Genomic DNA, 60,948 nt, shown 5'->3' on the forward strand with positions numbered 1-60,948 from the left:
TCATCACAGAGGACAAGGGGGCACTCTTTACGTCTGGAGGAAAAGAGATTTAATCTCCAAATACGAAAATGTTTTTTCACAGTAAGAGCTGTGAACATGTGGAATATACTCCCTAAGGAGTTGGTTCTGGCCAGTTCAGTAGATTGCTTTAAAAAAGGCCTTGATTTTTTCCTAGATACACATAATATAACTGGATACTAACATTTATAGATAAAGTTGATCCAGGAAATATCCAATTGCCTCTCGTGGGATCAGGAAAGAATTTTTTTCCCCTACAGGAGCAAATTGGATTGTGCTTTGCTGTTTTTTTTGCCTTCCTCTGGATCAATTGTGGGTATAGGATTATAACGTATTTTTTTTTTGGTTGAACTGGATGGACTTTTGTCTTTTTTAAGCCAGACTAACTATGTAATTTAAAAGAACAAAAGCCAGATCCCCTGGTCTGGGGTGGTACATCAAGGAGATGCTGGCTAGCTCTCCAACAGAGGCTGTGTTGCAGAAGAGAAGCCTGTGAATAGTTCTAGGAAGTTTGTCCTCAGTTATCGGTTCCCTTGGGCATCCTATACTCCCCTACCCTATCCCAGTTCTATATCCCCTCAACAAACAAAACAAAAGCTCAAGGGTTGATTTCTGACTCCGAATGCAAGCTTGTGTGGAGAATTCAGATTGCCTGACTGTGCAGGACTATAGGGGGACCCAATTCAGCAGCAACCCCTAAGGGGGTAGTGCTGCAAAAAAAAATTGACTGAAAAATTACCAAGAAAAAATACACTGACTTTTCTTTAGCCTAGGTTCACATTTGAGCCTTCCTGTGCCCACAGAGAAAAACACACTGCTTAGGAGATGCATGAAGGTACCATTGCTCTCCTTCACACTAGAATGTGGTGTGGGAAACCCATAGATTTGTGCATGTTTCATTCACCACATTCAAATTGCACTGCCCTTGCAATCTGCAGTGGATGTCAATGGGTGCAGTGGGTGTCAATGTTATCTTAACAACACCCCAAACACGCAGTGTGTTAGCTTGCACTGGATCACATGGTGCATAACAACCATGTGACCCGGTTGCAGTGCAGTTCCAGAATTGGTGCATGTACAGCTTTGGGCGATTTGAGTCCATTCAAATTGCACTGCACTCATAATCACAATAAACATGGGTTCATACTATAGTTCGCATGTGAATTGCACAGGAACCACACCACATTCTTGTGCAATTCACATGTGATTCTATTCATTTTGAATGGGCTAAGATTGCACCACATCGCACCAAAGAAGTGCAGGCACCTATTTTTTGAGCCTCACTGGAACGGGATCACTTTGTTGTTTTTACCATGCGATCCAGTTCAGGCAAACACTGCATTCGCAACCTGCTTTTGGGGTGTTGTTTACTTTGAATTGACAACCACAGCAGATTGCAAAACACAGTGCAATTGCAATGCAGTGCAGGAAACACACAGGGATTGCTGCATTTCCAGTACCGCATATGTGTGAACCAGGGGTAAAACAAGTCCAGCGCAATGCCACTGAGGACAGCCCAGCCTGGCTTCGGCACTGGCAGGCATGTGGTGCAGACTGCTGAATCAGAGAGCTGAGGGGTAACCCAGTGAGCACAACATGCCTACCAGTGCCAAGCTGGACTGTAACACAAACAATCCAAAGTTCAACCCAACCAGCCTCAGTCACTAACTTTGCCAGTTACCACACAGAATCACAGACAGTCTCTCACTGACTCACTTACAATTAAATAGTATGGGCAGAATGCCAGCAGCAGTGGTAAGTCTGAGGACACTCTCTGAGACTAGGCCAAAAAAGAAAGAGGGACTTGCCAGCACAGGACAGTAGCAGTTTATCCATGTGGCAGGCTGGTGGTTACACAGCACTGTGCAAGCCTTCTGTACTCCAGGGCCCAGACAAAGCTCCTCCCACAAGCACAAGGTGAGACATGGCACTGAAAGCCAATGGGAATGCAGAATGTAGAGAGCAGTTGGCAGGACTACACGCACCGCCTTCCGCTGTGCTCTGTTCTGCCTGGGATAAATCTGTCAGCCTCAGCCTTCATCCTGAGCCCAACAGCCCGGCCAGGGGTGTAAAACAACATGAGTACTGGTATGTCTAATGCAGCTGCATAATTACACTCTGTCTGCCACTGACTGCTGTACTGTTTGTTGCTGTTCCCATGTGCGGTTGCAGAGCAGGGACACAATGTACTTGATCTTTGGCAGGATGCCCTGGGGGGGGGGGAGCTGAATGCCCCTGACCCCCCCTTATCTTCGCCACTGATATTTAATGAGTCTGGGAACCCAATGTCACCCTTGGATTTAGGGAGTGTCAAGATGGACCTGTTAAACCTATCCTTTTTCCCTACCCATATGTATCTCAAGAACTGGGTTCCTAAAGGCTAATTAATCCTTTCAGACCATGTTTCATATTACTTCCCTATTTATGATTAAAATGAAGCATGGTTCCATCCCCAGTCTCCCCCTCCCCTCCCCCATTACCTAAATTGCAGGCTTCTTCTCAACACAGCACCCAATTTACATTTAAATTTGGCATGGCTGTGCATGGCTCCACCACATCAGAGGCACTCATAGATCTCAATGGGTACAAGTGGGGTGACATCATCAATCTTGTAATCCATTGATATCTACCTCTAGTTCTGTAATGGTAGGCCTGTACTTGCGTACAGCCCTGGGTCTGGGGGAACAGTCTGCAGCATGGAAAAGGCCTTTAAAAAAGAACTTTCATTGGTAATACAAACTTAACTTCTGGTCTACTGCATTATGCTTAAATACTTCTCTTTTAGTGTGAAAAGAAATGCTGAAGGTTCCATAGAAAATTTAAAAAATGATGTGCACTATAACTCCTCCTTTTCATGAAACCCAATTTGCAGGCATTTCTATTGTCTTCAAGCTGGGCTCCCTTGTTACCTCCCCTGTTTTTGTGACATGTTGACATCATTCTCTTTCATCGGTCACCCAGAAGATTCCAAGAAGCTGCCCACAGGATGCTGCGCCTTTAATGATAAAAATCTGTGTTGTGGTCACGCACTGACAAACTCCCTCCCCCTGAATTAGTCCTCACTGCACATTTCTATGAGTCATTCTCAGTGATCAGTCAAACAGTTGAATACACAGAATATAACTGGATACTAACATTTATAGGTAAAGTTGATCCAGGGAATATCTGACTGCCTCTTTGGGGATCAGGAAGCTATTTTTCCCCCTGCAGGAACAAATTGGATCGTGCTTTTCTGGGGATTTTGCCTTCCTCTGGATCAACTGTGGGTATAGGATTATAACTTTTTTTTTTTTTTAATGGTTGAGCTTGATGGACTTTTGTCTTTTTTTTAGCCAGATTAACTATGTAACTATGTAAACAGAAGATTCCAAGAAAATGCTCACAGAACGCTGTACCGATATTGATAAATGTGATAGAATAATGAAGTATTGTCTGATATGAGCCTACATCCCTAAATGCTATGAATGATTCTAACAATCACCCCCCCCCAACTCTATGAAGCCCTAACCGAGAATTTGAGTCATCTGATAGACAAACATCTTAGATCCCATCTGTTAAGTCTTTCATCCATCATATGCAATGGATACTATACATTTATTGAAAATTATTGACAATTTACACATACCGGAGGGTGCTCTTCTATTCATAATAGATGTGAAAGCATTGTAGGGCTCCACCCCACACGATAGAGGCTTAGCAGCTATTCAACACATCTTAGCACAAAGAAAACATCAAGAATGGGCATACAATGAATTTATTGTCTCAGTTCTAGAATTTATTTTTCATCATAATGTGTTTTCAATGGGTCCTGCTACCTCCAAGTACAGGGGGTGGCGATGGGGACATGTTGTGCCCCATCATATGCCAAACTGTACCTGGGGGTGTGGGAGTGGATACTTATGGCTGACAAAACCCTACCAATATAAACAGACCACATTTCAATGTAGAGTGATTATATCGATGATATTCTGCATGTGTAAGATGAAAGGATGAATAAAAATTATTTCAATCTCACATTTACCATGATTTATGTTAGGAAGGAGGTCACATTCTTGGACGTGACCATCCAAGTGCAGGATAACAGCAGTTTGGCCAGCCATTTGTACTGCAAATTTACGACTTGCAACACCCTTTTGCATGCCTTCAGCTATCATCCCCAAGCCTTGATCACGTCAATTCCATACAGCCTTCAGGATAAGGAGGAACTGCTCTAATGAGCATTAATTTAAAGAGGAAGTAGATGCCCTGAGGGTCAGACTGTTAGAGAGAGGGTACATGAAATCTTGATACAAGAAGGAAGGATTCAAACAATTGTACCAGAATTATTATAAAAATTTCTAGGCACCATAACAAAGTTTATGGTGAGCAGCCATGCGGTAGGGAAGGAAGAACCAAAACACCACACTGATGCGTTTCATCCGGACCACTTCTGGGACTTCTTCAAAGCGTAAATTTATGCATACACTTTGAAGAAGACCCAGAAGTGGGCGGCTCAGCGGGCCCTCATGGAGTCTGTAATCCCTGATTGGACTTAGAGCATCATTGCACGGTGAGCAGCAAATGCTATGGGTGGTTGAAGGATCTCTTTCCACCTGAGTAACTGGCTATTGGAACACAGCGGTGGCTGATTGGCTGGATACCAGACCATGGACTATGCACAGTGAGAGATACATTAGGTGGGACTTAGACATGGGTGGGTCCCTCAGCTCCTCCCGGTTTGGGGAAGATTGGCAGGTGTTACACTTTGGGGAGGGGGGGTTGGGTAGGGCCTGTACTGGACGGTGGTTCATAGGTAGTGGGGGAGTGTGGTTTAGGTTGGGGGTGGTTCTCTTCTTGGGGGGATTCAGGCGGTTCAGGGGGTTGAGGTCACAGACTCGTGATGCTTTTACTATTTATGTCTTTTGCTAAAAAATGTCTATGAGTAGTAGCCAATTGGGTGTGTATGCCTACTTTCTTCTCTTAGTTTGTATGGTACGTGTTTTGGCAATGCCCCACCTGTTCGTTTTGGTGGCAACTCATTTTTGCCGATATATATGTGGGTTTTCCAGACCATACCTTTGTTTTTTTGAACGTACAGACATATAAGGAGTATGAAAATGTGTGACCCTGAACTCCCTCTAGGGTGATATACCACTTTGGTATATGGTGGCAAATTTTCTAAAATCTAATTTTTAATCTTGCATACACCCAAGCCCTGGGGGAAGGGGATTGGAACAAATCTCTTCTACATCTAGAACTTAGATGGATTTTCTTATTACATGCTACATCCTCTCCTGGGCTTAATGAAGCTGTTAACGTTGAACCTTTTTTAGAAGGATTCTCCTCTGATGGAATAGGGAAAAGATTACATAATACTGTGTCCTCCTCTGATATTTCATTCCCAGTGGAGCGCGGCCTATATTTGGCCACCTGGTGGGGGAGCTGTGATCTATTGTGGACACCTGAGTGTCCACATTGCCCCCTCTGTGTGCAGCTGCGATGTTGCATGTCAGCAGTCCATCGATGCATGAAATCATCCCATACATGGGGGTGGGGTGACACCACGCACCAATGTATTGGGGCAGAGCCTAGCGCTGACAGTGGGCGTAGCATGGCGAGGCTGTTTTTGGGTGCAATTGATGGCACGCCAATTACCACTGTAAGTGGACATACTGGCTACTGCCCTAGGATTGGATGGAACTCTATTTCACTACCTATATAAATAAAGAGTTCTGACTATAGGAGAACATTATCTTTGTGAACAATTCCAGTCTTTGCAGACCGTTGATTCATTTGTTGAACTATTAAGGTGAGCAAACAGCAACTTAGTATGAATATTTTAAAGGAAAGGTTTTCTCTTTTCCATGGTACTGCCAATGCAATAGCATTTGTATGATTAGGCTTGGAGATAGTAGATTTTGTTCTCTCCAATGTTTGTGATGGTCGGAGAGCAAGCCATTGGATTTGGATAAATGACCATACACTGATAAGGCTTTTTTATCATTTCTGTTACAGAGTTTGGTAGGCTTTATTCCTATAAATATTGGAAATCCCTGATAGATAACTATTTGCCTGCCTACACATGTGAAGCAACTTCTGTGAAGACATACATGATTTAAAACCATCCTGGTAGGTGTTATATAGCCCCCTTATTACTAACAACACTAGTCAGTGTCCTCTTTTATAGCATGTACTAATAGGTTGTTAATACTATCCAATCGTTTTATGCCATTATCTAAGTGGCCCCACTGAGGTGCAAGCTGGAGTGGTAGCAACTCATACTGTTTTTAAGTTATGGCTGGAGGTCATATTGATTCGATCTACTGATTTTGTGAGTAACAGACACTCATATTTACATAGAAAATTTACATGAACATGATCTAATTGTACTGTAAATATATTTAGGGAAGAGCCCCTAAAGAAAAGAAGGTACTGATAGATGACCCAGGTAGCTTAACTACAAAAATAGCTTTATTGAAACCACATTACAATGAAAGATCATGAAAATACACATAATTAAACTATGTCTCTACCTGTCACCATTAAAAACATGACAACGTTGTCACTTTAAAAATTAGGGAACCCGGGTTCGATATTATTGGTACACGATGTCAAGCACCCAAAATTGCTATATACCGAAACCCTAAATTCTCCACTCCTAAGAGCATACAGGCCATGCAATATGAACATCTAACAATATAAGCTGATAGAGTCAGGGTATAGCATAAGGGATAGCAAATTGTTAGTAATGAAAGCTAGGGCTGAGAAAAATGATAAACATGTAGCCGTACAGCAATTAGAACGTAGTTAAAAACTGTAAACCTCAACCTAGTTAGTGGCCATGGTTCAGTGGCAGCAAGTTTATGTACAGAAGGAATACTTATTATTGGCATTAAGGTAAGATGCCTTCTAGTTGAAAGAAGGCAAATTCGCTCTGAACCTTCAGGAGGAAATCCTTCCAAGGAGCGCTATATTGGCCAAGCCTGGTTCAAACAGTCTCAGTAAAAAGAACCAAGGTGAAATGTGACCAGGGGAGGTGCCTCATGTGGTTACCTGGGGTCAAGATAGTTGCGGGTAAAGTAGCTGAAGGACTGGGGTTGCATCAGAGTCCAATTAGCCAAGTCCCATATGAGCCAAAGATGTAGCAAGCTATGGAATATATATATAGAAAGTTCCCACTCACGTGCAAAATACCACCAATATTGTGGCGTTCTCACCGCAAGATAGTCCACAGACCGATAGCGAGTTAGATAGACACTCTCCCTTGTCAAAGAAGCTTTCTCCAACACAAGGTGCTCCACATCCTCATGGCCGGTTAGGCATCCCAGCTCTCTATCAATGCATCACCGCTCCTTCCGGGGCCGGAGCAAGGCTGCACATGCGCATTAGGAAGTTTGTTTATACACCGCTAAGGCCAGCTGGAATTTAAAGTTATGCACAGTCAGACATTGAGACGTAGTCCCAGAGCGCCCTCATGTAGAAGCTAGAGTCTATGCATTTCGCCTGTTTGCCTGGTCACTGGTCTTGAGGGAACCCGTGTTCAAGGCAAACGGGTGAAACGCATCGACTGTAGCTTCTACATTACGGGGCCCTGCTACTACATCTCGATGTTTGGCTATGCATAACTTTAAATTCTAGCTGGCCTTAGCGGACTATAAACCATCCTCCTACAGTGCATGTATGGCCTTGTCTGGCCCCGGAAGGAGCGGTGATGCATTAACAGAGAGCTGGGATGCCTAATCAGACATGGGGATGTGGACTGGAGCACCTTGTGGTGGAGGTAGCTTCTTTGACAAAAGAAAGTGTCTATGGACTATCTTGCAGTGAGAACGCCACGATATCGGTGGTACTTTGCACGTGAGTGGGAACTTTCTATATACATATTCCATAGCTTACTACATCTGTAGCTCATATGGACTTGGCTAATTAGACTCTGATGCAACCCCAGTCCCTCAACTACTTTACCCGCAACTATCTTGACTCCAGGTAACCACATGAGGCACCTCCCCTGGTCACATTTCACCTTGGTTCTTTTTAATTGAGACTCTGTGAACCAGGCTTGGGCAATATAGCTCTCCTTGGAAGGCTTTCCTCCTAAAGGTTCAGATTGAATTTGCCTTCTTTCAACCAGAGGGCATCCTACCATAATACTAATAATAAGTATAGAGCTTCTGTGCATAAACTTGCTGCCACTGAATCATGGCCGCACTTTATTGCACAAGAGCTAGTTCTCTTGCATTATCATGATCAATTTTCTGCACATTATATATGAAGGCAGCTGGATTTTTACAATTATGCTTTTTGTTTCTATATGAATTTTTGTTAAATTCATCAACATTGCTAACTAGGTTGAGGTTTACAGTTGTTAACTACGTTCTAACTGCTGCATGGCTACATGTTTATAATTTTTCTCAGCCCTAGCTTTCATTACTAACAATTTGCTATCCCTTATGCTATACCCTGACTCTATCTCCTTATATTGTTAGATGTTCGTATTGAATGGGCTGTATGCTCTTAGGAGTGGATAATTTAGGGCTTCAGGATATGGTAACTTTGGGTGCTTGACATCATGTATCAATAACATCGACCTTTAAAGTGACAGTTGTTGTTGTGTTTTTAATGGTGATGGGTGGAGACATAGTTTAATTTTTGTATGTGTAGTTTCATTATAATGTGGTTTCAATAATGTTATTTTTGTAGTTAAACTACCTGGGTCACCTATCAGTACCTTCTTTTCTATAGGGGCTCTTCCCTAAATATATTTACAGTGCATTTTGTTGGGTACTGTGACCCACACCTAACTGGTAAGTTAGTGAACTGAACAATTTTCTCCCCTATATGGTGTTACTGTATTTTTGTTATACACTTCCATTTTTAATGAACTGATTGTAGCATATATGTTCTAAGCAAATGTCCTTTTAATTTTATAGATCTTATCACCCTCCTGCAGAGTTTTCCCTGAGGAAGGAGTTAATTTACTTTGAAACGAGTTGGCTTTTTGTAACAAAAATATTATATGATGGTGATGTAACTATGATACCTATAAATAGCCTTTTCAATATTAGATTTTTATATGTCTGGCTTTTTATATTTTGACACTAAATAAAGATCAGTGTGAATATTTTAATTCATATATCCTTGCCATTAAAATCCCATAGAGTCAGAGGGTTATTAGAATCATTCAGTCAGTCGTGTATCTCTTTCACTGGGAACAGGAGACTCATGCTGACATTTCCCCTCCCCCTGCATTAGCATTGACAGTGCTTTCCTATTGTGGAGTTCAGACAGAGCTTGTTTTTGACCTCCCATCTGCTTTGAGCATGCCACTCCTTCCCCTACAATGGGAATCATGTGGTTTAGTAGTCAGAGAAGGGATGGAGGTGGAGGGGTATATACTGTTCTTTTTAGAGGGAGGAGATAGTGCAGGAAGGGCTTAGGACTAAGTGGGGTGAAGAACGTCTTGACCTACAGAGAGGAGATGATGTTTAGATGCTCCTGCTCAGTTCTCCAAGTGGTGGAGGAACAATCTTTGTGGGTAAAGGGACTAACAATGGTATCTGGCTGTATGCACACTGGCTTGAAAATTACTGCTTCTACAGGAGCTTTGTGTTTTGCCTGCAGAAGCAGCTCAGTATTATTCTTTGTCCATGAACATTAGTATGATTAGAGGCATATTTTAAGCTCAGCATTTAGAGACAAAACCCTTGCGGTTTACATTTTTGATTGGAGCTTTTTGGCAGAAAAAAATGCTAAACTCACCTAAACTGTGTACAAAAATGCAATGTTTTTTTCTGCAAGGGAACTAGCTTTTTTTAAGCTCAGTGTGTATGGAATTGGAGAATGTTTGGATAATAATAGGGTTAGGTTAAGGGTTAGGAAGAGGTTACAGGTCAAGGAAATACTTGCATTATAACATGTTTTTGTCCTCATTTAGCAAATAACAGCACTGAAAAGAAATCATGGTCCAAAATGATACAGAAATGCACATAACTGGGGCTGGCCATAGACAGCAAGGAAAGGCAGGATGGTTAGGCAAGGGCCATTTATCTATAAATGTCTTTTAGCTGAGCTGCACATGTAAACATGAGTTCTCAGGTCATATAGCATTCATGTTTTTGCCTGGGGAGGAGGAAGGGGGAGGGACATGTGTGCATACCACTCTGCCACCTCAACTAAACACCAACTAGCATGACACCTGAGGCCTACATGCATTAAGTAATGTAGTAAAGAGTAAAGAGTATCCTCAGAAGAGGATAGGAAACAGCAGAAGAACATATGTCTGCAACTGGACAAAGCAGAATGGAAGACATACTTTGGTGTCTGCCTTGAATGCTAGATAATTTTGTTCCATTACCGGCATAGAGCTTTTATTAGGGTCAAACATGAGTTCAACCAGACCCCAAGTTGCTTGTGTTTTGAAAAAATTATGATCTACTTTATGTATTCATCCTACTGTATTAATCACTATCAACTAGATTTCAAAATCAACCAAACACACCTAGGCAACCTACCAGCATCAGTTTCTATTTGTAATGAGTGCTTGCATATTTCTGATTTCTTTTTTCCACTGCCCTAGAGATGCAGAGGTTCTGTTCTATGATTGAAAGAAATCTTCATCCATTCAGGAGAAATAGTTTACTGGGTATGGCAGGCAGAGGAATAAGAAATCAGAGGAGAGGCACCAAATCCCAAATTGTGAATCCAATATTCCCCTCAGAGTTTTCAAGTGCCCAAGAAAACCAATAGAAACTCTATTTAAGAATATTGCTAGATGATTGCAGAAGTGTGTGCCTGATTTACCGATCAAGATGTTTTCTTCTATTCAAGAGACCAGTAAAGATGCCCAGGATACAGTGAGCTGTCCAGTGTCTTCAAGCTGAGTTAACAAGGAATCTGTGAGCGATAGGTAAAATGTGTGATGACTGTGGGAGAATAGAAGCTGGACTGAAAATTACAATGTATGACAACTACAACCTGATGGCTGCATTTAGAAAGGGCGGTATTTCTTTAAGGGTTTGGGACCATTGAGGAGTCAGGGCAGACTGGACATCTATAGGAAGATAAGTGAGACCTCTTGAGTTGTGTAGTGAAACAAGATATGAATGCAGGCATGGTGCCACAGAAATTGGAGTAGGCAAGACTTTGATGCCCCACTCAGAGGGATGCTCGGGCACACTTGCCAGAACAGAACATAATTATGGAGCTCCAAACTACATGATACAGGTATCAAGGAACATATGCAGAATACAAAGACTCTATTAGTGATTATCCCTTCACTTTATGGCCTTTTGGGCATGGTAATTTATCCAGTGCTATAAAAGACTTTCATATTGTAACAAAACCATTGGTGGCAACTTGCTGTTATCTATTCAGTCTTTTCTACAATTGAAAAGCTGGTTGAGTGTAATTGTGTTTTTCTTGAAATTACCTAATGCATGGCCACCATAATATGCAATCCTCACTAACACCCCAAGTGCTCATTAACACCTATTCAGTTTCCATTTCTTGTGGTGTCTTATTCATATGCATATCATGCGTCAAAAAAAGTATAGCCTGGCATACTTTTTAAGAAACGTGAGTTGTTGGCTGCCCATTTACCAAGGTATTGTCAGTAAGATATTGATAGCTTGTTTTAAGTTTCCACATTTTTGTCAGGTTTTCCATACACTTCAGGTCAGAATTACAACTGCATTTCTTGTTTTTAACATGTTTCCGATCTGTTGTGTTTTTTTATCTTTGCCATGTAAAAAAAACCCCTAAAGTTTAATCTTCAGATATTAACCACCAAACCTCATTGCCATTGCATTTTTTCCATTAGGTATATTGACAAACCCTAAGCAGTATGCTGCACATAACTTGGAACATAATTTATGCACTTTAAACAAAGTTGATGCACAATTTGTGGGAACGAGACATTGTTGTTCTTCCAAAACCAGTTAGATGACCAACAAACATGAGGCGCACATACCAAAATCAAACATAACCCAAGAAGAAAACACGATTACATCTTTCAACCCATAGCAGCAATTATTTTCTATTTTGGTTGGACTAAACTAGCTGCTAGGTGTACAAATGCAAGTTTTTGTTTTTAGAAAAAGATATTACTAAAAAGTTAAATATTGTACGTTGAAGTGATTACCAGCATTTCTTTATGTGTACACTCCAAGGCAGAAGAATGTGAATTCCTGTTCTAGAGAAGTAATCCATAGGAGTATCCTATCCCTAAGTGCTCTTTGGACAGCTTGCATATTTACTGTAGAAGTTCACCATACACACAAGACTATTTCTCCATCACTAGTATGTCCATAACACAATATAATGCAGTTGTTTGTGATACTTTGTTGGGCTTACTTAGTTAAGGAGCTCACTATCTATGTGTGATGAGGTTCTATCCCATTCACATTCTATTCAAAACTTAAAAAAAACAAAGGTATTGGCAGATTTCTATTTAGTACCTACATTTTTTATCTTGGCTATATGCCATTCATGTTCTACTTCGCCATCGTCAACATAGACAACTGTCCTAAACACAGTGCTACTCTTTACTACATTACTTGAAAGAGACACATCCTGGCTTTTTAGGTTGGGCTGCAACCCTCTAAGCTCCCTCCTAGATGCTTTAAGATAGTAATGCTTATTATCAGATATGTCTTGAATGCATAAACTGAATCTGAACCTGCTTATTGCTGTGCAGAATTCATCTTTTTGTACACAGTAAAATCTATAACCTTTTTAAATCCTATACCCTGTTCCTGTATTTCCTACTTGGGACAACTTTAATAAAATAAGATTGAACTAAAAAAGTCATTGGCATACAATTGCTGCCCATACACTGATAGATCTGCAGTTTCAGCTATTGTATTCTGGCATGCCGGCATCAGCGGCTGAGAGAATATTTGAATTGGAGGCAGTCAATGTTCGGCAGACAATTTTTTGCCCAGCTCCTTTGATTTTTCAATTGAAAGATGTCAGGCAGGAGAGTGCCGATAGGGCTACCCGTGACGTGAAATTCAGCTAGTTTAACAGGAACCAGCCAATATTCACTAAGTGTATGGACAACATTTAGAATGCTTTGTTGTCAATAAGTCAGTGAACACTTATACTGGCATTTTAAGAAGGCGCAATAAGGACTTAATATTGTGTAACGCTGAAAATAAGGAATCAGAACTTGCATTTGTCATAAGCATACTGTGAATGGCTGCCATCATCTACACATATATAGCTATCATAGCAAGGTGCTGCATAGACATGCCCACTCGACCCCCCGCTAGTCTACATAAACATCAGGTGGGCTCTGGGTTCTTCCACTCATCTCCTCACTTTTGCATCACCCCCCGCTACTGGGGAGACTCAGGAGCTCTTCTCAGCTGAGTGGATGGCTGTAGGCAAAGTGTCTGTGTATGGGCAGACTAGGGCTGTCACCTCATTCCTTTAAAACCAACACATATTGTTTACATAGGTTCTGTGACTGATTAAGGTGGTAATTAAACTCACATAGTGCCTTATCTGCATTATCTTAGCCCCAGAACCTGTGTAATTAATATGTGTTCGATTTTAAATGGATGAGGTAGCAACCCTAGTGCAGACTCATCCCCCCGCTGGGATCTGTTGGACAAGAGCAGCTCTATGTAAAATCTCACTCTTACCTTCTCCCCCCTTAAAGTGGCACAGCAACACACAACTTAACAGAGAAAAGATGGACTCTAAACTACAGGAGCCCGAATTGCTGCACAGAGAAGTGGAGAGACTTGACTGTTTCTCCCAGACAAAAGAGAGACCCTGGGGTTCTTATATAGAGGGAAGCCGTGTTGAGAGGACCTGCTTTGGGACGTGCCACAGCTACATGAGTGAGAGAGCTTAACACAGAGAGGACTTGCTGCCTGGGCCTGTAAGCTTGCATCAGAGGGAAAATGAACCTGCTGCCAGAGCTTGCTAGAGACTTAACATTTGTGGGCCAGAGCTGAGAGGTGGAGCCTCCAGGACCTGAATGCTGGAACTGCTAACCGCCAAGCATGTGGAGTTGGACCAGTCATCGGTCGAAAGTGGTGAGAGGAGATACAACGCTTAACCCCCTACTACACCCAGTCCACATAGACTGATGTTAAGAATAGATCTACGTTTAATCCCCCCAATGAGGATAGTAAATTCATAGACTTTTTAATAATTTGATCATGATTTAGAGAGGTTGAAAGTAAAAAAGGAGCATAGTGTTGATGACCAAAACATCTTACAAAAATGAAATTAATAGGTTATTGTAAGATAGAAACACATATACTGTACATTATGAAATAAAAACCCCTTTAAAGAATGTAAAGTTGAATTTGAAAAAATAAATAGGAAAGGAGTTAAAAAGAACATCCTTAATGAGAAGGAGACGCAGTACCTTTACCACTCCTCATGCAGGACCCCAGTGGTATATTTTTTGCCAAAAATACACAAAAGTGTTACCAACCCCCTGGGTAGACCTATAGCAATACATATATATATATATATATATATATATACATTTACAACCTAAACGTTCCTCCACAGAGGCATATTTGAGAGACACAAAGCACTTATTACAGATATTGGATGAGACGTCTAACCTTAATGCATATTTTCTGGTTACAGCGGATGTCAGCTCGTTGTATATCATAATTAAGCACCAAGACGCTGTGCAGTCAGTAAAATGGGCATTGTCGTTGTCTAATCTATCTAGGAAACATAAGAGTTTCTTGTTGGAGAGTCTGAGTTATAGTCTCCAACGTAATTATTTCTGTTTTGACAACTAATACTTCCTTCAGATAGCCAGTGTGGCGATGGGAGCTAGTTTTGCACCCAGTGTGTCCAATATATTTATGGCCCACTGGGAATCAGAAGTAGTTTTCAATAACAAACCAAGCCAATTGGTATGCTATAAGAGATATATAGATGATCTGTTCATGATCCGGGAGGGTGATGAGGGGTGCCTCCGGGAATTCATGAACAGATTAGATAGTAATAATAGGAACATTTCTTTGTCTTGGCACTATGATAAGAGTAAAGTAGCATTTTTGGATTTGGAAATTTCAGTTAATAATGGTCAGGTAGTTACAAAAATATTTTTAAAACCTACAAACCATAATAGTTTTACACCTCTGGATAACTGCCACTATAAATCGTGGTTGTTTAACATTCCGAAAGGGTAGTTTGTTCGTTTACGGAGAAATTGTACTATAGAAAGTGATTATTTACAACAATATGAAATTTTAACAAAGAGGTTCATGCAGAAAGGATATTGTCAAGAAGACATATAGAGAAATGTAGAGGAGGAGACATCAGGAATGATTCAATTATAGAGGATAAGATAAGGATAAGATAATAAAGATAAAATAATAAATAAGGAGGGTGAAATAAGGACAGTGTTGGATTATAGTGTCCAAAGTAAAAAGATTGAGAACATCATAAAGAGACATTGGGGTATATTGAAGAGAAATAGGGTTCGGGGGGGGGGGGGGGGGATTCTAACTCCCCAGCCTAAATTTGGGTTTTTAGAACCTCCCATTACTAATAACAATAATAATAACTTTCTAGCATTAAAAGGTTTTTATGCATGTGGTAGGTATAAAGCATGTAAGACTAGTGTTCATAACAACAAAAGAGGAAAATAATTTTTAGTCACAGCTACAGGCAAAACCTATAAAATTAGAGATTTCATCACGTGTACAATGAAGGGGGTTGTGTACATAATGGAATGCTCTTGTGGTATACAGTATATCGGAAGGACTTCTAGGTCTCTTTATGTTAGGATTAGAGAGCACCTTAATAATATAAAAAAGGGTAAAAAGGAAAACAGTATATCAAAGCATTTTAGGCAAATACACAATAAAGACCATAAAGAGTTAAATTTTGGGGGGATAGAAAAGTAGGTCAAACATTGGAAAGGTCTTTTTGGATTTATGAAACGAAGATCCTTTCTCCATTGTGATTAAATGTGGAATTTGATTTGAACTGTTCTATCAGTAATAGTTAGCATACTATGTTATTAGGTCATATTTTTAACGAATTGTCCTTTTATTATTAATATGCTTTTTACAATGTAATATATTGTCTGGTGATATGATAATATGGCACTTGGAAGAGTGAGTGTCGGTCATCAGAGTAATATATTTTTTTCTATATTTTTTCATCTTTTTACATTTTTTAGTGTGTCCCCAACTTTGAGGGATCAGGTTTTCTCACTTATTTGCTGGCTTGTTTCTTACATTTTGTAAGTGTTTTTATTCTGGGCGCTAATAAATCATTTTATAAATAGAGAGCACTATGGTTCTATTTTTCTGTTTTCCATAATACATATTATATGAGAGCATCAGCTGGACGAGTGTATACTGTGGAGGTTCCGAGAGAGGAGCTGGAGGAAGACCACAGAGGGTGCACACCTGTGTATGTCCATATGTTGAGTGTGACCTATTGATGATGTCATAAAGTGAGGTGAGCAGTTTTTTCACATAATGATGGTGGCATGGTTGGCACTGAAGAAAAGAGAAGATTTATCTTATACACATTGCACAGTGGTGTTATAAGAGACTTTTTCATGGGACTTTAATTATTGTTTTTTATTGATTTTTATATAAGATATTAGTTTGCTGCACTACACTTTATTGTTATTCAGTCCACATAGACTGCTCATTACTCTACACCCTGTTACTATTCTCCACACACTCTTAAAGAGACAGATTTGTTTGCACCATCCACAGAAGAGCCCCACTGCAAGCCAGCCAACTCTAAACTTAAGATGCCAGGTATTTGAGACACCACCATCTAGGAGAACCCCATCAAAAACCCCTAAAGATACCCGTATCCAGGGTATCATTATAGAGAGTGCACTCAAGAATTTTATCACTGTGTTAATTGAGTCTAATCCTGCTCATTAACAGATATCTCAGTTTTAATTTTGCTTTACACTGTAGCAGTTCAGTTAATTCATCCAGTATAGGCCAGTTCTGAAACTGTGAAATTTTGGATTGCTCGATGCTAAGTCTAGCATTGTTTACCTGCTTTGATATAATACACTTACTTAACTTATCATCTGTTAGTCTTTGGCCTAATTTCTGTGAATTATTTTACATTTGTGACTTATTAACACTTAAATTGTTTAGGTTTGAATGGTCCTCCACCTCTAGCCAGGTGTGTCAGTGGAGACAGAGCTGTTTTAGTAGTCATGACAGAAGAGTAGATCCTTCATCACCAGAGGATCATGCGGGGGTATGTGCTACACTAGCATCTCTAGTATACAAAGAAACAGTTTTTTAAAAAGTTTAACACACCCTAATATGATTGTATCTCTTTTAATTTGTATTACTAAAAACAAATTCCCTATAAAATTAGAAGTAAAAAACTGTTGTGAACATATAACTAAGGGCGATTTGTTTTCTGCAGCACCCTGGTGTGTAAATGATCCATTTTCCTTTACGGTTCTGGGTACTATTAATTCTTATGCACTTATGAAAAAAATATGTTCCGACTTCTAAAAGAAGCACATACGGTAACAGGTGACTAGGATGGGCTGATTTTTCTGAACTTTTGCTCAAAGTCACAATTTATCTCAAATTAAAAAAATCCTGCATCGTTACTATAGTAGTAATTTGCCAAATATGTGACTGGTTCCACTGTAGGGATTGCTATGATAGTGCTCCTCATCTTGGGATGCCTTTGTTACAGGATGGTAGCTGAGTTTCTCTACTGATCCTAATATACGGCCAGCTCTTCCTATCCCCAGCAGTGCTAAACTACTGATGCACAAATATCCATCCTAATGACTGCGTTTTACTTGTGATGCTGGTCTCCAGGGACAATAGTTCTATGGTGGGTTCATTTGGTACTCCAGCATATAAAATGAGAGTCACCCCAACATAACAGAGTTTTATTCAATAATAATATCTAACCAGATATGAAAAAAAACATTTTAAATATACAATTGGAAAGATAGTACACAAACAAAAAAAGTAATTATTATAAGTAATAATAACATCAAGAAATGTACCCATGTCAATCAATATATATCAAATATATAGCATCAAGCAGTAAATATATAGCATCATGCATTTGTTGTGAGAAAACACTTAAAGGAAAAGCATAGTGCATTTTCAGTGAGCCTATTTTTTGTTATTTTTATCTTTAAAGTGACACTAAATGATATCCTTATTCTCCAAAGACACTCCATACGCATCCACTACTTAATGACCCTGTAATTTATTTTTCATGTCTTTCTTGAGCTCCTGAACCTCTTCTTTAACCCTCACATCCATTTGTTTGGAATGAACAATGCATGTTAGTTGTGGTCATGTGCACAATACAAATATCGTAGTCCTTAGTGCATTTTGGGAGTGAGCAGAGGGACTGAAAGGGTGGCTACATTCCTACATACAGGGGAATCATGGAGATCAAATTTAGTTGCCCTCTAACAGGAAGTCAGATCACAGCAGCAAAGAAACTGAATTTGGAGACAATTTTTTTCTGGTTTAAGATTATACACTTAAAGTGGTTGTAAACTTCAGACATGAAAAATAAACAAAGTATATCCCTCTATAGCGTGCCCTAACCTCAATGCAAAGCAACAAATGTGGTTCCTCTCTGATCTCTCCTCTCTCTGCTATCTGCATAACTCACTCCTAAGGCCCTGTTCACACTTACTGCAGTTACTGTGCTGGAATCTCTCAGGTCAACACAGAGACACATAGAAAGCAATTTTTTTCTATGTGTTCTGCCCACACCACAAGGCTGGTGTCATGTGCAGTGCAGTGTAGTGCATTAAAATGGTACAAATATAATTTTTATAAAAAACAATGCTACCTACACTATATTGCCAAAAGTATTGGGATGCCTGCCTTTACACACATGAACTTTAATGGCATTTGTGAGGTCAGGCGCTGATGTCGGACGAGAAGGCCTGGCTCGCAGTCTCCGCTCTAATTCATCCCAAAGGTCTTCTGTCGGGTTGAGATCAGGACTCTGTGCAGGCCAGTCAAGTTCCTCTGCCCCAAACTTGCTTATCCATGTCTTTATGGACCTTGCTTTGTGCACTGGTGCGCAGTCATGTTGGAATAGGAAGGGGATATCTCCAAATAGTTCCCGCAAAGTTGGGAGCATGAAATTGTTCAAAATGTTTTGGTATGCTGACGCCTTAAGATGGGTCATGCCCAACCCCTAAAAAGCAACCCCACACCATAATCCCCCCTCCACCAATATTTACCCTTGGCACAATGCTGTCAAGCAAGTACCGTTCTCCTGGTCAAACCCAGACATGTCCATCGGATTGCCAGACAGAAAGGTGTTATTCATCACTCCAGAGAACATGTCTCCACTGCTCTAGAGTCCAGTAGCGGTGTGCTTTACACCAATGCATCCGACACTTTGCATTGCACTTCGTGATGTAAGGCTTGGATGCAGCTGCTAGGCCTTGGAAACGCATTCCATGCAGCTCTCTACATACTGTTGTGTTAATCTGAAGGCCACACGAAGTTTGGAGGTCTTTATCTATTGAATCTGCAGTTGGCGACTTCTGCGCACTGTGCGCTTCAGCATGCTCTGACCCTGCTCTGTCCTTTTACATGGCCTACCACTTCATGGCTGAGTTGCTATTGTTCCCAGTTGCTTCCACTTTGTTATAAAACCACTAACAGTTGTCCGTGCAATATTTAGTAGCAAGGAAATTTCACGGATGGATTTATTGCACAGGTGGCAGCCTATCACGGTACTACGCTTGAATTCACTGAGCTTCTGAGAGCGACCGATTCTTTCACAAATTTTTGCAGAAACAGTCTGCATGCCTAGGAGCTTGATTTTATACACTTGTGGCAATGGAGGTGATTGGAACACCTGAATCCAATGATTTGGAGGGGTGGCTCAATACTTTTGGCAATATAGTGTATACAGTCAGGTCCATAAATATTGGGACATCAACACAATTCTAACATTTTTGGCTCTATATACCACCACAATGGATTTGAAATGAAAAATGTGCTTTAACTGCAGACTGTCAGCTTTAATTTGAGAGTATTTACATCCAAATCAGGTGAACGGTGTAGGAATTACAACAGTTTGCATATGTGCCTCCCACTTGTTAAGGGACCAAAAGTAATGGGACAGAATAATAATCATAAATCAAACTTTCGCTTTTTAATACTTGGTTGCAAATCCTTTGCAGTCAATTACAGCCTGAAGTCTGGAATGCATAGACATCACCAGACGCTGGGTTTCATCCCTGGTGATGCTCTGCCAGGCCTCTACTGCAACTGTCTTCAGTTCCTGTTTTTTCTTGGGGCATTTTCCCTTCAGTTTTGTCTTCAGCAAGTGAAATGCATGCTCAATCGGATTCAGGTCAGGTGATTGACTTGGCCATTGCATAACATTCCACTTCTTTCCCTTAAAAAACTCTTTGGTTGCTTTTGCAGTATGCTTTGGGTCATTGTCCTTATGCACTGTGAAGCGGCGTCCAATGAGTTCTGAAGCATTTGGCTGAATATGAGCAGATAATATTGCCTGAAACACTTCAGAATTCATCCTGCTGCTTTTGTTAGCAGTCACATCATCAAGAAATACAAGAGAACCAGTTCCATTGGCAGCCATACATTCCCACGCCATGAAACTACCACCACCATGCTTCACTGATGAGGTGGTATGCTTAGGATCATGAGCAGTTGCTTTCCTTCTCCATACTCTTCTCTTCCCATCACTCTGGTACAAGTTGGTCTTGGTCTCATCTGTCCGTAGGATGTTGTTCCAGAACTGTGAAGGCTTTTTTAGATGTCGTTTGACAAACTCTAATCTGGCCTTCCTGTTTTTGAGGCTCACCAATGGTTTACATCTTATGGCGAACCCTCTGTATTCACTCTGGGGAAGTCTTCTCTTGATTGTTGACTTTGACACACATACACCTACCTCCTGGAAAGTGTTCTTGATCTGGCCAACTGTTGTGAAGGGTGTTTTCTTCACCAGGGAAAGAATTCTTCGGTCATCCACCACAGTTGTTTTCCATGGTCTTCCGGGTCTTTTGGTGTTGCTGAGCTCACCGGTGCGTTCCTTCTTTTTAAGAATGTTCCAAACAGTTGTTTTGGCCACGCCTAATGTTTTTGCTATCTCTCTGATGGGTTTGTTTTGTTTTTTCAGCCTAATGATGGCTTGCTTCACTGATAGTGACAGCTCTTTGGATCTGATCTTGAGAGTTGATAGCAACATATTCCAAATGCAAATAGCACACTTGAAATGAACTCTGGACCTTTTATCTGCTCATTGTAATTGGGATAATGAGGGAATAACACACACCTGGCCATGGAACAGCTGAGAAGCCAATTGTCCCATTACTTTTGGTCCCTTAACAAGTGGGAGGCACATATGCAAACTGTTGTAATTTCTACACCGTTCACCTGATTTGGATGTAAATACACTCAAATTAAAGCTGACAGTCTGCAGTTAAAGCACTTCTTGTTTGTTTCATTTCAAATCCATTGTGGTGGTGTATAGAGCCAAAAATGATAGAATTGTGTTGATGTCCCAATATTTACGGACCTGACTGTATGTGTTTTAATGCAACGCAATGCAATACATGTAAATGCATATTAACACAATGCAAATCTATTGAGGAAAAAAAATTTTTTTTTTCCCTTACAAGGACCCATAAAAAGTTTACGTGCATAAAAACACATGTCAGCATATGTCAATGCTTGATAAAATGGAAGATGATACACATGCATTTTTCAAGCATTTCCATACAGTTTAATGCACATTTATGTGTGAACAGGCCCTAATAGATTGAGGCGACACCTCAGCCTCACAGAAAATGGATCACCCCTCCTCCTTCCCCCTCTGTCCACCAGCCCAAAGCAGATGGCTCATACTCTCAGATCTACAATAGCAGGAGTGCTAGTATTAACAGGAATGTGAAGTCACCGAGAATGATTGTGGGAATTTCAGAAGAGAGAAAGTAGGGTAGTCAGGCAGAGAAGTCATCAAGTAAAGTTGATACTGGTCTTGGGGCCGGTAGATCACAGCAATTGTTAAAGAAATGAAAGAAAATAGACCTATACAGTGATATTCAAATAATGAGAGGGACAGAGGGAGGATAGTGATGAACCTGAAAGGTGCACTGTGGGGATAAGAGGATTCCCACTCCACCTCCCTTGCATCCACTGGGTCTGGGGAGTAAGTCCAGAGAAGGCCACCATGGGAGAGGGAAGCAGGAGAAGCAGTGTCGGATTCATGAAGGCAGGTTTTGGTGACAGCAAGTAGATGAAAGGAGTAAGTGACAAAGAGGTCATGAGCAGAGGTGAGTTTGTTGCAGACAAAGCGGGCATTCCACAGGCCCAGGTCAGCGGGTTCTGGAAAGAAGAAGAATGGAAACTAAATTGTGTGGATTGTGGCTGCTGCCAGAGGGTACAGGGTGATGGGAGCATTGGGTACAGTTAAAAAAGGAGGCCCAGGGTTTGTAGAAATATCTCCAGAGGTTAGGAAAAGCACAAGGGTGAAGGAGGTAATATAAGAGTGCAATTTATATAAGGGGACATGCCTCAGGATCCTGGGGACTGTATTAGCATGTGGGATTATTATTAGGAGGAGATATATACAGATTGTGGGGTGGAGAAGAGAGGTGAAGGAAACAGAGTTTAAGGATAGAGAACATAACTGTGAAAGGGAGAGGTAGAGACCACATGTTACAGAGAGGAAGGAGAGCTGAATGGGGAAATGAGGTCACCTGGAGTCTCGTGTATTGCAAAGTAGCTTGCTGTAGATTATCACTTTGTGCAATCGCTCAAGTGCCACTTAATTAACAAACCCCACTTTATTGGATGAACCCCAACATGTTCCACCCTAGCATGTGTCCCCCATAAAGGTAGGCTAGCTTTATACTGTGGCGGGTGTGATGACATTTTGCAAGGAATCAATCAGGAGTTAATAATAGGCAACCAGCTTGCAGAGCAAACTTTTCACACCACAAACTTCAAGTAGACCAAGAAGGCAGGTTTGTAAAGATTAAGATAAATCCATAACGTAGGTAAGACACTTAAAGAAGAAAAAAAACCTAAACATCACAAAAATGTGAACAGAGCTACAGATGGATGTGACGCAGCAGTAACATAGATGCAGAGTTCATCATAAAGACATTAGGAGCATTCAGTCTGTATTCAGTTTAAGGTGGATGTGAAGCAGCAGTAACATAGATGTAGAGTTTATTTGTGAAGGGAGAAAAGAGATGTTCAGATGAGCAAAAGCAGAAGTGCCACTTAATTAATGAACCCCTTTTATTAGAAGAACCCCAATATGTGCCACCCTAGCATATGTCCCCCTAAATAAACATTGATAGGACAATCATTTTCTTTTAAGTGAGATTAGATTATCATGCACTTGCTACAAAATCATTTATATTATTTGAGTGTCTCAGAAATTGTACATTCATTCATTGAATGGCAGTGATTTTATACAACTTTTAGGGATTAAATACCTGAAAAGTCCTTCAAAAGCAGCTGCAGAGACAGGCGCAGCTTAAAGCCTTAATGCACAACGTCACATATAGCACTGCATCATCCGGGACAAATATAGATGTTTTTCCAACAAAATCATTATCAAAATGAATCCACTGAAGTTCCCGTTGAAGATACTGTGTACTCATCCCACGTAGACAGCGAAGGAAGGCATATTTAGATGCAGTACTATAGGCTTCCAAAGTATAGATTTCAGTATTAAAATGCAAGCTGAAGATAGCATTATCCTACAATAAAAAAAGTAAATAGTCATTTCACAGTTTACATGCAAAAATGAAAATTAGTTTAGTTTCCAGCGAACTGTATGTTCAAAATTGTGACTGTTTGAAAACTTGGGCAAAACCTGGGCAAAACTACAAGCATAAAGGAAATCTGTTAGCAGTTTTCTTTTCTTCGCATACACATATCTAAATCTCCCACTTATGAGTGGGACAGGTAATATGACATTTATTTTGGAAAGGGTAAAGAAACATTGGAAAATCTGGCATACTGTATGAATACAATTTCTGTTTCTTGCATTTGAGATTTCCCATCACGTCCTGTTCCTGTGGTCATACCAAAAGTGAGTAAACTCTCCCTACTGAGGACACAGTAAATGCAAAATCACAACTAAATAAACGTTATTTTAGTACTGTCTGTATTCCTTCTTCTTTTTTTTTTTATTTATTTTAAAAAGTGTGATATCATGTCCTCTTAACACTGACATATCAGTGTGAAATGAAAGAAATGCTGTACACAAAAACATAAAGTTACATTTTCTCATACTTTTTTTTTTTACCTACATAGTGGAAAAGCAACACTAAACCCCATTGGAAAAGATAAAAAGTGAGAGGGGATGAGTAACAAGAATAGAGAGGAGGGGAGAAGAAATGGGGAGAAGAGAAGAAAAAAAGGGGGGGCAGCAGGTTAGGAAAATAAGGGTGAGGGGGTGGGTAGGGGAAGAAATCCACCCATCCCCTTGGCCCGGAACCCTGAGAAACCTTGCACCTCCAAGAAATTAAGGCTAGGTTCACACCTATGCAGGTTGCGCTTGATCCATTTCTGCATTGCATGTTGCATTGCGTTTTTGCACCTGCATTTTGTGTGCATTTTTTCTCTGTTTTTGATGCTTTTTTTTCATTTTTAAATTTTTTTCTTGTTGTTAGGCAGGTTTAAAACGCAAATTGCATAAAAAATGCAGCAAAAACACACTACATGCTTTCCTGCAGTGTTTCCATTAAAGTCTATAGAAACAAAAACGCAACTTTTTACATTAAAAAAAGTCCTTGACCCTTTCCAAAAAATGCAACGGGTGAAAACGCAGAGATGTAAACATGTCCCATAGGAAATCATGTTAAATGGTCTGTACTACGTTTCTGCAAAATGCTGCGGAAAACGCTTAGGTGTGAACCTAGGGTAACAGATTATCATGGTATCCCACTCCAAACTATGATTGGGAAGCTAGTATAGTTTGATTTTTATAAAAGATATAGGGAGTCCAAATTTTTCCAGGATTTCTTGTTGTTGGTTCCAGCCAGCAAATCAGTACAACACTTTTTATCAAACCATATATAAATCAGAAGAAAGACCAGAAGGTATATTACAGCAAAAGTTAATATGTAATAAAGCATTAAAACATTACATGTTACTTTTTGTAACATGTACTGTGTGCATTCTTCAAAACAGACTAAAGTGCATATAATGCACTCATACAATTAAAATAGAAGTAAAGCCAAAGTTTGTTTGGCTGTAATTCACCTGTGGATCACAGGAGTGCAGTTCATTCTGTACTCCTGTGACCCATTTTCAGCAGACAGCAGGCTAAGGTCCACTGTCGGCTGACATCACAGCTGTTCCAGGTTGGGAAAAATTGTGACCATAATTGTGACCAGAATCCACCCAGGAGCCTGGACAGGCACCTGGACCGGCACCTGGTTCAGCCTCTCAGAGAGCCACTGAGAGCCTGAGCCAGCCCTTCCTAGCCCTTCCTGCCTCCTCCACAGCGGTAACTGACAGCTACCAGCTCTCTGCTCAGAGCGGCGCATTTTGTACAAAGGTACAGTGGGGAAAATAATTATTTGATCTTGTGCAGATTTTGTAAGTTTGCCCATTTACAAAGAAATGAAGGGTCTATTATTTTTATCATAGGTGTATTTTAACCGCTTAAGGACCGAACTATAGCAGATATACTGCTACAGGGTGGCACCTGTGTGCAGGATCACGTATATATACATCATTCGGCATCTCCTACCCGCGCCGCCATTCATGCCCGCGGATGTCAATCACTTAGTCCCGGCCCGTAATTACCCACCAGCGCCCAGTGATTACTGAGCATCTCTGACGGGGAGGGAGATTGTTTTGTTTACAACAATATTCCTCCTTGTCAGCTCGAGCCCACTGCTCGGGATGGCTGTGCACAATACAGCCATCCCGATCAGTGTGCTTACAGTGAAAAACACCCCCCTCCCCACCCCCTAGTAAAACACTCCCAGCACACAGTAAACCTTAGATCGCCCCTCACATTAACCCTTTCCTGCCCAGTGTCATTAGTACAGTGTCAGTGATTTTTTTAGCATTGATCACTGTATTGATGTCACTGGGGATGTCAGTGACACCAAGTTAGTCCCCCCCCCAGTGTCAGAATGGCCGCCGCAGTCCCGCTAAAAGTTGCTGATTGCCGCCATTACTAGTAGAATAAAAAAAAAAATCCCATTATCTATACCGCCATTTGTAAAAGCTATAACTTTCACGTAAACCAATTAATTTACACATATTGGGATTTTTTTTTAGCAAAGACATGTAGCAGAATATATTTTGACCTAAATTTATGCAGAAATTAGATTTTTTAAAACTTTTTTACTGGACATGTTTAATAGCAAAAAGTTCAAAATATTGTTTTTTTTTCTCAAAATTGTTGGTCTTTTTTTGCTTATAGCGCAAACAATAAAAAACGCACAGGTCATGAAGGGGGGGGGTAAATTCTCAGGAGGGCAATTGGTTAAGAAGGTGCTCCTAATGACAACTTGTTATGTGTATAAAAAACACCTGTCCACAAAATCTCTTTTTTGTGCACCACCATGGGCAGGACCAAAGAGCTGTCAAAGGACGTCAGGGATAAGATTGTAGACCTGCACAAGACTGGAATGGGTTACAAGACGATCAGCAACAAGCTTGGTGAGAAGAAGACAACTATTGGAGCGATAATTCGCAAATGGAAGAAACACAAAATAACCATCAACCGCCCTTTGTTTGGAGTTCCATGCAAGGTTTCCCCTCATGATCTAAGGATAATCATGAGAAATGTGAGGGATGAGCCCAGAACTACACAGGAGGAGCTTGTGAATGATCTCAAGGCAGCTGGGGCCACAGTCACCAAAAAAACACCTATAACACAATATGCCACCATGGATTGAATCCTGCAGCGCCTGCAAGGTCCCCCTCAAGAAGGCACATGTACAGGCCCATCTGAAGTTTGCTAGTGAACATCTGAATGATTCAGGGAAGAATTGGGAGAAAGTGGTGTGGTCAGATGAGACCAAAATTGAGCTCTTTGGCATTAACTAGACTTGCCGTGTTTAGAGGAAGAAAAATGCTGACTATGACTCTAAGAACACCATCCCTACAGTCAAGCATGGAGGTTGAAACATTATGCTTTGGGGCTGTTTCTCTGATAAAAGTACAAGTGCAACTTTGCCGCATTGAGGGGCGAATGGATGGGGCCATGTACTGTAAAATCTTGGATGAGAACCTTCTTCCTTCAGACAGAACATTGACGATGGGTCGAGAATGGGTCTTCCAGCATGACAATGACCCAAATCATACCACCAAGGCAACAAAAGAGTGGCTCAAGAAGAAACACGTTAGGGTCATAGAGTGGCCTAGCCAGTCTGCAGACCTTAATCCTATAGAAAATGTATGGAGGGAGCTGAAACTTTGAGTTGCCAAGCGACAGCCAAGAAACCTTAAGGATTTGGAAAAGATCTGTAAAGAAGAGTGGATCAAAATCTCTCCTGAGATGTGCGAAAACCTGGTAACCAACTAGAAAAGAACTAAAAAACATCTTATCTGTGCTTGCCAACAAGGGTTTCACCTCCAAGTAATAAGTTATGTATAGCTTGGGGATCAAATATTTATTTTACTTACTGAACTGCAACTCAATTTATACCATTTGTATCATGTGTTTTTCTGGATTTTTGGTTGACATTCTGTCTCTATCATTTAAAATACACCTATGATAAAAATTATAGACCTTTAATTTCTTTGTAAGTGGGCAAACTTACAAAATCTGCAGAGGATCAAATAATTATTTTACCCACTGTATATATCGCAATGACACAAGTGACATTATCAGGCAACAGATTAACTTTTAGGAACTCATTACCCATCTCATGGTGACAAGCATCAGACTGGCCCAATACCAGTGCAACAGTGTGTATACTGTAAGCTTCATTACATACACAAGAGTTTGCCAATAATGTGAATTCCTGTGAACTTTTTAGTACATTGTATGAGCTGGACAATGTTCTTCGCTCGTGGCCAGAAATTGATCAAATATTTTTATATAAATACTTTTATATGCTTAAAGGGGAATGCTGTGGACTTTGATGTAAAGTGGAACACTGCGGACTGTGATGTAAAGGGGAACTCTGATGTAAGGGGGTGTCTGGTCACCAGAGCCCCCCCTTACAAAAGAGTCCCCATAGTTCCCCTAACATCAGAGTCCTTGGAGTTCTCCATGACTGCGGTGATGATTCAAGAGGTATCTGGTCATCAGAGCCCCCCTTACACAAGAGTCCCCATAGTTCCCCTTACATCAGAGTCCTTGGAGTTCTCCATGACTGATGTGATGATACAAGAGGTATCCATAGATAGTGAACATGATGCAAGAGATGGTTAGAGACTGCAGGCATGATACTAGAGATGGTTAGAGACTGTGTACATGGCACAGGAAATGGTCAGAACCTGCAGACATGGCACAAGAGATGTTCAGAGACTGCAGACATGGCACCAGAGATGATCAGAGACTGCAGGCATGGCACAAGAGATGGTCAGAGACTTTGTACATGATGAAAGAGATGGTCAGAGACTGCTGACATGGCACAAGAGATGGTCAGAGTCTGCGGACAGACATGATTCAAAAGATAGTCAAAGACTGAAAACATGGCACAAAAAATGGTCAGAGACTGCAGAGAGTCTGCAGGCATGATACTAGAGATGGTCAGAGACTGCGGACATGGCACAAGAGATGGTTAAAGATTGCAGAAATGATAGTAAAGATGGTCAGAAACTGCGAACATGGCACAAGTGATGGTTAGAGACTACATGATACTAGAGATGGTCAGAGACTGGTTTAGCAGACTTGCCTGGTTTACTCACTGTGTTTGTGTCCCTCTTCTCAGCATGGTGTGTGTCCTCAATGGCAATGCAGAGTCAGTACAATGTCTTTCTGCTTCAGTGTCATCTTGTCAGGCTGGTGGGAGGAGATTGCACCGGAGGGAACAGCGAGACTGTTAGCAGCTATTGGCAGAAGATGGAGTAGTGGATCCAAGCAGTATTGTAGCCGGGGAGAGGATCAGCTGTGGAACGGGAGCTCCAGTGAAGTAAATTCTCTCATACCATGCTTGGCCATGCTCCCTCTAGTCCTTCTTAGTTTTTTTTAAAAGGCACCAAACAGAGCCATGACAACACTGGCTGCGTGCTCCAGCCACCCCCCTAGACATACATTTGGTAACCTTGCGCCAGACCCGATACGTGTGTATCATGGGCTGTCCCACCCTGATGGCAGCCCTGCAGATGGATGCCCCTCTAGGAAGGGCCTACAGGGCCTATTGGGAAATCCTGTCCTGTCTCCACTGTGTTTCTCTAACACTTTTTGGATTGTGATTCAATTCCTGGATTATGTTTGTGAAGAAGATGTTTCAGTAGCAGAGATGTGATCAGAAAATTCTATTAATCATATATACGTCAATGGTACAGCTGTGCACATTTGAGATCGCTTTAGGACAGGTGCCCAAATAACTGGTCAGTCTACCCATATAATTCAGTAACATGTTAATTTTGCTGCACAAGACATTCAATGAGGATATCATTTGTAACGTCCTCCAGGTTTGTTAGGTAGCTGAGTAGCAGCCTGGGGGATGAGGTAGTGAAGTTACCTCAGGACAGGCAGGGAGGCTCTATCAGGTCAGGGCTTCTGGAGCCCTCCCACCTTTCTAGAAACCTGAGAGCTTTCTGGAAGAGGGGTGGAGGAAGGAAGGAGGCCCAGATTTGCATGTTTGAGGGACTCTGGCCAATCCCCTGGCAGGAGGCTGGGCATGGTGACCAGGGCAACTCTCAAATGTGACAGAGCATGGGGGGAGGTGCCCAGTGTTGGGTAGAAGATGGATTGAGGAAGGCTGGTGTGAGGAGCCTGGGAGGGAACACCAGGGAGAGGAGCCCACATACAGGCAGGTTACTGGAAAACAGGATCTCCACTGCCTCAATGTCTCCTGGGAGGACAGCCTGTGAAGCAGGGAAGGAGCCAGCCGAGCGTAAGGCCTGAAGGCAGCCACCATCCCACTGAGCTAACAGTAGAGGACAGAGTGAACACTTTTACACCCCCTGGGCCAGATAAGGAGAGAGGGCAGTTAGGTGCAACACCCAACTACCTTCTCATCTCGAACTGTTCCAAATTGACAGCTCTTGGGCCTCCTTACCCAGAGATACTCTTAGGCTGCCGAATGAAGAGGAGGAATCATCCAGGGCTTGAGGAGGTACACCAGAACGTTTTTAGTGCTCTTTCAAGAGAGACTGTTACTAATTCGCATTTTTGTACATAGTTACTAAGGAGTTATCCTCAGGTTGTACAGTTCCCTGGGCATCCCATATACATCTAGACCCTATCCAAGTTTGACCCCTTTATAAAATCATAAAACCAAGCTCGAGGACTGTTTACTGACTCCAGTGTACAAAGTGTGGGAAATGCTTGTTGCCTGGCTGTGCAAAGCTTAGGGGGACCCAATAAAATCCAGCAGCCCTTATGAGGGTAGTGCTATACATATATTAGTCAGTGGTACAGTTGTGAACATCAGAGACTGCTTGGTGCTCAAATAAATCATCAATCCACCCAAAAGGAATTAGAAATGTATTGATGTGAGTAAGTAGAAACCCTCTCAATGACTGTAGGAAAATCCTTCTGGCAACATAATTGGCTCTGCCTCAGATTGCTTGAAAAGCAAAATAATTGAGTAAGTAACTGCTGCATACTTCCTATACCAATGTAGTGAAAAATCCAGCAGCAAACAAGAGACTCCCTGTAATGTTCATAAAAGTCTCCAGCACCTACCCAAAAATAAAACACTAGTTTTGATCATAGTTAAATAGTCTGTGACCTGAGTGCTAGTAGACCATGGGTTCTCCAGTATCTCCAACTGTTTTCTATGGATGTTCTGAAACTTCTGAATTTCTGTTACTTGCCTCTATATTATTTACATTATAAAGGTACTCCCTTTTATCCCTCTCACATGAGTCATTTTCAAAATTCTATGGACAGGTTAATGTCCTACTACAACAAAGAAGCACACAAAGAAGCCTAAAGTGAGTGGGAGAAAGCCACACAAACTCAATGTAGAGAGCATCTCTAGGACCTCTTTATAGGCATGCTAATCATGTGTGGCTAAAGCACTCCTATGTTGGGTCTAAGTGCAACAAAATGGTATACTAATACTGCCATGAGTTATACAATGGTATCTTAGCTGGATTCAACTTCTGTTTGTGGAATAAGATGTAATAAGATAGCTATATCTCTCTGAATAAAGAAATAAAATCTATAAAGGCCATTAGGACTGTCAAGTGTACTATGAAGAACACATAACAGTGTTGATCAATGTAATGAAATGATAACCTGTAGAAATGCTTTAATTATGGTTTTATATGTTGTAATAAAGCATGTCATTTTATTTCTGAGAACTTGACTAACAGTGTGATATCAGTAAATAATTGCTACATAATTTATTCACTCTGATGTAGTGACAGCTATAAAGGATACATAATGCTTGGTTTTTTTTTTTGTTTTTGTTACCTTTGTGGCAAGTCTGGCATACTCACAGTGAATATACCAAAACTCTATTACCTTAAAGTGTTACTAAACCACCAAAAGTAAAATCAGTCTACCGTATATATGCAATAACGCATGCTTGTTACAGTCACTGTGGAACTTAAGGGGTTAATCCTCTGCATTGTGTAAAAGGGATGTTTGATCCTATCGTCTCTGATCCTCCCCTTCTTCCACTGTCCCCGGCTCATCTCCTGATAGAACTGAGCCTTAAGGGCAAGCTGCACATGCTCAGTTTGGTGGGTGTTGCTAGAGAGGTTTTTTTTCTTGGGAGAGTGCATGTGATCAACACAGAGCCAATCAGCACTGTCCAGACAGAGGGTCAGGGTTTATACAGTCTCATAGGACAGTGAGAGGAGAATTTAAAATCCTCCTACAAGCTTTAACCAGTGCATACAAGTGATAGAAGTCACAAGATTGCTATATACTGCTGATGGGAAAAGGTATTTAGCAGTTTATATTTACTAAAATAATTGCATTTCCATGTTCTGTGTACTGTGGGAGACCAGATAGAGTGAATGCAGGGTCCTGGGTTTAGTAACACTTTAAAGCGGAGCTCCACCCAAAAGGGTAAGTTCCACTTTAAGGACTGCTCCCCCACTCCCCCACTCCCCATTAAGGATTGGCACCTTTGGGGGTCGGGATGGGAGCAGGTACCCGTATTTGACAGGCACCCGCTCCCACTTCCGGTCCAATCGCCAAGGCGATCAGAAACGGAAGGTGTCCTCCCTCCCTCTCTTCCTGCAGTCTTTTGGGACACGTGACAGGTCCCAGAAGACTACAGGACCATTTAGGAAGCGAAGCGCTACTCGCGCATGCGCAGAGGGTACCCGGCCATGAAGCTGCAAGCTATCACAGCTGGGTGTCCACACTGAAGATGCCGGCCTCCTGGAATCCAGGACTGAAGGTGAAACCGGCACACCACGGGACCGAGGGACAGGTTAGTGGCTGTTTTTTTCTTAGTTTAGTGAATGTGGTGAAAATACAGTTTCCAAAAATACCCAATCAAGTGCAAAATTTAAAAAAATAATAATATTTTTGCTTGAACATGATTGGATGATGGACGTCAGAGCGGCTTCCACTTATTCACTTAACTAAGGGTACATTCCCTTGAAAATTGAACAGCCTGTTTGCCTTTAGTAAATCCTACCCTGAGCATTTTGCTTCATTTTTTATAACAGAGAACAAAGACTTTTTGACCTCTAAAGGGTTCTGTTCCATGCACTAATTAGGCTCAGTTCACGCTGCTGCGACCCCAAAGTCGTGTCACTTGCTTGTGACTTTTATGATTTAACATTGCAGTCTATGGAACTCAAGTCACACCAACATCACGGAAAAGTAGTGCAGGAACCTTTTTATGGCTGCCGCTTGAGTTGCATTGATTAAGATGGCACCCACTGAAATGTGTTTTGACTTGTCGTGTGACTTTATGTATCGCAAATCCCATGATAAGTTGCAGCAATGTACACCAGGGTTTAGTCTTTTGCCCTTTGGACATAATTTTGGACATTTTTTGCCCTGATATAAAAAATGAAGCTAGTGACAGAACACAAACAAGATATGATTTGTCACTTGTTACTAAGCAATTATCAGACTTAAACATTTCTCTCTGCTTGCATCATACAACGGAATGTTTGTCATAATTCTCTGGTTCTTCATAAGCAGCACCTACGTCAACTATATTAGGAACATTTCCTGATATAGAAGAATACATGACTAAAAGCTTTTTCACAACAGATATTTTCAGCACAGGCAAAATGAGTGGACATAAGCAATTGCACTGATTTCAGTAATACCTTCTAAATTCCTTCTAATGTGAAACTCAGCAAGTTGGAAAATTTGGAATGTTATCATTCAAGCCAACAGAAGTTGGGTTCTTCAATGATGCAACACAAGAATTGCACGTCAGTCTGCAGTCATAAAACAGGACTATAATGGTTTGGGGGTCACATTTAAAGCGGAACTTCACTCACTTAATCAACAGTGACTTTTTAAAATCCTTATGCTGCTAGCATTAGTAAAATTTTAGGAAAGTACCATATTTACTTGTTTTAAACATTTTTTTCACATTTCCTAAGTTACTTTCATTGGTTTTCATGCCTAAGCACATGCCATTATACATCCCGGGTGCCTTAAGAAGGGGAGGAGGGGTTTTCTAAGCTAAGCACACCCTCTTGCCTGTCTGAACTAAGGGCAGATGGATTCAAGGAAGTAAATGCTATATGAATCATCTGCCCTTACTCAAGATGGCCATAGCCTTAAATGCTAGGGGGTGTTTTTCAAAGTGATTTCTCAACAAAACAAAGCATGGAAACATGGATGGATGGGGGAGTTTGCTTTGAATATTAAGAATGAATTAAATAGTGTTTTTGGCTTGTGTTGATCAGATGCAGTGTAGTTCTGCTTTAACCTCCCTGGCGGTATTCCCGAGTGTAGCTCGGGGTAAAGTTTCAGTACCAAAAGCGGTAACCCCGAGCTACACTCGGGCTTACCATGCGGCGCTGCTCCACGATCCCTCGATCACTTACCTTGTCTTGCGCTCCCGCGATGTCCCTCTTGCAGTGTCCCCGGCAATGTAATCCGGCGGATGCCAGCATCTGTCGTCTGGGTTCCGTCCCCTGCGAGCGTCGGGACGTACGGGGGATGGAAATTTGAAAATGACAAAAAGTGACATTCACTAAAATCACATAGTAAAACATTACTGTATCAAACCATTTCACATACATTTTGTCCCTAGTGCTTTGTCCTGTGCCCTGCCTGCATTTTTACTGTTCTTTCTGCCTGGAAACTGAGAAAAGTCCATGGCATCCAAAAAGCATCCCTTTAGGTCAAAAGCGGTTTTAGACCTGCCAGAGAACAGCGATAGTAAATTAGAACCACTTGCAGAATTGAGTGATAATGATTTGTGGGGAAATTCGTCATCAGACACTGAAAACGATTTTGCGACTTTGCTCAGTGATGTGCGAACTTGCGCTATTTTTCAAATTTCAGTGTTTTTGGTTTGATTATATTATTGAATTAAATTTGTTATTATATTATTATTTTCTATGATTATTTATTAAATTATATTTTATGATTTCGTGTTTCCAGTTTTATCCTACCCGGGATGTTTACTAGACTCTTGTTCGGACAGATTTCAGTGAGTTATTAAGAGAGGGAATTGGATCTGTGATGTCACCGGACCCATGACTTCTTGAATACAGGTATGTATAAATATTATTTCAATCAAAAAGGGTGTTGGGTGATTGGGAGGATTAGGGTCATCAATGGAATGAGGGTTTAACTTGATTTAGCTCCTCTGAGCATTCATTTGTGACTCAGATTTTACTTTTTAGTACAGTACAGGAGAAATAAAGGGAGAATGTGACAGTTTTATTGTCCTATATATAAAGAATTGTTCTGCCACATTTATGTATGAGACTTCTTTGTGATTTGCACACTTATCCACTTACCTGTGATTGATCAATGCCATCAATTAATGTCAAATCCTTCAACAGCCACATGGCCTTTGATTCATATTTTAAAACCATTTTCTTCTCTGTAACAGTTAGCCAAGTCAGGCAGACATCATTTGTTGTAGACACTATGATACCAAATAATAAATATCACCTTCAAGTACAAAGAAAATGCATTTAGCAGTGTGAACTTTACTGTTTTTCAAATGTAAATGTACACTCTTTCTACATAATCAGTCTAGTTATAAACAATTATGCTACAGATGGCAATGTCTTTCTTTATGGTGTTATCATGTGTAGTATTTTTGGGAATAGGAATTTTGTCAGGAAATTTACCCTTAAAACTTATGAGAAGGGAATAATGGGGGAGAGGGTTAGACCCTTTGTTGGGTTTTCACTGCTATCTAGGGCTCTGTTAGAGAGAATTCCTTCACTTCCTGTACTACTGACAATGCTTTACCAGGGAAGAAGTCAGGGGAACTCTCCAACACTGATACAGACAGAAATAAAACTTTTTTTTTCAGTACAACAGGGTGAGGCTTTTATTTCTGTTAAGCTTTTATTTCTGCTTGTGTCCCTGTTTTAGATTTTCCCCCACTTGTCAAGTGAAACCATTTTCAGTCAGAGGAAATCTGAATAGCAGTAAAAATGTAACAGGAACTCTAGTCTTTGTCTACTCCATCCAAAACTAAAAATGTTTTAAACTTGACATGTACTTTACTATATATATATATATATATATATAGCCATAATTTTCCTTTTTTTTTTTATTTTGAGTAAGGAATGTTTAAAATGCATGTCAGTTAATTTATTACTGTTTGTGTCCCATTGGGGAAATTTCTCTTAATTATTTTGTCCTAGAGACAAAACAGAAAGCGAGAGGTAATTGCTCCAAACTCAGGGGAATGCTCCTCTTAAACCAGAAGGTGTTACCATTTGAAGGCATAACTCTCATATTTAACATAAACTCAAGGTGATTTCTGCCATTCCTTTTTCTATCCTAACAGTGCCTGCCACAGAGGCTGTTGTAAGCTCTTTATCTCTCCTTTTTCCATGTCACAATCCCTAGATAGCAGCAGTAAAGTGCCAGCGCACAAATTAACCTTATACACTACATCTACCCGAATACAATGACATTACCCCTCCTTTCCTGACTGGCTGGACTCATTTTTGTCTTCTTATTGCCTGAGGTCATACAATATTTTTATAAAATTCTCATTCATGCTATGAAAGCTTCTCTAAGCAATGGGTGCTGAGGCTGCACGAATACAATAGCCAGCAGCACTATTTCTGCCTTTTTTATGTGGTTTAGGGTGGATGGAGGATAAATCAAGCATTCTCTCCATGTATGGCTAACTTTACAGTAAAAGAACTTTGTACAGTAAAGCAATAACACAGAATTACATAAGATTGTTCTGCCTGAATGCAAGACACGTAATTTCCTATTTATTTGTAAATTAACGGTTGTATCCCTGTGTGTTTTCATAATTATCTTGAATTTCCATGTAAATATATATAGTATTTAAATGTATGAACAAATCACCAATAACGTTTTAACCCTTAATCAACCCCAAAAATATAATTAAATGAGATTTCAAGATAGGGATAGGCTTTTAAGATGGACAAAGCACTTGGTGGTATTATTCTTTAAGTCAGCACTCCTTAAAAAAGGTTAAAATAACTTACATTAACAGAAAATGTTTGATACAAAAACTGAATTGTTTTGGGTGAACTTAGCACCCAAATGCCCAAAATCAAATATTTGCTGTAAACTTCTCATTTATTCCACTGGGTGAACCAATCTGCTCTATGGACTGAAAAAAGGGTTCTTTGAAGCCCTAAATAGTCCATGTGTTTTTCGTTCATAGGAAGCTTGTACATCAAAGAAGAGCTTGATTTCCTCATCCACTAAGGAAATGCTATACTTTGTAATCCTGGCAGCCTAATATAGGAGCAGGACTGGTATCTGCTCCTTTGTGCAAGGAGGAACAGGATGAGCACTGCCAGAGCCCTACAAAATGACCTCCAGCAGGCCACTGGTGTAAATGTCTCTGACCAAACAATCAGACACACACTTTATGAGGGTGGCCTGAGGGCCCAACATCCTCTAGTGGGCCCTGTGCTCACTGCCCTGCACCAAAAAGCTCAACTGGCATTTGCCATTGAAAACCAGAATTGGCAGGTCCCTCACTGGTGCTCTGTGCTTTTCACAAAAGAGAGCAGATTCACCCTGAGCACATGTGAAAGTTGTGAAAGGGTCTGGAGAAGCCATGGAGAATGTTATGCTGCCTGTAACATCATTTAGCATGACTGATTTGGTGGTGGGTCAGTGATGGTCTGGGAAGGCATATCCATGGAGGGACGCACAGACCTCTACAGGCTAGACAATGACACCCTGACTGCCATTAGGTATCGGGATGCAATTCTTGGACCCCTTGTCAGACCTTACACTTGTGCAGTGGATCCTGGGTTCCTCCTGGTGTACGACAATGCCCAGCCTCATGTGGTGAGAGTATGCAGGCAGTTCATAGATGATGAAGGAATTGATACCATTGAATGGCCCCCACACCCACACTCTCCAGACCTAAATCCAATAGAACACTTCTGGAATATCATGTTTTGGTCCATCCGATGCCACCAGGTTGTACCTCAGACTTTCCAGGAGCTCAGGGATGCCCTTGTCCAGATCTGGGAGGAAATACCCCAGGACACCATCTGTTGTTTCTTTAGGAGCATGCGCCAACATTGTCAGGCATACATACAAGCACGTGGGGGCCAAACAAACTACTGAGTACCATTTTGAGTTGCTGCAATTACATTTTAGCAAAATGGACTAGCCTGCTGCATAATTTTTTCTTTGAATTCAGTCCTCTGTAGGTTGATAATTTTCATTTCCATTAAACGATGAGGCATCCTCATGTTTCTAACACATTACCCAGTCCATATCAGTATATATCCAACATGATATTTTTCCCCATTGAGATCTGATGTGTTTTCAAAGTGTTCCTTTAATTTTTATAAGCAATATATGTACAATAGAAGCATGTTCCCCACTGGGTCCATTGTGCTCCATGACCAGAGGCTCAATGGTTAGGGGTAGGATGTGCATTACTCTCCTCAAGTGGCCCAGGTAATATGAGAGGACTCGTTTGTTTTCAAAGCATCAGGCAAATTGAAGATATTCATATGGCAAAACAAATCTTTGATATGTCCATTATTCCAATTCTGTGTTCTCAGTTTGCCGAAAATAGCAGTAGTGTAGGACTGAAAGTGGAATATAATACAAAAAAAATTCAAATCTAGATAACATGTGAAATGAATTAACAATTTACTATTGCCAGCTGGACAGCATTCTACTGTGCAAAATTAAATTGCCTACAAAATATACATTGTTTCTTGTGCTATGCTTAGAGAATGTACCAGCAGTTGAGCAGGAAAGTCCTGGTATTGTGAGTTGAATGGCTTTGTCAGAAAGGAGCACAATGTTGGGAGATGGGATGTGATTATGAAATGTTGATCAGTGGTGATGTCATAGGTGTGCTTATGTTGTCTCTGAACCTGCAGGATACATGGCAGCATGTGTTAAACATTTGAAATATTCCCTGAACCCTTAGGGGAGGCAGAGGTGGTGTGCCCAGAACACAAGTTCTTATGTTTTTTAGGAGTGCAGTAGCCTAGTGTGATATAACAGCACATGGATCAATAAAAAAAAACACTTATTTTGATGACTGTGCATAATTTAAAGTTAAATGTTGTGCTTTACTGGAATATATCTTTAATTCGTTTAAAAAGTTTCTAGAATATAGACATAATAAAAGCATAGCACTGAAGAGTTGAGCTTGGCTAAAAAGGAGAAAAGTATGACTGGTTAAACTTTCATAATGACATTATTACAGTTATTTTCATTACCTCCTCATGACCAGTTTATATATATTTAGATATAGGAATACATTTCTTTTTAGTTCCTTTTTTTATACATATATTGTTTCCTGTGTACGTGTGTTTGTGTGTGGATGTCGGGTGACGCGGAAGAGCAATTGCAACAGTGTATTTCTATTAAATATAAACACACAGGCGTATATTGTGTATTTGCAATAAGGAGATTTGTAAAATGCATTGCAGTGCTTGCCTTTTTTTAAACTTTGTTAGGCTTGACGGTTCATTCACCACTTTAACTCCAGAAGGTTTTACCCCCCTCATGCCCAGGCCATTTTTTGCTATTCAGCACTGTGCTACTTAAACTGGCAATCGCACAGTCATGCACCACTGTACCCATATGAAATTTATTTAATTCTTTTTTCATACAAATGGAGCTTTCCTTTGGTGGTATTTGATCACCACTTTTTTTGTTATATGAAAAAGACATAACATTTTGTAAAAAACAAACAAGCAATATTTTATTTATTACAGGTACTTATAAAGTGCTGTCAATTTATGCAGTTCTTTAACCCTAACCCCAAGGGGCGCATAATCTAAGGTCCCTAACTCACATTCACATCTGATGTAATGGGGGGGATGCTGCCTAATGCAGTCCAATGGGGCTGGTGTGAATGTGTCTTTAAGAGATTTGCTTGCTCTTCCATTGGACTACATAGCTGTTTTGAAAAACTGTTATCATCCAATCATGAGAAAGGGTGTGAGCACAACGGAAGGATAGTTTCCATGTGCTGCAGCAGAGGAAGAAGCAGCATCTTCTTGCCTTAGGGCAGGGGTGTCAAACTCCATTTCATCATGGGCTGTATCAGCATTATGGTTGCCCTCAAAAAGCCAGTTGTATCTGTAAGACTAGATGTCCAGAGCACCCCCCCCCCCCCATTACATCAGATGTCAAGAATCCCATACCGTGCCTAACATCACCGTGCACCCACTTTGGTGGCAGAGCTGGAAAGCAGAAAGTGCAGGGTCTGGAGGAGGACCAGAGGAGGAGTGGAGTCAGTTACCAGAGTCTGCTGAATGATGAGACTAGGGGAGGCAGAGATGAGGGGGTGCTGCAGCTGCATTGAGAGGAGCAGGATTTGGCAGAGGAGTTCTATTCTCCTCTCTGCTGCTGACTGCTGAGACAAGGTGGGGGTGGAGACAAGGGGGTACCTGCAGGAGAGGTACAAGGGCCACATAAAATGGCCTGGAGGGCCGGATTCGGCCCACGGCCTTGTGTTTGACACTTAGGGGGCCTTAGGGGGAAAGGAATCAAAGGTCACTGTGTAAGAGAGATAATGACAGTGTTTCATTGTCCTGGGAAATATAGCACTGCTGTCGGTCTTCTTCCAAGCAGATCTGAGTAAGAGAGTGTCTAGTCAATCTAGCTGCATTGTAATCAAACATTTTTGGCAGTAAAAGCCCCATCCTTAGTAATCAGTAACGCCACCAAGCCTATTCATTTGCTGGCTGGTAATCCTTGGCTATGTAAATGGCGGGGGGGAGATAGAGGTTGACATAATTGCACTAGTATGGCCATATTTGGGCACTGTCATTGACCAAATATGGCCATTACCATATTTGTATAAATACATCACTGGGCATACCCTAACTTTTTTTAACCAGTTTGCCTCTTACACCTGTTCACCCCTAATGGACCAGAGCAATTTTTACATTTCTGATATAGACCTGTTTATTCGATGATAACTTTGGCCTTACTTAAGATAACAACATAACACATACAAGGTGGTATCAAAAAGTTTTGAGACCAGCTCTGTTTAGAAGAAAGTACTTTATTTATCTATGTTTACACACTATCACTTTCAAAATAGTCCCCTTGCACAGCAAGACAGTGCTCTCAGTGTTCCTACCACTTCTGGAGTGTGTTATGGAAGTCTTTTTTTTGAAGAATGTCAAGCACCTTCTGCTATTCACGCAATGTTCTCAAAACAGCAACCTTTGAGCTGGATCTTCATCTTTGGGAAGAGGACGAAGTCCAAATCTGGTGAGTAGGGTTGGAGAGCTCGGTGAAAGGGTGCAGGGAGGATTGTCTGGACTGTTCCGTATGACACACCGACAATGGCAGCAATGTTGTGGATTGTTCTCTAATGATCATCATGCACAAGTTGTTGAATGGTTTTGACATTTTCAGGAGTTGAGCAAGTTGAAGGTGTTCCTGATCTTGTCATCTTTCAGTGATGTTTTTCCACTCTTGAAGCACACGTGCCACTCAAAACACCTCAAATGACTCATTGTAGCATCACTGTAAGATTGCAAGATCATGTCAAATATCTCTGTAGCAGATTTGCCCAGTTTCACGCAGAATTTCACCTTTGCTCTTTCTTATAACTCGCTGTCCATGATGAAATAAGAGACGTGGTAACACACATGGTCAGAATAGCACCAGTTGCACAGCTCCCGATGGACACAGGACAATGTTTTTTGGCACACTGACTTGTGACTTCCTGTGACTGTGTGTGTTGCCTTGTGCTGCCATCAGTTGGCATGTTACAAAACTAGTCTTGAAACTTTTTGATACCACCTCGTATATTGTTTTATTAAGTACATCAAGGCTTTCCTTTCATGAATATTGGTTTGCAACAATGATTTTTTTTTTGCAATCTTTAGACAATTAAGCAAAATGAAATGAAACAAAATGCACTTTTTCTTTTATTTGAGCAGAGTTAGTTTAAAAATAAATAATGTTACTGCAGGCAAAAAGTCTACATTTTATTCTGTAATTTGTCCTGTTTAAAATGATACTTAAATTATTATTCTGGTAGAAATCATTGCAAAGTTATATATAAATTAATAAAGTGTTTTGGGTTTTTTTTTTGTTTTTTTAATGTGCTTTTTTTCAATGTGATTTGTGTAAATATATGTTAAAGGTGTAAAAATGTTAATAAACAAAGCAAACAAAAACACAAAAGGTTTACATTTTATTAGTTAATAATATAGAAACAAAAAAAAAAATCAGCAAAGAAATTATAATTGAATGTAAAAGGAGAATATGTTATTTAGGGCTGATAAGAGTACACTAAGGGTTAATAAGGGGTTAAACAGAGGAACATTTAACCTTCTTGGCGGTATGATTCTTTCCAATTTTTTGTGCTGAAAACGGTACCATTTTTTTGCATGGAAATATGTAGTTTTTTATTGTAGGCTGTAATTTTTAGGAATAACTCACTGAAATCTGTCCGAACAAGAGTCTATTAAACATCCCGGGTAGGATAAAATTTGAAACACAAAATCATAAATTATAATTTAATAAATAATCATAAAAAATAATAATATAATAATAAATTTAATTCAAAAATATAATCAAACCAAAAACACTGAAATTTGAAATACAGAGGCAAATTCGCATATCGCTGAGCAAAGTCGCAAAACCGTTTTCAGTGTCTGATGACGAATTTCCCCACGAATCATTATCACTCAATTCTGCAAGTGGTTCTGATTTACTATCGCTGTTCTAAAACCGCTTTTGACGTAAAGGGACGCTTTTTAGACGCCATGGACTTTTCTAAGTTTCCGGGCAGAAAGAACATTCAAAATGCAGGCAGGGCACAGGGCAAAGCAGTAGGGACAAAATGTATGTGAAATGCATTGAAACAGCAATGACAGCAAAAATGAAATTTTTTAAAAATTTCAAATTTCCCGCCGTTTCCGGCGCCCGTACGTCCCGACGTCCCAGGGACCGGAACACAGAAGCCGGATGCCGGCATCGGCCGGAGGAGATGGCCGGGGCGCTGCAGGGGACACATCGCGGGAGCGAAGGACAAGGTAAGTGCTGCAGGGACCCCCAGAGCAACGCCGCATGGTAAGCCCGAGTGTAGCTCGGGGTTACCGCTCTTGGTATAGAAATTTTACCCCGAGCTACACTCGGGATTACCGTTAAGGAGGTTAATAAAAAAAAACCAAAAACACTTTTTTTATTTGTCAGGTTGCTTTAACTGACTTCATCTATAGATCAATTCATCCCTTTAATCTGTAGATGAATAAACAGAAAGCTACAAAATGAAACAATGTTTCTTTGAATCTTTCTGTATTTGATGCTGAGAAATGTTGTTGATAAACATTGTCATGCCATGGTTGTGTGACCCATTACCCCCTGAGATGGCTATCTATCCAACCGTGGGTGCTACCCTCACAGTATCGCGCAAAGCATTTCTCTCTACTCATATATCTCCAGTGCCCTAACTTTCTTCCGGGGAGCGAGGAACCTTATTTCGCCCACCTCTCTGCCTCAGGTTACTCACACCTCGTGGATTTCCTTAACCCCTTGGGGGTCTGGTGGAAACAGATTTAACTCGTTTTGTGGATCCTCCTTTGAGTTTCTGGAGGGGACTGCCGCTCAGCTCTTATCTCCACTCGCTCTTGCGTATCCCGGGAATTTCTCGTAAGTTGACCCCTTTTGAAATACTCTGCCACAAGGGTGAACCGGTACGTCACAGTCTTTCCACCATCTATTCCTTCCTTATCCAACTGGACCCTGACTGCACCCTCTATTCTCTCGAAATGGGAGTCCGATTTGGGAAGGTCCTTTACCCCGGCTCAAAGAGAAAAAATCTTGCTTCTTGCTCACAAGTCTTCTTTGGCTTCTAAAATTCAGGAGACCAACTATAAGCTCTTGATGGGTTGGTATCGGGTTCCATCCACTCTTCATTTTGCAACAGCTCTTCGATGCCTGCTGACACTGTGGAGGTGGGAGAGGCACTCTCTTTCATGTTTTCTGGCAGTGTCTGAGGAAATGACCCTTTTGGCAAGGGGTGACAGATATCATCAAACATCTTACCTCAGTGGACCTACGGGATGACCCAGTGGGCCGCCTGCTGCACCTCTCGGAGAGACCAGTCAAGAAATATAAATCATCCCTTACTATGCAGTTGTTAAATGCAGCTAAGGCGTGTATTCCTGTCTGCTGGAAAAATGACCACCTTCCTTCTCTCTCCTTATGATTCTCCAAGGTGAATGAACTTAGGGATATGGAGAATCTTACCGCTACCCTGCACAATAGGGAGGAGGTTTTTCGGGAGACCTGGCACCCCTGGCAATATTTTGTGTTTATAGACTCATACCTGACTGAAACTGCTCGCTCTCACTGAGTATTCTTTCTTACACTTGGCCTGGTTTGACCACCCTGGGAGAGAAGGTGACTTTGTGATAAATTTTACTGCACTTTCCTCTTTTCTTTCTCCTCTCGCTCTCTGGCTCGTTTGCTGCCCCTTTCCTGTTTCTTCAAATGTTTATCTTATCTTGATTTTTTCAAATTTTTTTTATGTTTCTCCAATGGAAGATTGAAGACTCCCTTCGCAGAGCCCCTCTATTTACTGCCTCATTTACCCTTGTCCTTACCCCTCTTGCTTGTTTACGGCTGGGCCTAAATCATCTTAATGACTTACTTTTTCTTCAAAGTTTTACTGTACATATTTGTATTACAAGAAATATCTGCATCTCTTGTCAATTGACACATCTGCCTTATTGTTGACTTGTAGCCTACATGATTCTCAGAAGTTATGAGGCCTTAGTTGTGGTATGGACCTGCTCGTCTCTGTAACCTGACTGTTAGATGGAATTCCAGTATATCTAAGTGCCATGTCTTTGATTGTTTGCCGTACGATGACAATGTTTATACTGCCTTTCTTATATAACGGTGAACCTATTGTTTTGGTTCTCCTTGTTCGTTAAAAACTTTTTCGAAACTTTTTCAGAAATGAAGAATTATAAAAAAAAAAACATTGTCAGACTGCTTTTTTTTACAGCTCCAGTTACTGTCATTAAAGCAGAGCTCTGGCCAAAAGGGGAAGTTCCACTTTAATCCTTTGCCCCCCGCTCCCCATTAAGGATTGGCACCTTTGGGGAGCTGTGGGGAAGCGGGTACCCGAATTTGACAGGTACCTGCTCCCACTTCCGCTGCGATCGCCTAGGTGATCGGAAGCGAAAGTTGTCCTCTCCCCCTTCCTCCCCGTAGTCTCCTGGGACATGTGACAAGTCTCAGAAGACTATGGGGCCGTTCATGTGCAGTGGGCACCCGGCTGTGAAACCGCAAGCTGTCACAGCCAGGTTCCCACACTGAAGATGCTGACTTTTATTTATTTATTTTTTTAGGTGGAACTCCGCTTTAACCTCCCTGACGGTATTCCCGAGTGTAGCTCGGGGTAACATTTCAGTACCAAAAGCGGTAACCCCGAGCTACACTCGGGCTTACCCTGCGGCACTGCTCCGGCAAGTTGTCTTCACTTACCTTACCCTGCGCTCCCACGATGTGTCCCCTGCAGCGTCCCCGGCCATCTCCTCCGGCCGATGCCGGCATCCGGCTTCTGTGTCCTGTCCCTGTGACGTCGGGACGTATGGGCGCCGCCGCCGGCGGGAAATTTAAAAATTTTAAAAAATGTCATTTTTTTTTTTTTACATTTTACACAGTAAAACATTGCTGTTTCAACCTATTTCACATACATATTGTCCCTAGTGCTTTGTCCTGTGCCCTGCCTGCATTTTGTCTATTCTTTCTGCCTGGAAACTGAGAAATGTCCATGGCGTCCAAAAAGTGTCCCTTTAGGTCAAAAGCGGGTTTAGATCAGCTAGAGAACAGCGATAGTAAATCAGAACCACTTTCAGAATTGAGTGATAATGATTCGTGGGGGAAATTCGTCATCAGAAACTGAAAACGATTTTGCGACTGAGCTCAGCAATGTGCGAACTTGGCGCTCTATTTCACATTTCAGTGTTTTTGGTTTGATTATATTATTGAATTAAATTTTTTATTATTTTTATATTATTTTTATGATTATTTATTAAATTATAATTTATGATTTTGTGTTTCAAATTTTATCATACCCGGGATGTTTACTAGACTCTTGTTCGGACAGATTTCAGTGAGTTTTTCCTAAAAATTATAGCCTACAATAAAAAAAATACATATTTCCATGCAAAAAAATGGTACCGCTTTCAGCACCAAAAATCTGAAATAATCATACCGCCAGGTAGGTTAACCGCTTTCCCTCCTGAGGATTTACCCCACTTCCTGACCAGGCGATTTTTTGCATTACGGCGCTGCGTTGCTTTAACTGACAATTGAGCAGTCATACAATGCTGCACCCAAATTAAATTTACGTCCTTTTTTTCCCCACAAAATATATCTGCTATAGGGCTGCGGGAAAGCGGTTAATCAGAGCCAAAGTGCCTTATACAGGGACAGGAGTCCCAGCAGCTGGGCTGAAAGACTGGAAGTTCTACACACGTCCTGTGTACAAAGATGACATTTTTTGGACGTGTAGAACGCCCAGAGTCTGCAACTGGTTAAATTTCTTTACATTCTTTACATTAAAGTGTAGTGATGGGTATCGCTGGACATTGTGATTGATGATGAATTTGTGTGTGTATTTACCATTTGCATTTTTGTATGAATGAGTAGGTTTATTATGTACCCCTAACTCATTCACATAGGGGTTGGGGCTGGTATTTCTGGGTCTCCTGATTTATAGAGTGGGCTTCCAGGCCCCCCACCTATAGATCCCCTCAACCACTGCGCCCGGTTTGTGGAGGAAAAGGTTCTTGTCCTCATCAATAATGTACCTTCCTCCCATGTTGAGGTCATGTGGCCTGGTATGGTTCAGAAGGGGGGAATAATGCTCATCTCCCTGGTTCCTGGCCTGCCAAGATGCATGCATTTGATAAGGATCTGGTATGGATTTTGGCAGGGGGGATTCCACATCTGTTTTCTTGTTTTTATGCATGGGGTTCCACCTTTTATTCTATACCACACTCAGGGGGTCTGGTATAGAATTGTTTTGGTGACTCTACACCTTTTTTTATTCTTGTTTTTGTGTGGGGCTCCCCTTGACATCCATACCAGACCATCATCAAGGAAAAAGGTCTGGTATATATTTTTAGGGGGAAACCTCTTGTCAATTTTTTAGCTGGAATCCCCCATTAACTAGGATAAGGGTCTGTTATACATGAAGGAAATCCCCAGCCACTTCGTTTATAAACAGAAATAAGTGTCTGGAAGCTGTCACCTATCAACAATTTATACTGTATTCTTTTCTTTGTAAATGTCAGCTTTACTGTAATAGGTTGCATACATCATACAGATATGCCAATTGTCAGGCAGGTTCAGGGCATCCCCCAGGAATGTTTGGGGCTATTTAATGCCCTCAAGCATGTTATTTGAATTAATTTTGCTATTTAAATTTTGCCCTTTAGGCATTATTAAAATTGCTGTTCCTTGCCAAATGCAATTTTTAAAAAATAGTTTTTGCTTTGGTACAAGTTCCCCAGGCAGTGTCCGCCCCATGCCATTTGTTTGACAATCTCTTGCTCATTAGCCTAGAAAATGGCTATTATTTTTTTAACATTCAGCTTCTATTGACTTCAATGGGGTTCAGTTTCAGCACCTGAACTTCAATAATGTTCACTGAACCTGCCTCAAACTGAACCCACGTAGGTTCTGTTCACACCTAATCCTTAGTTCTGTGATGAACTTGTGGTGTTCACGCTGGACTCCTGTCTGAGAATGAAAGTGACCACCAAGAGTGATCCTGGAGACTGTAGGATGAATGCATTGCATGATGGAGAGGTTAAAGCTTCGGGACCCCAACTTCAACTGCCTCTGAGTGCTGCATTTGAGCTTGGGCACACGGAATGTGTGTTGCTTTGGGGACTCACAAAAATGTTAAAGCATATGTAAACCTTAACATTGAATACCTCTTATTTGCTTCCTTTTCGAATTTTAAAGGCTAAGCGCACCTTTACATAAAAAAAAAAAATAATAATAAATGCACTTATTTTTGCAAAAAAAAGTTTGCATTTTATTTTTTTTTAAACTACAGCCAGCAAGTGTCAACATATAAAATAATACACTCAAAATTCATATAAAAAAAACAGCATGTGATGAAAAATTATCAAAATTCCAATGTTATCTATAAACATTTTAAAGTATTCAGGGCACTAAAAAGTGTCCAGTGCTTCAATAAAGTACAGAGTCTTCACTTGAATAAATGAATCTTGTTTCAAAGTATACATACCCCTGTGAATCCTCCTTCATCCTCTCACCAATAATAATAACTCACCAAAGGCAATGACCAGATCAGTCTTATCTTGCTTAAAATAAATCTGTCCTTGAGGATAGAGATGAGCGAATCGAACATGACGAAGTGGAATTCGTTCCGAAGATTTGGAAAAATTCTATTCGCGACGAATCCGAAGATTAGCAAACTTCGGATGCACGAATCGAATTTTCCCAAAAATGGCGGCGACATGTGTGGCCACGGAGAAAATGGACAGAGAAGATGGGGCGGGGATCTCTGGGAAGGCGCGCAGACAAGGCGCGCTGACCCATAATGCATTCATGACATGTGATCGCATTAGCCAATCAGCAGCCAGCAAGCACTATAAATCGCGGCCATCTTAGAATTCTCCATTAGCCTCCGGTCATTCAAGAGAGACAGACCTGTCTGTATTAAGGGACAGAGTTAGGGCCACAGAGACTTTAGGGCCACAGAATCGTTACTCAGGGACACAGAATCGTTACTCAGGGACACAGAATCGTTACTCAGGGACACAGAATAGTTACTCAGGGACACAGAATCGTTACTCAGGGACACAGAATCATTACTCAGGGACACAGAATCGTTACTTAGGGCCACAGCTATCAAAGAATCGAAAATTTAAAGTGACATACACCCTTTTTTTTTTTGGTGGCTGTCGTGCACAGTTGGTGCAGCAGTTTGCCGATTGTGCAAAATAAACTGACTTTCTGCTTCACAACCACTATTATACATTCAAAGAGTTAAATCCATTTACACGCCGGCTGGCGGTAATATTTTTTGGGTGATTAGTGCATTCCAGTGACAGAAACGTACAGTTTCCAGCCAACGGCAAGCTGCAATTGACCGATTGTGTACAATAAACTGACTTTCTGCTTCACAACCACTATTGTACGTTCAAAGAGTTAAATCCATTTACACGCCGGGTGGCGGTAATATTTTTTGGGTGATTAGTGCATTCCAGTGACCTAAACGTACAGTTTCCAGCCAACGGCAAGCTGCAATTGACCGATTGTGCTAAATAAACTGACTTTCTGCTTCACAACCACTATTGTACGTTCAAAGAGTTAAATCCATATACACGCCGGGTGGCGGTAATATTTTTTGGGTGATTAGTGCATTCCAGTGACATAAACGTACAGTTTCCAGCCAACGGCAAGCTGCAATTGACCGATTGTGCTAAATAAACTGACTTTCTGCTTCACAACCACTATTGTACGTTCAAAGAGTTAGATCCATTTACACGCCGGGTGGCGGTAATATTTTTTGGGTGATTAGTGCATTCCAGTGACCTAAACGTACAGTTTCCAGCCAACGGCGAGCTGCAATTGACCGATTGTGCTAAATAAACTGACTTTCTGCTTCACAACCACTATTGTACGTTCAAAGAGTTAAATCCATATACACGCCGGGTGGCGGTAATATTTTTTGGGTGATTAGTGCATTCCAGTGACATAAACGTACAGTTTCCAGCCAACGGCAAGCTGCAATTGACCGATTGTGCTAAATAAACTGACTTTCTGCTTCACAACCACTATTGTACGTTCAAAGAGTTAGATCCATTTACACGCCGGGTGGCGGTAATATTTTTTGGGTGATTAGTGCATTCCAGTGACATAAACGTACAGTTTCCAGCCAACGGCAAGCTGCAATTGACCGATTGTGCTAAATAAACTGACTTTCTGCTTCACAACCACTATTGTGCGTTCAAAGAGTTAAATCCATTTACACGTCGGCTGGCGGTAATATTTTTTGGGTGATTAGTGCATTCCAGTGACATAAACGTACAGTTTCCAGCCAACGGCAAGCTGCAATTGACCGATTGTGCTAAATAAACTGACTTTCTGCTTCACAACCACTATTGTACGTTCAAAGAGTTAGATCCATTCACATGCCGGGTGGCGGTAATATTTTTTGGGTGATTAGTGCATTCCAGTGACCTAAACATACAGTTTCCAGCCAACGGCAAGCTGCAATTGACCGATTGTGCTAAATAAACTGACTTTCTGCTTCACAACCACTATTGTACGTTCAAAGAGTTAGATCCATTTACACGCCGGGTGGCGGTAATATTTTTTGGGTGATCAGTGCATTCCAGTGACATAAACGTACAGTTTACAGCCAACGGCAAGCTGCAATTGACCGATTGTGCTAAATAAACTGACTTTCTGCTTCACAACCACTATTGTACGTTCAAAGAGTTAAATCCATTTACACGCCGGCTGGCGGTAATATTTTTTGAGTGATTAGTGCATTCCAGTGACCTAAACGTACAGTTTCCAGCCAACGGCAAGCTGCAATTGACCGATTGTGTACAATAAACTGACTTTCTGCTTCACAACCACTATTGTACGTTCAAAGAGTTAAATCCATATACACGCCGGGTGGCGGTAATATTTTTTGGGTGATTAGTGCATTCCAGTGACATAAACGTACAGTTTCCAGCCAACGGCAAGCTGCAATTGACCGATTGTGCTAAATAAACTGACTTTCTGCTTCACAACCACTATTGTACGTTCAAAGAGTTAGATCCATTTACACGCCGGGTGGCGGTAATAATTTTTGGGTGATTAGTGCATTCCAGTGACATAAACGTACAGTTTCCAGCCAACGGCAAGCTGCAATTGACCGATTGTGCTAAATAAACTGACTTTCTGCTTCACAACCACTATTGTACGTTCAAAGAGTTAAATCCATTTACACGCCGGCTGGCGGTAATATTTTTTGGGTGATTAGTGCATTCCAGTGACATAAACGTACAGTTTCCAGCCAACGGCAAGCTGCAATTGACCGATTGTGTACAATAAACTGACTTTCTGCTTCACAACCACTATTGTACGTTCAAAGAGTTAGATCCATGTACACGCCGGGTGGCGGTAATATTTTTTGGGTGATTAGTGCATTCCAGTGACATAAACGTACAGTTTCCAGCCAACGGCAAGCTGCAATTGACCGATTGTGCTAAATAAACTGACTTTCTGCTTCACAACCACTATTGTACGTTCAAAGAGTTAAATCCATTTACACGCCGGCTGGCGGTAATATTTTTTGGGTGATTAGTGCATTCCAGTGACCTAAACGTACAGTTTCCAGCCAACGGCAAGCTGCAATTGACCGATTGTGTACAATAAACTGACTTTCTGCTTCACAACCACTATTGTACGTTCAAAGAGTTAAATCCATATACACGCCGGGTGGCGGTAATATTTTTTGGGTGATTAGTGCATTCCAGTGACATAAACGTACAGTTTCCAGCCAATGGCAAGCTGCGATTGACTGATTGTGCTAAATAAACTGACTTTCTGCTTCACAACCACTATTGTACGTTCAAAGAGTTAGATCCATTTACACGCCGGGTGGCGGTAATATTTTTTGGGTGATTAGTGCATTCCAGTGACATAAACGTACAGTTTACAGCCAACGGCAAGCTGCAATTGACCGATTGTGCTAAATCAACTGACTTTCTGCTTCACAACCACTATTGTACGTTCAAAGAGTTAAATCCATTTACACGCCGGCTGGCGGTAATATTTTTTGGGTGATTAGTGCATTCCAGTGACATAAACGTACAGTTTCCAGCCAACGGCAAGCTGCAATTGACCGATTGTGCTAAATAAACTGACTTTCTGCTTCACAACCACTATTGTACGTTCAAAGAGTTAAATCCATATACACGCCGGGTGGCGGTAATATTTTTTGGGTGATTAGTGCATTCCAGTGACATAAACGTACAGTTTCCAGCCAACGGCAAGCTGCAATTGACCGATTGTGCTAAATAAACTGACTTTCTGCTTCACAACCACTATTGTACGTTCAAAGAGTTAGATCCATTTACACGCCGGGTGGCGGTAATATTTTTTGGGTGATTAGTGCATTCCAGTGACCTAAACGTACAGTTTCCAGCCAACGGCAAGCTGCAATTGACCGATTGTGCTAAATAAACTGACTTTCTGCTTCACAACCACTATTGTACGTTCAAAGAGTTAAATCCGTTTTTATTTTTGGGGTGCTTATTGAATTAAAGAATATGTCAGACAACACGCAGAGGAGTGGCAGAGGAGGCAATGTTTCAGGAGCGAGCAGACGTGGCAGCAGAGGAAGGGGTCGAGGCAGCACTAGTCGCAGCCAGAGGCCAGTGCTCCCGGTGTCATCCAGCGGTCGTGTCTCCACCGACAACCCTGCCGTCATCGATTGGTTGGCTCGGTCGTCTTCCTCTTCCCAGGTCACCTCTGACACCTACAGCCAACGGTCGGTGGGTACGTCAGACACAACCGTTAGTTGGCATGGCCCGGGAGCAAGCCCACTGAAATCACGTGTCCTCGACCTGCCCCTGTCCTTTGGTGTTCCCTCACCAAGCGAAGTATCGCATGCTGTGGGCTCAGCCCCACTGTACAGTGAGGAAGAGCTAACAGAGGGCGGTCAGGAACGGGGGGAGACATCCGCCTCTTCAGCAGCCAGGCGAAGAAGTACTGGCGAGGAGAGTGGCTCGGTAGCCGGTCTAGAGACAGGTCTGTCTCCTGACCCACACGCAGCCGAGGGGGCTAGTAGTGACGCGGAGACCCTAATTGATGATGATGAGGCTGATCGCACTTGGCAGCCTCGTCGTCATCAGGCTATTGCTTCCGCATCATCAGGAGAAGAGGGTGCCAGCTTGCCAGCGAGCAAAACAGTCGGTGGGTTGCCCAGGAGGCAGCAGGGTCGCAGCAGTGTCAGTGGAGCCAAACGGCCACGGAGTAGAGCACCAGCTCCACTGCAGCCTACCACCACGGCCAGTAGTGGTGCCGCTGTGCACGGAGGAAGTAGCAGTCAGCCAGTGAGGAGTAGCGGGGGCAAAGTTTCCTACTCGGCGGTGTGGCAATTTTTCATCAAGCCGCCCGAGGAAGTAAACGTAGCCGTATGTCGACTATGTGGCCAGAAAGTCAAGCGTGGCCAGGGGGCCAATGTTGGGACTACAACATTGCGTCAGCATATGCAGCGTCGCCATTCGGTGGCCTGGGAAAACCGTGATAAAGATACGGCGGTTCTGCCTGCCCCAGCCCCCGCTCCATCACCCGCTCCGTTACTTGCTCCGTCACCCGACGTCAATCGCCCTCTATCAGCCAGTCAAGGCTCCAACACCTCTGCTGAGGGGAGTTGTCGCTCGTTGGCATCTTCCGCTCGTTCAGATGCTCCTTCTCCTGCTACTCCTCTTCACGGATTCCGTCAGCAGTCTTTCCTTGGAATCCGTTTCCAAGAGACAACAGTTTGCGAGCACGCACCCGACGGTGCAGAAGCTGAACGTCCTCCTGTCCAAGTTGCTGGTGCTGCAGTCCCTCCCTTTCCAAGTGGTGGACTCAGCACCTTTCCGAGAAATGATGGCTTGTGCCGAGCCGCGGTGGAGAGTGCCAAGCCGGCATTTCTTCGCCAAAAAGGCAGTGCCAGCCCTGCATTCACATGTAGAAGAGATGGTGGGCCAGTCTTTGAGCATGTCGGTCTCTGCCAAAGTGCACGGCAGCGCCGACGTGTGGAGCTGTAACTACGGTCAGGGACAGTACATGTCATTTACGGCCCACTGGGTGAACGTGGTGCCGGCACAGCCGCACCAGCAACTTGGACAGGTCACGCCGCTTTTGCCTCCACACTTGCACGTCCTTGGTCCAGCAAAGATGTCCGCCTCTACCACCTCTTCTTGTCCTCAGCCGCCACCCCCGTGCCAAGTCCCATTACCCGACCCGCATATCACATGTGCAGGGCGCAACGGTGTCAGACAGGGGAGGAACTTCTGAGTGTAATGAACAGAGAAATCGACAGATGGCTGTCTCCGCGCAAACTGAAAATCGGAACCATGTTGACCGACAACGGAAAGAACACGGTGTCTGCTATGCGTCAAGGAAGGTTGTGCCATGCGCCATGCATGGCTCACGTGTTCAATCTGGTTGTCAAGCGGTTCCTAAAATCCACCATCCCACTGCAAGACATCCTTAAAATGTCACGTAAACTTTGCATGCATTTCAGCCATTCCTACACCGCAAAGCACACCCTCCTTGAGCTGCAGCGGCAGAACGGAATTCCACAGCATCGCCTGATCTGCGACGTTGCAACAAGGTGGAATTCAACCCTACATATGTTAGACCGCCTTTACGAACAGCGAAAGGCCATCACCGATTTCCTGATGTTACAAGCGGATAAAGGTACTCCCCTGTGTAACTTAGATGTCAGCCATTGGCAGCTCATGCGTGACACCTGCCGCTTGCTCAGGCCCTTTGAGGAGGCCACGCTATTCGTGAGTCAGCAGGACTATGGGATGAACGACGTCATTCCTCTGTTGCACGTCCTGGAACAAATGCTGTTAACAATGGCTGGTCAGGGTGCAGTAGACGTGGCGCACAGATCTCAACGCCACATGACCCCTGTGGGGGCAGGACAGGAAGAAGAGGAGGAGGTAGAGGAGGACATTGGTGCTCAGGAATTATTGAGTGAAATGGGTGGTTTTTCCACTCAGCGGACAGGAGTGGAGGAGAGGGAGCATCTGGTAGAGGAGGAGGAGGAGACAGAGGACCCAGACGCACCGTGGCAGTATGCTGTGGAGATGGAGGCAGGGAGTCCCTCGCATTCCTTGGCACAAATGGCCCATAGCATGCTCGGTTGCTTGCGTAGCAACAGCCGAATAATAACCATCAGACAGAGGGATGACTTTTGGCTGTCCACCTTGTTGGACCCTCGCTACCTTTCAAAAATGGTGGCCTTTTTCACACCTGCTGAGAGGGAGGCCAAAATAAAGTACTATAAAAACCACCTATGTAGTCAGTTGGTCTCTGCCTTTCTGCGCCAACGTCCATCCTCAGACACTGTGGGCCCTGTGCGCTCGCGGGAATTGCTTTGTATATCTGTCGCCTTAGGGGCCGCTGTCTGGCGACATAATTTTTTGTCACTGTGTAGACATCTATTTATAGGCCGATGTTTGGCCACAAAAATATATTTAGTAATAACCTAGCCATTCAGGCCGCTCCCTGAACACCTCGGGAATTGCTTTGTATATCTGTCGCCTTAGAGGCCGCTGTCTGAACAGCTCATGAATTGCTTTCTATATGTGTCGCCTTTGAGGCCGCTGGCTGGACAGCTGATGAATTGATTTGTATATATGTACTTATTGTCCGCTGTCCGGACAGCTCATGAATTACTTTTTGTATATAGCTTTCCAAACCACTCTCAGAATAAGTCATTATATTCATGCTGTGTATAGCCTTATAGGCCAATGGTCAATCAAGTCATGATTGTTATAGTGTGTATAGCCTTATAGGCCGCTGTCTTTACAACTTTATAATTCCATGCAGTATATAGCCCTATCGGCCACTTTCTGGCATCCAGTTGCTGTAGCCCCCATCACCACACTGTGCCACGGGCCCCTGTACCGCCTTCTCATACTGCTGCCAGATCCATCCTCTGCCATGTGCGTCTTTGTCGTCTGCTCACGCTGCTGGGTTCCAGTTTTAAACCTAGGCCTGTGTATGGCTTCCGAATACTGCTGCCTCCACCGCCACCCTGCGCCATGTGCCTCTGTCGTCTGCTCACGCTGCTGACGGCTTCCGCTTTTTAACCGAGGCCTGTGTTTGGCTTCCGAATACTGCTGCCTCCACCGCCACCCTGCGCCATGTGTCTCTGTCGTCTGCTCACGCTGCTGACAGCTTCCGCTTTTTAACCTAGGCCTGTGTATGGCTTCAGAATAATGCTGCCTACACCGCCACCCTGCGCCATGTGCCTCTGTCGTCTGCTCACGCTGCTGCCAGGTCCATACTGATTCATGGCCCCCTCTACCGGCTCCTCATGAACGTGGTTCAGCGGGTTTGCATCACTTAACGGCAAATCGTTGACAAACGCTGGGACGTTCAGTGTTGTGCGCATTAAGCCAGACACCAAAGGGCAGCACAGACCTGTTATTACTCGCTCAAGCATGGCTGAACAAAACCAGTCTCTACCACAAATTGGACCCAGACCTGCCCAGGGTCTCGTAAGTAGATTGCACGGAGGAGTAGAGTTCGTTATTGGAATTAACTGTGAGGGACTTTTAAACCTAGGCTTGTGTATGGCCTTCAATTGAAGCTGCTTCTGCTCCGCCACTCTGCCATTGGACTCTTGATAGTCGTCTCCCCACGCTGCTGCTGGGGGGACTTTTTAACATAGGCCTCTGTATGGCCTTCAATTTTAGCTGCTTACGCTCCGCCACTCTGCCATGGGCCCCTGTACCGCCTCCTCATGCTGCTGCCAGGCCCGTAATCTGTCATGGGCCCCTGTACCACCTCCTCATGCTGCTGCCAGGTCCAGAGTGTGTCATGGGTCCCTGTACGGCCTCCCATTGCTGCTGTCTTTATCGCCACACTCTGCCATGTGCCACTTTCAGGTCTCCTCACACTGCTGGTGGGTTCCATTTTGTCATAGGGTGCTGTATGGCCTCCCATTGCTGCTGCCTCCACTGCCACACTGTGGCTCCACACTCTGGTTTTGGCCCCGTGACTGCCCAAATGAGTGAAGTGTGCGGTGATTCTAAGATCGACGGCACTCATCTGCATGTCATACTGACTGGCAGTATTATTTCTCTTCCCCAGCAGACTCCAAGGGCATTTAAATTAAAGGTACAGTGTTCTGCACTAACATAAAGGCTCTCTGAAGCCTAGAAACACCCTTTTTATAAGTTAAATTCGCAGCGAATATATTCGGCTCAAAGCGAATTTATTCGGCGAATCAGCGATTTAATGGAAGCCTGGAATAGGATAGGAAATTATTTGGTCTGGAGGTGAGCTGAGCCTATGGAATATTGTGTTTTGAGCGAAAACATGGTCTGGTCATTGCCTCTGGTGAGTTCTTATAGTGGATGGTGGAGGATTCACAGGATTGTGTACACTTTTGAAATAAGATTTCTGCAAATGAAGAATCTGCACTTTTCTGAAGCACTGGACACTTTTTTATATAATATTTCATCACATGCTGTTTTGTTATATGAATTTGGAGTGTATTACTTTATATATTTTTTTGTATATTTACTATTTTTGTGTCACACATGAATTTGGTGCACTTGGTTTTTTTGCACATAAGTTATTGATAGTGTTCTCACATATTTATATCAATCCTGTACACTACAGCTCTGTTGCTCATACTCCTGTGTGGGCTGTCTTTTTTGCAGAGCTGTAGGCAGAGTGAAAGAACTAAGAGTGTGTTGATCTGCATGCTTGCAGCTTAATCATACTACATGTCCATGTGCCACAATGGCAGATGGTGGTTTATTAATTCTCAGGAATCTGTGACTGAATTATGTGGCTATGTGGGAGGTGCCTCGCACAGCCGCACTATTTTTAAAAAGTGACAGCGGGTGCAGGGAGAGGAACCCCTGTCTGTTGTCACAAGGAAGGGGGTGCAGGAGCTGGAACATGTTATATGTTCCACCCTAAATATGGGTGGAACATGTAACATGTTCCAAAGGTGAACTTATACGTAAAAATATACCATTGAAGCATTTTGCCACTTCCTGTGCTCACTGCAGTGTTAGCAACCTTGCCCAGTTAATCATACATAGTTTGTCTGATTGAAAAAAGACAAAAGTCCATCTATTTCAACAATAAAAAAAAAATTATAATCCTATACCCACAGTTGATCCAGAGGAAGGCAAAAAAAAAACCTCCAGCAAAATTCCTTCCTAATCCCTCGAAAGGCAATTGGATATTCCCTGGATCAACTTTACCCATAAATGTTATTATCCAGTTATATTCTGTCTATCTAGGAAACAATCCAGGCCTTTTTTAAAGCAATCTACTGAGCTGGTCAGAACCAACTCTTGCGGGAGTCTACTCCACATTTTCACAGCTCTTACCTCTGTGAACTGCAGAATACATCCCCCCCCCCCCGTTAAAGAGATGAGGAGATGTGGAGGTGTTCTATAGGCCTGTCCTAGGGTGATCGTGCTGCTCCTCCAAGGACAATGTACAGTGAGTTAGTGTTGTCACCCTTGGATAAGAAGCATTTTACTGGCATGTTAACCAGATGAAAATAAAGCCTGAAAATAAAAACTAATGCAACCACCACATCTAAGCCACCAGTAAGCTGCAATATATTTAAATGCGTGTCCTTGGGTTTAGATATACTGTACATTTGCAAACATTTCTAAAATTTTGTTTTCACTTTGTCATTATGGGGTACTAAATGTAGAGTATTGATTTAAAAAATTAATTTAAACAACTGTAGTAACAGGCTGCAACATAACAAAATTGAAAAAAAGTGAAGGGGGTCTTATGCATGCACTGTACCTTAAAGTGCAACTCCACTTTTGTTGAGAATAAAAAAGTCCCTCCTGTGTGATCAAAGTACATAGAAAATATTTTAACAAACTTTGTAGCAGATTCCTACATTTTTCTGTTCTGAAGAAAAAAAAGTTTTTTATTCAACTATGTTCTTTCCAGACTGATTCCTAAATAGGAGGGCCTGGTTCAGTTTCAGTGTTTTAATGAGAAAAGCTGCAGTGTATGCATTCTTTTAGAAGTAATTCACTTTTAGGGACTATCTCACCAAAAATGAAATTCCTATTGCAGGAAAGCCTAAAATACTATTTGTATCTAAATGGAGACATTTGATAAAAATCACACAAACAGGAAATTAAATTTTGGGAGGTGTTCTGTACACCAATTGTGTACAGAATGCCTCCAGGTTGCTATATTTCAGTGAGGACCAGTTCACACTGGAACATGTGCATTCCTGTTATGAAAACCAATTTTCCATCAGGAGCAGGAGATTTTATCTTGTGTTGTTCTTTGGTGGTAGGTTATGGTAGTAGCAAGAAATATACAGCTAAATGTAATTAAAAACATTTTTTTTTTACTTTTTTGGGCCAGTTTTCCTTTGATGATAAAAAAAATCAGGAGATATCTGTTGCCACTTATCACCAAAAGAAAGTCCTCCAATTTGTTTTGAAAAAAAAAAAAAAAAAAGTAAAATCAGCCTGGTTGCACAAAGTAGCTATGATCTCCTAGATTGTAAGCTCCAAGGAGCAAGGCCCTCCTAACCCTCTTGTATTGAACTGTATTGTTGCTGTATTGTCTCCCGTTATATTGTAAAGCACTGAGCAAACTGTTGTCGCTGCATAAATCCTGTATAATAATTATAATAATCATGATGATATGTACAGTTTTACAAACACACGTTGCAAAATTGTGTTCAGGTATTAACATTTGTTTTACCCTCAGTCACTAAGGGGTTAAACTGGTAATAAACCCCAAAACACTTGGTGATCCAGTCAGTAAGTCTGTTATTTTTCAACTTCCTAAAAGACCAAGCTGTCCAGACAAGTTGCCAATCAGTCTGGAAACAATATAGTCAAAAAAAGTTTTGTTTTTTTTCAGAACAGGAAATTTGGAAATCTGCTACAACGGTTGTTACAATCTTTGCAATGTACATAAATCACACAGAAGGGACCTATTTTTCTCAACAAAAGTGGAATTACACTTTAAAGTATACCTAAACCCAATAAACCAAATTTAAATATATTGTAGCTTGCTGGTTCCTTAGATGTGGTGGCTGTATCAGCTTTTGACCAGTCATTTTCAAGGTCCAAATGTGTTGTGGAATCTGAGATAACCTTTTGCATACCACTGCAGGAAAAATAGATACTTCAGGTACTTCTGTCAGCTTGAGAAGGTTTGTCTATTCTTCTCTTCCCTTCCCATCGGTGCTACACGCACTAATATTAGAGACTGTAGTGTGTGAAAATCCCAGGGGATCATTCATTTCCAAAATACTGCAACCACTACATATGGCACCAAAATAATTTCACAGTCAAAGTATCTTAGATCCCTCATTCTAATGTTTGGTCTAAAAATAACTGAATTTCTTGATTATGTCTGCAAGCTAAACATTTGGTGTTCAGCTATCTACATTCACAACTGTATCTAACCAAGGTGATGTGCCATAAATGCATATTTTGTATGCCTAAATTATCACATATCTATTTCCTGTTAGGTAACTGAGATTTCACTGTTCCATTGCAGTCAGGTAAGCCAGTATAGGACAAAACAGTAAAATATCATCACGTTATAGAGAGAGTGCTTGCAATCGAACAAACTGGAGTGGACAGTCTAAACCAGGATTCCTCAACCAGTGTTCCTCCAAAGGCTATTAAGAGTTCCTTGAGCAATGAGCTTTTGCTGCCTCTCAGATTTGCTCCTATCGACACCAAAGATCCTTTTAGCTATCTGTAAAGGGGTAATTCATCCCAAAGACTACAGCTGTATTTAGCATTCTTCACACTGACTAACACACTAATGTATCAGGAGTTGTAGATATAGAATTTTTTTAGCAGGGGTTCCTTGAGACCAGAAAGTTATTTCTGTGTTGAAAAGGTTGAGAAAGGCTGGTCTAAATTATAATAACATATACTGTATTTTTAGTAAATATTTCTACAACTGTCTATACAGTTTAAAGCTGAAACAAACCTTTTCTTTTAAAAAGTAATGTAAAAATATTGCACTTAAGCTTTTTGTATGTAATCTGAGTCATTGGTTTTCACAGTTTCTGTGTATGGCAATATTCACTAAAGTGAACAAATAATACAAAAACAGGTACACATACATACCAGATATGCATAGATAATTCTTGAGATCTTCTTTACTCAGGTTTGCAAGCTGCAAAACATGAACCAGTCTATCCCCTTTAATCTGAAATATTTCCTTCTCCAAGCTGCTTTTGACGATTGACACCATAGTGCTGATGCAGGACCAAGAATCACAAAGCTTGGTGTCTAGGCTGAGCCAATGCTTATGTAGCCATTTACTGCAGTATATAATAATAATTTCATGTTGTCTTATTTAAAAAACCTCCACTCAATATTTTCCAAACCATTGAATCAATGATTTGTCAGTTGTGTAAAAGAAAAAGATGGAAAATGTGGGCTATTACAACAGGATGTATGGAGTAATGCTGTCAAAACACAGTGTGCACTTGGGTTG

At 41.7% G+C, this 60,948-nt stretch overlaps 1 protein-coding gene across 1 annotated transcript; it reads right to left on the minus strand.

Annotated features, from left to right (window-relative positions):
* Positions 1 to 23,126: 23,126 nt before the first annotated feature.
* On the minus strand, positions 23,127 to 60,702 carry LOC149448908 (exocyst complex component 1-like). The gene is made up of 3 exons (XM_089694053.1): positions 60,576 to 60,702; positions 35,019 to 35,149; positions 23,127 to 23,722 (listed from the first exon to the last, which is right to left on the minus strand). Exons 1-3 carry the CDS (start codon positions 60,700 to 60,702, stop codon positions 23,468 to 23,470), a joined length of 513 nt encoding a protein of 170 aa, XP_089550179.1. The 3' UTR covers positions 23,127 to 23,467.
* Between the last annotated feature and the right edge of the window lie 246 nt (positions 60,703 to 60,948).

This window comes from Staurois parvus, unplaced genomic scaffold (assembly GCF_062004578.1).
Source record: "Staurois parvus isolate SC_StPar_1 unplaced genomic scaffold, SC_StPar_1.0 ptg000648l, whole genome shotgun sequence".
Classification (NCBI taxonomy): Eukaryota; Metazoa; Chordata; class Amphibia; order Anura; family Ranidae; genus Staurois; species Staurois parvus.

Excerpts from the sequence above, each read along its gene's own strand:
- LOC149448908 (XM_089694053.1), bottom strand. The coding sequence starts at position 60,702 with ATGGTGTCAATCGTCAAAAGCAGCTTGGAGAAGGAAATATTTCAGATT. Across the intron at positions 35,150-60,575 it reads GAATTATCTATGCATATCTG|TGTCTACAACAAATGATGTC; the intron begins GTATGTATGTGT and ends TTGGTATCATAG. Across the intron at positions 23,723-35,018 it reads ATGGCATTGATCAATCACAG|GATAATGCTATCTTCAGCTT; the intron begins GTAAGTGGATAA and ends TTTTTATTGTAG.